Source organism: Ambystoma mexicanum, chromosome 6q (assembly GCF_040938575.1).
Source record: "Ambystoma mexicanum isolate Mex_15411 chromosome 6q, UKY_AmexF1_1, whole genome shotgun sequence".
Lineage (NCBI taxonomy): Eukaryota > Metazoa > Chordata > Amphibia > Caudata > Ambystomatidae > Ambystoma > Ambystoma mexicanum.
In genome coordinates, this window is record NC_090937.1 from 1,325,497,814 (window position 1) to 1,325,569,902 (window position 72,089).

Genomic DNA, 72,089 nt, shown 5'->3' on the forward strand with positions numbered 1-72,089 from the left:
TCGACGATGCGGTCGAGAGAGTCCTTCGATTGAATGTTCTTAGGCAAGGGAGCGGACGGTTCCCGTCGTCGGCGGCACAGCGTCAAGTGGTTCCCACGGCTGGGCAACACAACTTCGACGGGCCTCCAGCGGTTACACAAACCTGCGAACCCTGGTCGACGGCAATGGACTTCGACGGCGTCGATGTCCGGGTGCTTCACTTCGATCTCCTCGGCGGTCCCGTCTCGGGTCGACAGCCTTTCGAGGGTCTGTCTTCCAGGGCGCTTCGGCGAAGATGGAGCGGTGCTCGATGGTCCCTCGGAGCACGGGAAGAGGGCGCCTTACCAGGTCCTCTCTCGGGTCAGCCCTCGACGATCTCGTCAGCCTTCAGATCGGTCGAAGCAAATGCCACAGCAAGTCTTCTTCTTCCAGCGGGACGTCGAGGATCAGCAGTTCCAGTTACTCTTAGAGTGGAGACTCAGCTCCAGAACACTGATGAACACAATGGTCGCTTCTCAACCAATGGTTCCTTCTGAACACTTTTCCAGTGGTGAGAGGTCCCCAGATATACTATCCTGTCTCTCATCCACACTGCTGGCACACTCTCAGCAGCCAATCACACAGCAGGGCATTCATGCAGTCAGTCAGCCAATCAGGCACACAGTGCATTCAGGCCACACTCCTCCCTTCCAGACACTCACAACAAGAAATGTGGATTGGGACAAGTACCCAGCCATTCAACACTACACACTGCATTCAGGCCAGTTTTGGGCAGGGCTGTCTCAGTCTTTGTCTCTCATGCCAGAAACCAGACAACCACAACAAGAAGTGTATATTGGTCACACACTCCATTCACCCAGGTCCCACCCACAGGAAGTACCCACAACATACAGACACTGGGAAGGCTCCAACTAGTCTAGCTGGGCCTTCACAACAATACCATATATGTAACTTCCACCCAACAGCCAGTCAGGGGGAAGGGACAGAGACAGAGCTTCCCAGGACTTTGGGAAAACAAGTTAACAGGCAATAGAAAGCAAGAGGCCACAGGGGCCATCTTGTTTCCTATCAGGAATCAACAGATCCCAATGGCAGGGCCTGGGTGTCCCAAAATGGAGGACACCCGGAGCACCTGTCAATTTCAGCACGGAGCTGCCACCAGCCCATACCCTGCTCTGGGGCCACCCACAGGTGCCCAAAAACATACACTAGGGGCACAGGGTTGTACCCCTACCCATGGGTGCCATAAGGGTATCCCATGGGTCTGTTCACCAAACCAAAAGAGAGAGCTGCACTGCCAGGAGTCCCACATGGACTCCGGGGCAGAAAACATAACAGAACACACGGTAAAAAGCAGTAAAAGGACAAGGATTCAGAGGCCCTGTCCCTCAGATGCATTTCCAGCATCACACCCATGTAAGGAAAATATTCTCTCAATGAAAACTCTTGCCATCTCTGCAGCTGAGGGACGTTTGCTCAACGGAATGAAATGTGCCAGTTTCGAAAATGAATCCACTGTTACCATAATGGAGTTACATCCCCCAGAGGGGGGCAAATCGACTATAAAGTCAGTAAAAATAATTTGCCATGGACGAGAAAGTAGGGGCATTTGGACCAATTTACTTAACGGGGGATGACGTGGGGTTTTAGTCTGTAAACATCAAGGACAGGAGTTTACATATTCCATCACATCCTTCTTCCAAGACGGCCACCAAAAATACCGTGCTACAAGCTTTTGAGTAGTGGTCATTCCCCTATGACCCGCTACTTTAGAATCATGAAAAAGTTTCAAAATGTCTCTTTGTAAAGAATAATTTGGTATGAACACTTGTCCCAAAAAGTAACATCCTTCCTCGTTGCTCATGGACCAAGTGGAGAGTTCATCTCTGTTTCCTTGCCAATTTTTTTGTCTGTTCCTGAATACGAGTAAGTAAATTCTTTACGACCCCTTGAGCCATATGAGTTTGTGGAAAGATGGGTTCAGATCTAAACTGCTTTTGTTGTAGTGTTTCTTTTCGAGAAAGGGCATCCGCTCGCAGATTGCTCTTTCTTGGAATAAAGGTAAAGAGTATTCTGAATGGAGCAAACAAATGAGCCCATCAGGCTTGTCTGCTGTTACAAGTCTGTGCATACTGAAGAGCTCTCAGATTATGATGGTCTATCCTGACTTCAATGACCTGCTTTGCTCCTAACAATAGATGTCTCCATTCTTCAAAAGCCTGTTTGATCACCAATAATTATTTTTCCAACACCGAGTAGTTCAACTCAGCGGAAGACAAGGTTTTCAATAAATATGCGATTGGGCGTTCTTGGCCATCCTGGTCTTTCTGTAGTAACACTGCTCCCAAGGTCTAATGAGATGCATCTGTCTCCACTATAAAACTGTTGTCTTGATCTGGAGTCATCAGAACCGGGGAAGATGTGAATCTTCTTTTCAATTCCTCAAATTCCCGTTGGATGTTGTCTGACTATTGAAAGGGAACTCCTTTCTTTAAGAGAGAGGTGAGAGGAAGAGTCAACGTAGAGAAGTGAGGGATGAATCTTCGGTAAAAGTTTGTAAACCCGCCAAACCTTTGTATCTCCTTAAATGTAGTTGAAGCTGACCAGTCTTGAACGTCTGAAACCTTAGAAGGATCCATAGCTATCCCAGTGTTTGACAGAATATATCCCAAATACGCGACTTGGGATTGATGGAATACACATTTATCAATTTTACAATACAAATGATTGTGTCAGAGTCTTGATAACACTTCTCTAACATGTTTCTGATGTTCTTGCGGAGATTTGGAGAAGACTAAAATGTCATATAGATATACGATGACATAATGTAGGAGGATATCCGTGAAAAGATGGCCCATGAACCTTTGGAAAACTGCAGGGGCCTTCGAAAGACCAAAGAGCATCACCCAGTATTGGTAATTACCAAAGGGGGTGTGAAACGCGGTTTTCCATTTGTCTCCTGTTCTTATGCGGATAAGATGATAAGCACCTCTTAGATCTAGTTTGGTATATTGTTTGGCACCTTTGCCTGCTTCCAATATATCATGAATTAATGGCATGGGATATTTATCCAGGACTGTAATTTTGTTAAGGCCCCGGAAGTCAATACAGGGACGTAACTCTTTGGTATTCTTTTTAGGAATGAAAAACAAGAAAGCTGCTGCAGGTGAAGTGGATTCAGTGATAAGGCCATTTTTGATGATGGCCTGCAGATATTCACAAAGAACCTCCTTCTCAGATGCTGATAAAATATACATTCTCCCAAAAGATAGTGGCTGATCAGGAATCAATTCGATAACACAATCATCTCTCCTATGGGGAGATAATTTTGAGTATTCAGATGAAGAGAATACCGAATGGAATTCTTGGTATTCATCCGGCAAGCCTGCTATCTGATTGAGAGAAAGAACATTTGGAGTGTCCTTGATGGTAGACACTTTTCCCATGGGTAACGAAGAATGGCTCTGAATACAATGTTCCAAACAATACTCAGAACCCAAAAAGAATGACCCAGCTGACCAGTTAATGAAAGGGTTATGTCTTTTCAGCCATGGTAATCCAAGAATCACCGGATGATGTGCGGCCCGAATAATGTCTAATGTGAGAGTCTCGGAATGAGAAGAAATAGAAATTTCTATTAACCCTGTTTGATCCTTGATGGGTCCTGACACCAAAGGACTTCCGTCCACACTCTCTACTGGGATAGACATATTCTTAGAAGAACGTGGAATGCCTTGTTCAGCGGTCCAGATATCATCCACAAAGTTTCCTGCGGCCCCACTGTCAATAAGTGCAGGAATATTCTGCACTACTTTATCCCCAAATCTCAAGGAGACCTTCAATACCAGCATACCAACTTCCATTGCTCCAATGCCTGAAGAAATAAGCAACGGATTCTACGTGGCACCTGCTGAGGAACCCGTTACTTGTAAAGGTTCCCAGACCGTGGTTCCTCTTATGGCCGGGCGTTAGCTTTTCCCGACTTTCGTAGTGGTGCAATTGGACATTCCTGAACTGTATGTGTATTTGCCCCACAGTACATACATAATACCAATGTACGCCGGCGAGACCGTTCCTCTGGAGATAAAGGACTCCTGGCCGTAGCCCCTAATTGCATAGGTTCGTCTCCCGAAGAAGTCTTAGCTGGAGAAGGAGTCTCTGAAGACGGCCGGTAAATGCATCCCTTTTTTCTCTCCAGTTGTCGTTCCTTTAGCCGATAATCTATCTGCAGAACCAGGGCAATAGATTCCACCAAAGACTGAGGACGAGGCACTCGTGAAACCTCATCTTTAAGGTCTTCAGATAGTCCTCTGCGAATTATGGTTGTTAATGCTTCATCTGACCATCTGGTTTCCCCTGGCATTTGTTTGAATCTGGTGATGTACGAAAGAATGTCTTGGTTGCCCTGCTTTAGGTCCAACAAATGTTCCTGAGCGGCCACTGTGAGCTCCTGATGACCAAACATACTCTTAACACTATTACAGAATGCGGTATGAGAATCTAGGATCGGGTTTGTCATGGTTACTAGTGGGGTGGCCCAGGCTAACGCAGGTCCCGTCATCTGGGAAATCATATAACCAACTTTGTCGCGATCTATATGAAAATAGGCACCCTTAAAGGTGAATTGTATTGGACAGGAGTCTATAAACTCCTTTACCTTATAGGGATTACCATTAAATTGTCCTCCTGGTAAGGGACCTGGTGGGACCTCCGAACAATGTGGTGTCCCGTTACCCTGTTGTTATTGTAATTGCTGCTGTTCGAAGGCTGCAGTGTCCTGCTGTTGCTGCTGCCGTATATTAACATTCTCCTTTTTTAACTGCTGCAACTCGGCATTAAAGATTGAACTGCAGCTATTAACTGCTGTATCTGCTGGGCTTTTTGCGGGTCCATAATGACTGAATAGCTCCTGCAACGCCTAAGGCGTTCAGATTTCTTCTACCAGATTTTCCTATGGGCGTAGCTATCTGTAATCAAACCCAACTATGGGAAGCCTCACAGGTCTTTCAAATATTGCTGCAAATACGGTTAACCATACAATTCTCTGGATGGTCCTACCTTTTCTTCCAGATGACCTTTCTAGGAGCTGCGATCTCGACCAAAAAGTGGGGAAGAATCCCCCTGAAAACCCCTGCGCGACCCAGCACGGTAACGGCTCCACCACAGAGGAAGTCCCAGGGAAACCTTTGTGGGGGAAAAACCATGTGCTGAGCTGCTAGAGAGCGCGGGTCCTGTACTCTCCTACTCCAAGTGTTGTCAACTGTAGACGTTGTTTCCGGTCTTTGAAAAGGATGTTGACAATTCCTCAGTTCTGCCCAGCTGTATGTATGTGAAGGTAGAAATGATTATCACAAGAAGAGCTGATAGAGTTAGAAAGAAAATCAATTAAATTGGAACTATAAAACCCTTACCCTAGATGGAATTGTTGAAAGATTTATTGGTTGTAAGTAAATGAAATCGAATTCCCAGAATTCCGCCCTACAGTAGTTGCTAATGTCACATAAACAAAAGGTATCACTCAGATTGAATTGTGTGACAACTGAATGTCTGTAACTCTAAAGAAAAGAAGGAGAAAAGGATAAACTGAAGGCCTGGAATGATGAGGAAGGAATAGCCGCAAAGGATTATGGGGGTGGTAGTTCCCACGATCAGTGTATACTGCAATTCTTCCTAAACGGACGTCGTTTCCTGAATATAAAAGAAAGATTGTAAATTAACCTGGACCCACGGAGTGGCCGGATCGATGCGATAGAAGGAAAGAATCACAGCCTACCAGTGAAGTACGGAAAGGCACCTGACAGGTTCGAAGACTGGGAATACGAGTAAGCAATTAATGATCCGCTGGCGCCGAACAAATTCTAGATACGGAATCTGTGCGAGTACAAGAATTGGGTTCTGTGGATCAAATAGAAAAGTAAGACAAGTTAGATAGAAAGGTAGAAGTTAGAGTGAAAAGCTAAGTAAATGTAAGCTTCCTGAAGCGAACTCACTGAGCGTTTGACAATCTCTCATAGAGTAGCTACGCAACGTGATGTTCGTCTTCCATCCATTTAAACTGTTGACTCCTTCGGTAGTGGGCGTGGCTTACTCCGGATGCAATGTTTCTTCTGCTGCGGTAGACACTAGACTGTTAATGTGTCTTGCTTGCAACGGCACATTGAAATGAGTGAAAGGAACCACACTGTTTACATCGCGCTTTGTAATGGATGAAACCATTACAAATACATAGTTATGAACCTCTGAAGCCTGAAAAGTAGATCCACACAGGGTTGACATGTGGGCAACTTTGCACCAGACTTGCAGATAAACTGGCCTGCTGTTAAATCTCAGTTACCACTTTAATGATATCCACTACAGAGTGTAATTTGCTTTGTGACTTTGAGAACATTCAGACATGTAATTGCTAATTTTACTACAGGCAGTAAAATAGCTATAGCTGAGCAGATAGCTCAGAGGGTGAAGCGATTGCTGCTGTGACGGGTGTGTGATCTGCAGGTTCGAATCCCAGCACTGCCCACTCAGCCTTTCATCCTTCTGATGTTGATAAATGAGTACCAACACAGGTTGGCTGATATTGTATGCATATTTGTTCTATATAAAGTGCTTAAGCGTAAATCCTACATAATAACACAACATTATCATTTGGCCTTGGATGTCTGCTTGTATTCACAGTAATTTGGTAATATGGGCCTGTACACACTGATATTAATGATACATATGGTGATCCACTCTTAATGATACATATGGTGATCCACTCTTGTATGAAATGTATATCACATTACAGTGATATTGTAACCGTATTTTTCGTACTGTACTTAGAAACAATGCTATGTGATGCCACTTCCTGTTTTGTCAAGGGGGGGGGGTCGTGTTCCATCGCATCCTGTAATGTCAATTCTGGGTGGGGTCAAATGATATCACCCCCTGTGATGCCATCAGAGGTCAAGGGTCGTGTGATGTTACTTCCGCCACCCCTCGCATTCTGGCGAAATGACGTTCCTGTCCCCAGCTCAAGATTAATCCCACCTGTGTTTACTAGGGGCGACTCAGTCAAAGGGAAAATGGTTATCTGTGGCTTGCAGGAGCCTGCTAGGACACAAGAGATGGGCGTTGCATGCAAGTAGCAGTGGCGATACAGCATCTTGATGCTAGGTCAGAGGCCTGTTGCTTTGCAGCAACTTTGAGAAAGATGGGAAAAGATGCTGCTTGCAGTTCTTTGAATTTGCCACCATTAAATTACAAGACTACACGTCTGATTCACAAAGAAGTTACTGAGATTAGCTCTGATTTTCTCCTGACTTTCTTCTGAAGACAATAGGGTAGTTGGTGTAGAAATAGTTTTTTAGGAGAAACTATGATGTACACCTGAAGTACTACTCAAAAGAGAAAATACTTTGTAAGTAAGTCAGAGTAATTGCTGCTAATTTCTTTGTGAATCTAATAGTGTCTCTCCAAGTGTTACTCCTGGTAAAGATTATGAATGCAAGTGCGATATCAAAGAAATGTATTTTTATGAAGCAATATTTTGTAGATGTTTTACTTCCTGTACAGCTAGATGGTTTGCTTGTGTTCCAAGATTATTTCGAAATTTAAGAAGCATCAGAAAATATATTAATGTACGGTGATAAAATCAACATCCGGATGTTGATAAATTGCACGAGAAAATTATGAATTCGAATCTGATTTTTGGCGACTATCCATACATTCTTTGCAAAAAGTAGTGTGAACGTTTTGAGTTAATTGTGAATGTAACCCAAAAAAGGCTAAAACTGCCAAAACAGGTATTTCGAGTTATTAGATATGACAGAGTAGTTAAGAACAACAACACTATTTCCACTGCTCTCTTTTCCTTCGAAAAGGGACGGTGGCAGGCTCTAGACTTGGCGGCTCTGGATCATGTGTATTGATCATAAGTAACCATCATTGCAAGAAAAGGTTGGGAATCCCGTAGGTGTGCTATTACCACACGTCACATGCAACCATTTCCCCAAAATATATATATTTTATACACCTTTGAGAGCTTTATTTCTATTTTCTCTTGCTGGTATCGTGCACAGGAGGGCTGACATCGTGCTATGAGGTAATAGCAATACCTCTTCAATAATCCTCAGAACGGTGGACGCCAAGTAAAAGAAAAAGTGCATCTTTTCAGATTTCCAGAAGCGCCAGGCAGTTCACTTATCTTGAGCCACCAATGAATGGGCACTCAGGCACCAGAAATCCTCCAGCCAGTTCATAAAATAAGCGAGACGCCACTTAAACACACACGGTTTTATGTAAATATCTTGACATGGCATTAAACATACCCTGGCAGTAGGCCTTTGTTTATCACGGGTGACGCTGCACATTCCCCTTCTGACACCTCTAAACTCAACTACATCTAAATGGCTCACCAATGTTAAGCACTTAACACTGACAAGTGTGAGAAGCAGTCCATTAGCAGCTTATGCGCCCACTCTGAGGGCTCACGGGTATGGCTGTCCGAGCTGCCAGAAGTGGTTTGGACAGAGAGAGCCAGTACGCGAGGAAGGTACGATGGTGCCATATTTCCGGCCGGACGCATACATGCCTGTAGCGTTTTCTCAAAAATGTTTACAAAGTTGGAATGGTTTCCAAATTGAATTCATTCTTTTTACAGTAAGTTATTTTTGCAGAATACGATGTAGACGCATATGTTTTGGCTTGCTACCAAAATACACATCAAGCAACTTATATTAGCAATTTTCAAAATGTGTAATGATCACAGTCGCAAACAACTGTGTTTAGTCTACAAAACCCGCGTGTCGACTCATTTATTGGTTAGAAATGTTCGCGCATTAAATGGCGCCGGTGTCACATATGCACTCTGCAGCGAAACAATGATGAAAACTGTCCTCTTCGAACACCAACATCAGGCGTTACTGGTGCGTGGGAGAAGGGAGTGTACGCATGCGCTGGACCTCTGGACATTGCGTGAAAGCTTCTTTCGGCGCTATTCTGTTCATGTCACTTGTAAACATACCTTGCTTGTTGGCTTGCATTCTGCCTTATAGTAGTATCTCATAGATTCAATCCATACGTCGTTTGTACGATTGTGATTTTTTTTTTAAAATTAGAAGCACTAGTCAGGCTCTACTCATGATTTGATAGAAACCAAAAATGTGATAAAACTCAGAACTGAAATATCCACAGAAGTGGATCAAACTTGTGCACATGGCATCGCCTGGGCAGATTCTTCCCACCAGCAGGACAGGCAGGAAAGGTGCGGGCTACTGGACAGTATTGGCTGTCCCATCCCCAAGGATCTCTATGAATAATAAAGTGACGTGTTCAGGTAATCCTTCTAGTCGCCCTGCATGGTCTCTGTGGTTACATGGCAAAAATGCACCAGACAGCACGTTGTTTGCCCGGGTCTGCATAGACCCTTGCAGCAATTTCAGGTCCCTCAAATTAATGCTTTGGTAAAGTTTAAGGTCCTAATTCAACAAAAAAGTGCTAAGTCCCCGCAAACTACTTAGCGGCATAAACAACATTGCGCGTACTTTGCAGTTGTGAAAGGTTTACGCAGGGATTCATGGATTCTAAAGTCCAAAGTACCCCGCTGCGCAAAGAACAACGAGTTGCGCCTGGAACACCCACAACACGCCCCCATGCAAACAAAAACCAGTACCAACAAACAACCTTTGTGCCAGCCTTTGCACCACCATCCAGCACCCCGGTGATTCCGCATACTGTCCCCCCGCAACTCCAAGTGGCATCCCGGCCAAACTAAATACTGTCCCCTGTAACTCAAGGCAGCACCCCAGTGATTACGCGTACTGTCCCCTGTAACTCCAAGCGGCACTCCAGCAAAACTGCATACTGTCCCCCGTAACTCAAGGCAGCAAACCGGCAAAACTGCAGACCATCACCCCTAACTCCAAGCGGCACCACAGCGAAACTGCATACTGTCCCCTGTAACTCAAGGCAGCACCCTGACGAAACTGCACACTATCACCCTGAACTCCAAGCAATACCCCAGCGAAACTGTGGACCGTCACCCCTAAGTCATAGTAGCCCCCTCAAGTCCAGACATCTCCCACCACCCCACTCACCTCTTCCCCCACCCCCATACAGCCCCCTGCTAGTCCAACCCCCTCCCACCACCCACACGCACCTCCCCACAACCCCAGGCAGCCCCCTGCTAGTCCATCTCCTCCCAGCACCCCACTGACCTCGCCCAAACCCCCAGACAGCACCCTCAAGTCCTCACACCTCCGACCACCCCCCACTGACCTCTGTCTCAACCCCCAGGCAGCCCCCTCAAATCCCGAAACCTCCCAACACCCCCAGTGACCTCTGCCTCAACCCCCAGGGAGACCCCTGCTAGTCTATCTTCCTTCCACCACCCCACTCACCTCCGCCACAACACACAGGCAGCCCCCTACTAGTCCGCCCCCTTCCCACCCCCCCCACTCACCTCCGCCCCAACTCCCAGGCAGCCCCCTAAAGTCCTCAAACCATCCATCACTCACCTCCACCCCAACCCTGAAGCAGTCCACTGCTAGGCCACCACCCTCCCACCACCCCCATTGACCTCCGCTCCAACCCCAAGGCAAACGCCTCAAGTCCCCACACCTGTTACCCCCCCAATGACCTCTGCCTCACCCCCCCAGGTAGCATATGCACGTCCCACCACCCCACCAACCTCTGCCCGACCCCCAGGCGGACCCCTCAAGTCATCACACGTCCCCCATCCCACTGTCCTCTGCCCCAACCTCCAGGCAGCCCCTTCAAGTCCCCACAGCTCCCAACACCCCCACTGACCTCTGCCACAACCCCCAGGCAGCCCCCTGCTAGTCCACCCACTCCCACCACACCACCCCCACTGACCTCTGTCCCAACCTGCAGGAGGCCCCCTCAAGTCTCCACAACTTCTACCACCCCCACTGACCTCCAGCCCAACCCCCAGGCAGCCAGTTCAAGTCTGCACACCTCCCACCACCCCCACTGACCACTGCCCCAACCCACATGCAGCCCCTCAAGTCCTGATACCATCCACCACCCCCACTCACTTCCGCCCATCACCCCCTGGCATCCCCCTGTAAACCCACTCCCCTCCTACCACCTCTGCCATAACCCCCACGCAGCCCCCTGCTAGTCCGGCCTACTCCCACTACCTCTACTTACCTCCACCATCACCCCTGAATGCCCTTGAATAGTCTGCCCCCCTACCCGTATAACGTAGCACTTTAAGTTACCTCAAATCCACTGTCTTGCCTCCACTATGAAATATACCTGCCACATATCCTCCTCCAACATGATCAACTGGGAGCACTGCTGTTGAATCCAGGATTGGGGCATCTTCCATTACTCCCTGGTAGACCATTCTCAGCGGCACATCAACAGGACAGCAAACTGTTGCAATACCTACACTGTGACCACCCCATGTACATGTGAGATGGCAATGCAATGTGGCATATGCATAGTGCTTTTGCGCCATTGCAATGCCCTCAAATCACTATAAGTGAATGCCCTTGGAGGAGAATCACAGAATGGGCCTAATTATAAAGAATGCCTGGGTGCATTTCAGCCTGTGCAAAAGTAGGCAGATAGGGTGACAAAGTCAGAGCAAACAGGTATGTGTATGGGTGATGTGAAACCTGTCATAGAGTGCACAACTCAGGGAGACTGAAAATGTGTGTTGCTACTGAACCCTCATTCATGGGACTCACCTGCATTCCAGTGGCAGAGGTGATGCATGATTTGAGAGCAGCTAGCGGCTGATTGCAGATGTGTGCGGGTGGGTGGCTGTAATGTGGGAGGAACACAGACATCTACCATGGGAGTGGCAGATGGTGGCCACCTATCCACAGTGAGGCCACATCTCACTGCAACACCTACAATGCCAAACACCCATACAAGTAATAAAGCATGGGCACACATACATTGAAAAGCAAGTGCCAAAGAAATATCCAAACATCAGTCGAGCAAGAAGGAACTTAATGTATAATAAGATCAACCCCAGTAGTAAATGACCAGAGGTGAATGAGCTGTCATCACATACAACAAGCAAGTAAAACATGATGAACAATTGGAAATACACATGAATTAGTGAGTGCCCATCCACAATGAGAGACACCAAACACCATCATCACACATATCACACTTCACCACTACCATCCCTGTATGCACATCATTACATACACACTGAAAATGTAATTCAACCAACAACACACTGACAACAAACACACAGTGCCCCTGCACAAGTAATGGCATTAGAGAAGTAGCCATAGTCCACTCCAACTGTCTGATGGCCCCACTCCCTCCTTTGAAACATATGTGCACATTTCAAAGTCAATCCAAAGAATGGCACCATGTCAAACAATAACACAGAACATCAACAAACACACAAGAACACATCCAGCAATGTATAGACTCAAACACAGCAAACAGCTCTCACACACACATCCACACTATGTACACAATTTAACAGCATGCCTGTATTGCAAAACACACATGTAGGCAACCAACACATGTGCATGACTAAGCTTCAGAAAATGGGAATCTAAAGCACCTCACCTCCCCAAACCTACAAGTCCCCACCCATGGTCATCGAGCATGGATGTCACAACTACAACACACATGTAGCAGGCACACACGTCCACCACCAAACATCAGAGTAACAACATGGCACACACAGTGAGACCCCAATCCACATAATTGACACAAAACATATGCACTGGGAGAACACGACAAAAGTAAATGTGCACACAGATAAAGAGACTGCAAGAAGCGTGCAATTAACAGAATCAAAACTTGTATTTAAAATTAACTATGTAGAAGAAAATGAAGGGAAGGGTAAAACTGCCCAGGGATAAACCATAACAAAGTAAAAAATGAAACCTAATCCTAAATAACTATATACATTAGCAGCAGGCTACTCAATCTCTGACAACGCCTCGACCAGGGCTGAGACACAATCTAGGTCTTCTGACTCTAGGCTGGCCTCTGTTGTTGCCTGGTGGGCTTGCAAGGTGGCCACCATCTGCCACTCCCATTCCACTAGTGACGTGCAAGTATCCTCCAGGATACCAGCCCACTGCCTCGCCCGCATCAGCACAATCTCAAGCCTGGGTATCATCACAGCAGCTTCCCTCGTCCGATGCCTATCTATCTGCCACTAGCTGCCTCTGGTAGCCACTGAACATCGAGCAGATGGCCTGCAGGGATCCCCCGTGTTCTTCTTGCCTCACATCTGCCAAGCGTCTCCTGCAGATGTAATCAATCACCTGCAGAAATCTGCCTCCTAACAGTAACCATCTGCTGCTGCTGCAGGGCAGAGTGCAGGCTCCGGATGTGCACCCTGTGACCAAATGACATTTGTCTGGGGCGTACAGCACCTGTACCAGTGCCAGATGTCTCTTCAATGCCTGTTTGTGTGTCGGTGCCTGGGCAGGCACAGTGACCACCTCACGTGGGGTACTTGGGACTTACATCTCGGGCAGGGAGGTAGGTGCAACCAGACTGGGCGGTGGTGGTGGGACTGGTGCGCAGGGGGCTGTGGTGGTATGTGGCATGGGAGCACCCTGGTGGATGACTGGGCACAGAGGAGGTAGTGGAGGAGGGGGCCATTGCGCCAGCCAGCCCAGAGAGAACACCGGGAGGAGTGCTGTTTCCATCGGGGCCAGGAAGCAGCACATCTCATTGTGATGCTGCATAAGCTCCTGGCGAGAAGCTTGAACAGCATCACAAATGGATGTCGTCTGCCTCGTGACCCCAGCCAGCAGGGGCAGCACTTGATCTCAGATGGACACATTGGCCGAAAGCAGGGTATCAGTATGTGTGGAGGCATCAAGGAAGGTGATCACTGCCGCAACAGATGACCCAGGCACAGGAGGTTGTGCAGAACCCTCCACGGTGGACTGCACATCCTCATGTCCTTGTGCCAGGGGTGCAGCCTGAACACCCTCTTTAATGCCCCCACCTGACCACGTGTTTACTGTGTGGAATGTTAATGCTCTCGGCAGAATGTGTGGATTTGGACAGCTAACTGATGCTTTGTGTTGGCCATCAAAATGAAAATGCCCCATGTTCTGTTCTTATCCCTGTGGTTTAAAAGCAAAAGTTTGTTAAATGAGCCATCACTTATAAATTGCCCCAAATTTAAAGGCTCTGTTAGCACAAAGAGCATGCGCTGGACACTGAAGGGGTGGTGCGGGGGTGGGTTGGAGGTTGTGTGTCTCACGAGCATCTCAGAGGCTGCATTCCTAATATGCATTCTTTTATTTGATACAAACGAATGATTAACTCTTTACCCGCAGCGCACTCAGAGTTAGCTGTTTGGGTCTGAGCCTTTCTGTGTCCACCCCTGTGTGCCTTCACCTCTGCTCCCCAGGAAGTCGCCCTATCAGCCCAGACCAGGAAAAGGTGCTGCTTGTATGTCTGCCAACGGCATGCAACACACATGTCATTGTACACATTCACAGTGTCTTGCATGTGTATAGTCCAGTGGGTGTGACAATCATGACTCACGCAGATTCACAGCATTGTGTGCACAATGTCACAGTGACCCATTAACTGGCCCTGGCAGCTGGTGGACATGGATGAACAACAATCTCTGTGCATGGACGCATGATCTGTCTTTCAGACAGTATGAGATGTGGATGGCCAATAGTTGTATCAGTGTAGTACATTTCAAATATGTAGTGTCGATGGAGCAGTGGCCCTGCAAGCGTGCCTTGGCCAGTCCTGTGCCACAGTCTCCTCGCACATGTTTGCAAGGCATGTGACTGTGACCAGCCATGTATCTTGCAGTGGGCAACGTTGCAATGGTGGGTGTGGATATCATGTGAACACATTTTGGGTGATCAGATGTACAGGCCACACTTCCACATCTTGCAACAAGAAAATGTCAGAGCGGAGTATGGGCTCTCTGATGATGCACAGACCTCCATCCTTCCACTGATGGGAATCATTCTCAATCATGTCCGGGTGTATGTATGTAGTCTCGATCCCGCAAACCATGCCATGTTGCATGGCCTAATATTCCCAAACGTGACTGCATGTATCAGCGAATGCCATTCATCCTTGACATACAATGTGTGATCGATGTGTGTCCGGACATTTTGTGTCCTTATGCATTGTTTTGCACATATGCATGTTCTGCAAGGTACTCATACCTCAAAATGTTGTTTTCTGCCTCTATTCAGATGATGATGCTGCAGATACAGAGGCAGAGGAGGAAGAGAAGGCATTCGCAGGACAACCCACAAATAAAGGCTGGGGTGTCGTGCCCTACGAGAATCCACATGTGCTGAAGGCACTCCTCGTCAGGTTGCTGACTCTGCCTACTCTTCAGGTGAAGCTTCTGAATTGGACATCCATCGCCTGACTGAGAACAGCTGCTCACCAGCTGCCCGGGATACACAGCATCTGGCCTCTCTGAATCATCAGCAGCGACTTATCGACAGCCTGGCGAGGATACTCCATGCTCTGATGCGGTCCTCAAGGCTTTCTCACAAACTGGGCATGGATTCCAACATCAAAAGGCAGCAGCCTAATCTGGCATATGTGCAGGACTCCCTGCATCGAGATGCAGTGGCGCAGAGAAAAGTCCTGCTGCTGGAGATGTTGGCCTCTCAAAATTCCCATCGGCGTGAGATGGAGAGCTTGAGCACTGCATGAAGGACATTTGGCTACAAGGTCCCACTTCCACCTGGAGATGGACACCTTGAGGCAGACGCTCTCCCAGCAATCTGATGCGCCACGCGTGAGCGAACATGCAGACTCTGTGGAGGAGGAAGTTCTTCGAGACCTTTCTGCCATTGGGTTGCTAATGCATGCATCTGTGTGATAGATGACCCTAATCAATGTGCCCTGATGTCAATGAGCCCATGGAGGGGTTGTTTTCTTTGTTGGTTTTTCTGTTGCCTCATTTCTGTTTACTCATGTGGAAATGGACATCCCCCTCCAGGTTGGAAATTTTGTATTCACCCCTGTCCAAGATGTACACTTTTATCATTTCTTTTCACCCCTGTTTTTTTAAAAAACCTATAGAGATGTGTTGTTGCCCTCTCGAAGTTTTAATGAGTGGAGGACCGGACATGCAGTCATGTTCAGTGGTGTCAATTGTAGATGGGGAGCAGGTGCAAGTGGGTCTTGGTCACCTGCCCTAAGCCCCGCCCACCTGGCGCCTTCCTGGTTGCCGCTCTTTTTCCCCACTTAGCAAGCCCCGCCCACATGGTGCCTTCCTGGTTGCTGCTCTTTTTCCCTACTTAAGGAGCCTTCCAGCCTCTTTACTTTGCAGATGGGGAGCAGGTGCAAGTGTATCTAGTGTATCACTGTCCTAAGCACCGCCCAACTGGATCCTTCCTGGTTTCCACTCTTTTTCCCCACTTAGCAAGCCCCACCAACCTGGTGCCTTCCTGGTTGCCGCTCTTTTTCCCTACTTAAGGAGCCTCCAGCCTCTTTTCCTTTGCAGATGGGGAGCAGGTGCAAGTGGCTCTTTTCCCTGGCCTAAGCACCGCTCACCTGAAGCCTTCCTGGTTGCCACTCTTTTTTCCCACTTAGAAAGCCCCGCCCACCTGTTGCCTTCCTGGTTGACGCTCTTCTTCTCTACCTAAGGAGCCCTCCAGCCTCTTTTCCTATGCAGATGGGGAGCAGGTGCAAGTGGATCTATGTCACCTGGCTTACGCCCGCCCACCTGGTGCCTTCCTGGTTGCTGCTCTTTTTCCCCACTTAGCAAGCCCCACCCACCTGTTGTTTTCCTGGTTGCTGCTCTTTTTCCCTACTTAAGGAGCCCTCCAGCCTCTTTTCCTTTGCAGATGGGGAGCCTAAGCACCGCCCACCTTATTAGCCCTGCCTCTTCCTTCCTGCTCTAAACTCTTAGATCAAGGGCGTCTCTCGCCCGGGCGTCCGAAGCAAAGGGCAGTCAAAGAAAAGGGCAATTTCTGTTCGGACCATGAGGATCCATGGCCCGAATTCTTGCTCAGACAGCATGTAAGCGTGCACCAAGATGTGTTTACTCCCTCTTTCCCCACAGGCCACCCCCCCCTCTGTTCATCCTGTGATCTTCCTTTGTGCCCCCCTTCTTGCACACAGGTGTTGCCTGTTCTGCTTGATCCTTCTACCCTGCTCCCCCACCCTTCCAGCCTACCTCTGCAGGAGTCTGTACTGATACATTCTGGTTTCACCATCACCATCTTGTGGCCAATGCTGGATTTGACTTTTATGGACTTCATTGATTTACTCTGCACCACCCTTTCGCATGGTGGCACTGAATCATGCTGTTCCCATCTTCATCTTGTAGCCAAGCTTGCAACGTTATGTGTTACTATTATCTTCTGCAATTGTATTCACTCTCCCCTCTTGCTTCTCCACTCTTTTTGACTGCTTACTCTCTGTTCTCTCCTCCTCTCCCTTTCTCCCTTTTCCTATCTCCTCCCCTCCTCCCCTTGCTTTCTTATATGCACTTACTCTATCAGAATTGTCCCTGGACCTAGTATGATAGCAACCTTGTCTGTCTCCTCCCTCCTCTCGTTACTTATCCCCCCCTCCAGCACTATCTGAAATGTTGTCAGGCCTAGTACGACAGTCGCTTGTTTTGTTCCTCTCCTCATTTTCTGCACCCCTCTCCCCCGCCTTTTGTTTTCTCCAGCTCTACCAGAAATGTTGTGAGGCCTAGTACGGTAGTCGCCTGTCTGTTTCCATTTCCTTCCCACTCTCCCCCTCCCTTCCTTATCTATGTCTTAGCTCTTGCACTATCAGAAATGCCATCAGGCTGAGTACGATAGTTAATTTAACGTCCTTACTCTTCATGGCATGTAAGAATGTCATTGTATTTTCCCTTGTTCCCTCCCTTGCCTTGAAGCGCTTTGAAACACATTGTGTATTGACGCTATATAAATAAACTATCATATCATATGATATCATGGTGCACTTGACTGCAACAGGATCACACATACAGGTACAGATTACATTATATATTGAAGTACACATGTGCAGTCTGCATGAATTACACCTATAGCTGGTGAAATCCAATGCCCCATGTTGTTGCAGGGATCCTGCCTCATCTTGTACATGCACTCCATGAGAGGTCCACCCAACACCCTTTATCCTCCCTACTCCCCATGCCCTCTGCCGGACACTGGCCCTCCATTTCCTAATGTGGAGGCACAGTGTTAGGTGGAGGTGATGAGGGAATAACATCAGAACAGCTATGCCAGCAAGTAAGGGTGTGCACTGTCAATCATTTTTATGGCTGGTTAAGTTTGCACCACAATATTGGCACGCAGTGGCACATGTAGGGTTTGCAGGAATCATGTGAGTTTGTGATGGTGAGTTTGCCCACATGTCTGTGTGTGTATGTTCCTTTGATTATCCTTGCATGTGCTTTGGCTTTCTGGTTGCAATCCCACAAAGGACAGCAGACTCAGCAGGCTTTGTGCCACTTATCCCCCTTGAGCTATTAGCAGCTTTTGACACATTCAACAACAGCATCCTCACCCACAGACTCCACTCTCTGGGAACCATGGACTCTACATTTAGATTGATCACCTCTTGTCTCACTGACCATTCTAAAGTCTTCTTCCTATCACCCTTCTCCTCTTCCCCACCTGTCTCCAACGGGGTCCTGCAGGTGTACTCACTATCCACCCTACTCTTCAACATGTGCCTCAGCCTAGTCCCTACCCTTATCCGCTCACATGATCTGTCCTGCTACAACTACATGGATTACACACTCCACCATTAACAGATCAACAAGTCCTCGGATGCTCCCCATCGTGACCTTGCCTCGGGATACGCAGATTTCAAAACACTGCCTGTCAGCCAAACCACCTCTGCATGAATCCTGTTGGGATCAGAATCGTGATTTGCAGTGACGCAGCACTCTTCCAGCATGCCAAGCCCTGGCTGTGCTCCCTAGACCACATTCCCACGGCATCCCGCTCAGTGAAGTACCTGTGATGCACCATGGATTATGACTGAACACTCTGTCACCACGTGGACACAGCTCGTAGATCCTATTATCCACACCTCCACATCCTTAGATGATCCTTCCCTTGCCTATCCTCACAGAGTCACAAAATGTTGGCAATTATCCTCTCCCGCCTAGACTGCCCTTATTCCATTTATGTGTACGCCCCTGCCTATCATCTCAGTAAGCTACAAAAGATCCTGAACAATGCAGCCTGCTTCATCCTTGCACTCACCCACAGGGTACACATGACTCCTCCACTCCGGGTGCAACACTGGCTTCCCATTGTCCGACGGACCACGTTCAGGGCCATTTGTATCAATAACTGGGACCTCCACGAGATGTGCCCTGACTTCATCCAACACAGGCTCACAACCTGATGACACTACGGATGCCTCACATCAGGCTCTGCGCTACTCCTTGTGATCCCGTCCCTCAATTCCACTTCAATTTGACATGCCTCTTTCTCGGTCAAGGCTCCCATACTCTGATGCTCCCTCCCAGTCAGCATCAGCCAAGTGGTGTGCCACCTTTGATTCCATGAGGCACAATAATCCTGTCTCTTTCCTTCCCCAAGCTGGACAAAGGCCCACCCCATGCAAAGACGTAGCCCAGATTGCCATGCCCCGGACACCCTGCCAGCCCATGGGAGTGGTGCACTGCATGTCACGGCTGTGTTGGCTTGCGAGAGACCAGCTTGTTTAGGCCAGCAGGGTGCCTGGCCAAGGTGTGTACATTGGCTCACTTTTGCACATGTGGACACTTGACAGCCTCTAACACCTGTGTTCCCCATACAAGTGCTTGTTGTTTGCTGTTGTTTTTCTGTATGTATTCTCATCTTCAATGCATTGCATGACATTAGTTTTCAAATAGTTGTTCAAATCATGCACTGTGAATGACTGCAGTGTGTGTCTGTACAATGTGGGCACAGGCATGTGAAAGAGCATCCACTCCCCACAACATCTATTCAACTGTTGGCCCTGCAAGTGATTGTACTACACCCTATGATTCCTTCCTCCATCCTAGGTGTGTGATCTGTTTGAGGGGAAATCATAATATTGGGAGTGATGTACTGTTCATGAACTGTGATGTCCAAGGGGGGGGGTGTAGGTGGATGGGGTGGCATCTGGAGTGAGGGTTCCACAGACTTATTTGCATGGAGATGAGTACATGGGTCTCTTTCTGAGTTGCATGCCGTGTTGTGTTGACCAATCGATTTGAGGGATGAGAAGCTGAGGAGTCTCCTTTAGGAGGTGGCCTTTGTTTCCCAATCTGCCCTTCACCCTCTCCCCTGTTGACCTTCTTCACCCCCAACTTGTGCTATTTTTCCATCAGTGTGCCTCCCAGACTTTCTGTCCATGCTTCCTTCGTTTCCTATCCTTCTGTCTCTGGCTTCCTCTTTTCCCTCCTTCTGTCAGCCCTCACCCACTCTAACAGCCCCCGTCTCTTCTCTCATCTCCCCACTGGCCAAACTCCCCCTCAATCCCCACGCCCACTCTCTCTCTCCGCTCCCCAGCTGCATATTCTTCACTCGGTCTCCTCTCTCCCTCTTGCCCTCTTTCATCCCTCACATCAGCTCCCCCACTTGTCCTTCCACTTCCTAGACCTTCCACTCCTCCTTTGGTGTCCCTTTTCCTCCCCTGCATCCAAATAAGGCCCCCTAGGAACTTGACAGTGGGTGTGCCTGACTTGTATGCCTGCAATCGATGGCCCAACTTGTACTCAGAACACAGGGCAGACTATTCCCTGTGTCCAGAGTGCATAACATGCTCTGGTGGCAATTTGTTTGCTGCACTGCCAGTGATTACTCTGTTCAAGAGTCCCGATTTTGTTGAATGAATTGGCGCTAACACTCTTTGATGTGACCTTCTGGTTGATGACACTAGGGTCGACCTTAGCTGTCGGGTTACCTTGTTCCATATGGGACACCTTCAGGATGTCCTGTCTGTTTACTTTCATGCACTGAATGCCTTTGCAAGCTGACAATGTGATTCCTGTTCTCACTGTGTGTGGAGTTTTTCAGTGCATTGGCCTGAGGCGAGCAGGTCCGGATGCATGTGTGGGGATGGAGACATGGCGATGGGAGACTGGCGAGTGGAGGTGGGGATGCTGTCACTGTGTGTGGTGTTTTTCAGTGCGTTGTCCCCAGGTGAGAAGGTCTGGCTTGATGGGTGTGGAGGGAGACATTAAGATGGGAGGCTGGCGAGTCATTGCTTGCAGTTGTTGCATGGCGCCCAGGGGGACACATGGTGGTGGCGGCGTGGGCGGTGACGCTGTCACTGTGTGGGGTGTTTTTCAGTGAGGTGGCCTGAGTTGAGCAGGTCCAGCTGCATGGATGTGGAGGGAGACATATAGATGGGCGCTGGTGAGTCATTGCTTGCAGCTGTTGCATGGCACTCAGGGGGGCACAGGGTGCAGTGTCATCAGGTGCATTGATGTGTTATCTGCTCTGACCTTGTGTTGTAGTTTATTCTGAGGCTTACTGCTAGGGTAGATTGTTGCTGCTATGCAAGGACACGGGACAGTGGTATGCCTGCATGTCACACCTCGGCAGTGTAGGCTGGTTTGGATGTCTACAGAGGGGAGCATTGATACATGACTGAGTACAGCTGGAGCAGACTCTCAAGGGAAAATATCTGAGGTGAGAGGGGCATCTTTCTTCAACTGAACTTGAAATGAATGTTATCAGTCTGTGTAACTATTTATATGTAAGTTGCATTATGAGTTGTATTGTTGGCAGTGAATGTGGTAGCCACTCCACCTGTATATTGGTGTGAGACATGCCTAGGGTGGCCAGGGCAGTCCTCACAGGTGTTAGTTACTGTGTAAATCATATGCTGTGCCTTTCTACTTGTGTTCTCCTGTGTTTTGTTGGGTGTCTGAGTGCACTAAAAGGCAAAAACCTCCCCCTCAACAATGAGGACTGGGGGACTGCTACTCTGATGCGCAACCACACAAAATATTGCTCAATGTTCAATCCAAGAACATCATTGCTGCAGGGTTTTGCTAACGGTGACCCATGACCCTAATGAGCCTAACAAGTGGTATGACAATAGACAAGATATTGGTTCAACCACTGTGCATAGACCATTGATGAATCCTCTCCTTAATATATAGTTTTATCAACATGATATCAATATTCTTTCAAATTTTTCGCAAATGAGTTTTCAAAAGATTCTTCACATTCACATTTAATTTCAATTGGTGATTAATATGTTCCTGCCAACACTAGTTTCGACCTTACAGAACACCGGTCTCTCAGGGCCAATGTATCACCTTTCTTCTGTTTAAGTATTCTAATTAAATAATTGAATGATGTCCAGCAGCTGACATATAGCCTTGCTGTCTGGACTAAAAGATCTAATCCCCTTTGTTTATTCAGAAAAAAAATGTTCTCTTTGGATTGGAGTTGCGCTGCAGTGGTCTGCTCCGTGCACTGTCTGAGTGCCTAATTGTTGTTGGTGAGCATGTGAGAGTGGTAGGAGATTTCATTGATTGCGTTGTGCGCTTTTGTGTGTGAGACAAGGATGCTGTTGTTTCCACTTGTTATGACTGTGTCAGTGGTTTGTACAGTTGATTTTATGGCTATGGACGCACACCGTTTTCCTCTTCCAGACAAACATTCTCACCGTGTTTGTTATGGGCAAGGTGGATTGGCCCTGATTCATCATTGAATGATTACCAGACATGGGGCTTCACTGTGTGTGCTCCACAGTAGCTGCTATTCATGTGAAGTAGGTTTGCATGAGCTGATTGCATGCATCCTGTCCCTGTGCCCTTTGCCCTGCCAAGAGAATGGGTAGTGCATGTGGCTGGAGGTGATGTCCCTCCTCATCGCCACTGGGCCACGTTGTGTGGCAACACTGTGCAGGAAACAAGATGCCAAATGATATTGCATACTACTGGTGGGGCATATAGCAATATGCTGCCAGAGTAGTCAAGGGAACAGAAACATGAATTGAGCACCCCGAAGGTGTGCTCCACTATTCCTCCAGTGGCTATGTGTGCTGCGCTGTACCTTAACTCGGCTGGTGTGGCAGGATTCCTGAATGGTGTGAGCAGGAATGGTGAGAGTGGGTAGCCACTGTACAAATGTGGAAATGGTTATTAGCATTGATTGTCATAGTCTGTTTTTCTGTGTGTCACGTGACTGCTTGCATGTGCGTGATAGTTGCTACTCACTAATGAGCTAGGTGTTGCCAAAGGTTCCCGATGTCAGGGCCCGCTCTCTCGAGCCCAACCATGACCAAGGGCGCACCCTAGACTGGTTAAGCAACATCAATTGTAACAGCCCCACACCCGTCGCCTCCCCTTGCCCATGGTTGGACCCTCACATTATTGCCTTCAAAATCCCTCACTCAGAACGCCCTAGACCAGCTCCACCTGCCAAACCTGAATGCAAGGCCCAGTGCTTGCCACCCTGGAACACCCCCCAACTTCAGTAACAGACCCAGCAGCACTGGTCGACCTCTACAAGAAATCTATTGCACAGGCAGTCAAAACATGCTTACCCCTCTCAAACTCTGGAAAGCCAACCCCTCACTGAAAATAATGCTGGGTTCACTTCTGAACTCCTTGAAATCTGTACAAATAAGCTTGCCGCTGAGCTAGCTTGGATAAAAGAACCCTCCCCTGCCTCCAAAGCCCTCTTCTCCTCCCTGGCCAAAACTACAAAAGGAAAATCCACGCTGCTAAAGGCAATAGCTACAATTCCAGAATTAGTAATGCCTCATCCAACTCCAGGGAACCTTTCATAATTCTCCGGGATCCAGAGACCCCCTGCCCCCAGCCAGACCTGAAAGTAGACAGCACCTGGTGCAAAGAAATCCAAGATGCCCTCACTGCAAAGGTCAATTCCCTCAAAGGAAAAATAATGCCCAAGCAACTTGCTATGCTCACTAAACCACCACCGCCCACAGCACTCAGCCCCTTAACAACAATAATAATAATAATAATAATAATAAAATAATAATAATAATAATAATAATAAATTAGCATTTTTATAGCGCTACGAACCCTCAGGCATCTGAGCGCTGCTTATTATTACCCACGGTGTGTGGTGCTCATTTATCGACCTCGGAAGGATAAAAGGTTGAGTTTGGCCCTACCAGGTTTCAAACCTGCATCAGCAGGCTCTGCACAGATGTCAAAGCAATCGCTCTACTCGCTGTGCTGTCAGACCGGACTACCCCATTCAGTTTCCACCCTGTCTCAGACATGGATGTCACCATGATTGTCAAGAGTCTCAAACCATCATAGTGCAAAGACGACACCTGCCCAGCGCCAATTATCAAAGACTGTGCTGAGACACTCATTCCCCTCTTGATAGCCATCATCAACGCATCCTTCTCTACCAACTCAGTGCCAACTTCTTTGAAGGAAGTCTGGGTCCTACCGCTCCTTAAGAAACCCTCTTTTGACCCATCCATCCCGACAAAATACCACCCCATTACTACGGTGCCCTACCTCCTGAAGATCCTGGATCATGTTGCCTACATTCTGGTCTAACAGTATCTTGAGGAAAACAACATCTTGGCACTCAGCAATCAGGATTCCGTTGCAAACATGGAACCAAAACTGCCCTACTTGATTTGAAAATACAAATCAATGCAATCAAAGACACTGGCAAACCTGCCCTCCTGATGATGCTAGACCTCCCAGCAGCATTTGATTTGGAAGATCACCAAATCCTCTGTTCTCAACTTGCCTCAACAGCAAACTTCTTTCCATCATCCTCCAATTGGGTGAGGTCCTTCCTAGCTGACAGATCCTCTTGTGTCTTCATCAATTACTTCTCCGCTGAACCTACTCCTGTCATTTGCAGAGTCCCCCAAGGGTCATGCCTCTCCCCCACCCTCTACAACATTTACACAAAACCCCTCTTCGACCACTAGGTGTCTGTCATACACAAACTACGCTGATGACACGCAGCTCCTTATCCCGCTCTCCGGATCATACGTCCAGGACTCAGCAACCATAAACTCTGCTTACGAGGTCATACAAAATTGGATGGCTTCTCACCTACTCTGTCTCAATGACGACAAAACTGAAATCCTCCTCGTCGGCTCAAACTCCACACTTCGCAACATTGATCCAGCTTACAAGGAATTCATCATCTATGGTAACCACATCACGACCTTTGCCGCTGCCAAAACTTTTGCTGTCTACCTGGATGTTAACCTCAACCTCTCACGTCAAGGGAACTCGATCGCTTCAGTGGCGGCTTACATAGCCATACTGCTTCATGCCAGCAGACCCTTCCTCTCCACTTCCAACTGCCTAACAATAGCAAGAGCTATCAATGGAGCTAAGCTTGACTATTGCTTGTTTGTTTGTTTTAGTCATTTATAATGCGCACCAAATGCGGAGGTAGCCGGGTGCAGCAGTACAGACAATGCGAGGCTTAAGTTACAAGGTTGCGGGTAATATACAGTTGTATACAGTTCTATACAGATAACATGCAGGCATAATATATACAGACCAAGGAAGTTACGGAATACAGAAGACAGCATATATACAAGCGCTGTCGGGACATTGAAACACTAGCCTGATGAGACTATAGGTACATGGGCAGCTACTAGGCGGGCACCTAGCAAGACTACACTGGGGGGTCTCAAGCGTGGGTAAGGGCTGAAGCTAATTATCAGCAGATTTCAGTAGGTTGATTTAGTTGGATCTGATTTTCTGCAAGGGCTGCTCCTCACGTAGAGGATGAAGAAGTGAGTTCCATAGTTGAGCTGCTCGGCCTTGAAAAAACCTTCCCCCCACCTTCGGCAATTTGTATCTAGGTATGATGAGGCTGCTGACATTGGAAACTCTTGCTGGTCGGGTGGAGCTTCTCTTTAGGAATTTGTCTGTCAGATAGCTGGGTGCGGCATTGTTCAGAGCTTTGTGAACAAGGGATGCAGTTTTTAAATGGATTTTATTTTGGGTGGACAACCAGTTGTTTTGGCGCCTGATGTTGGATATATGCGATCTGTTTGTCACGCCAAGAGCTGCTCACAGAGCGTTATTTTGAAGAATTTGGATTCTATGGATGATGGATTTGTTGGCGTCTATGTGGAGGACATTGCAATAGTCAAGCCTCGATAGAATCAGGGCTCTGGCTAAGATGATGCAATTATTCTCAGCTTACAGGTGTAAGCTGTGACAGATGCCATGGAGAGGGAGGAATCTAGATAGACACCAAGTGTCTTCACTTCCTTGGACACCTTGATGGTATTACCATTGATCAAGAAAGAGGAGTAGTCTTGGTCTTGTTTTGTGATGTTAGAGTGTGTCCCCAGGATGATAAGCTCTGTTTTATCATCATTCAGGCATAGACCGTGGGTTGCCATCCATGCCTGGATGATGATATACACCCTATTTTCCAAATCCAAATCCTTATTGTAACCCCCTGAAAGAGGGAGGAACATCTGGGTATCATCTGCATAGTTAGTGTAGGTGATACCAAGATGGTCCAGATCATCAAAAAAGGGCTTAGTAAATATATTGTATGAGGTAGGGGAGACGCAAGAGCCGTGAGGAACTCCGCATAAGATGGGGATCGGGTCAGCGCTGCCGAGGGGGAGAACACCCTCATAGTCCTATCACTGAGGAAAGACTCAATCCAGGTTATGGCCTCTTTGGAAAAGTGTGCCGCCGAGTCTAGGTGACTGCAAAGGACCCCGTGGTCCACAAGGTCAAAAGCAGCCGATAGATCCAACAAAAAGAGGAGAGCCATTTTACCTTTATCGCGTAGGTCATCTATTTGTGCCTTCAAATCAATGAGAGCAGTCTCAGTACCGTGTTGGGGTCGGAATCCTGATTGACGTGCTCCTAGGATTTTATGTTGTTCCAAGAATTTTTGAATTTGGATATACGCAATCTTATCCCGTATTTTAAGCAGAAAGGTACTGTCGTGATGGGCTGGTAGTTAGTGGGTATAAGCGGGTCTAATGTTTGCTTTTCAAGCAGAGGCAGTACCCATGATTGTTTCAGAGTGTTCGTTACCGTGCCGGATGCGAATGAGGCATTGACAAGTTTTGTAATAAATGGGGAAAGATCTCTCGGAGCATCTTTTATAAACTGGGCAGGGCAAGGGTCACCCTGGCAGTTGGATGGCTTAAGAGAGAGGATGACTTTCTCCACCTCAAGAATAGAGGTTTTTGAGAACCTACATCGTGCGGTTTGGTCCAATTCCTTAGGAGGGGGGGCTATGTTCGGATTGTTGGTCTGGGATGGTTGTATGAGGATGGCTTTTTTCTTGGATATTTTCTTTTGGAGCATGGTTGTTTTATTTGAAAGTGCTTGTTGAATATTAGAGCACCATGTTTTATCTTTGGAGCATGTGTCCGGGATGGGGATGGGAGACTCAAGTTCCTTGAGGATGGTGAAGAGTTCTCTCATGTTCGAGTTGGCATTAGTAATACGCTTGTTGTAAGAGTTTTGCTTGGCCAGGTAAATCTCCTTTTTGTATTGGGAGGAGATTTCCGTTAGTTTGTTTTTGTGGGCTTCTGAGGGGATTAACCTCCATGCTGTTTCGCAGCCCTTCTTGAGTAGACGTAGGTCCTTTAATTCCGGGGTCAACCATTTATTTAAGTGGGCTTTGGGTTTACTCGGTCTGAGTTTTAGAGGGGCGATGTTGTCGAGGGTGGTTAATTTGATTTTGTTATACTCATCTACGAGTGTTTCAGGGACTGATTGGTCCATTAATTGGTTGAGAGTGGGTAAGATCGCGGGAAAAACACAGAGAAAACTATTTGTGTCCTTGAAATTTATATGTGATGTTGCAAATGTCTAATTGTTTATGTGTTTGCTAGTTTTATGTGAACCTCATGGCAAACGACACCTGAGGTTGAGTTTGTTTTACACACACAAAGTGGTTGTTGTGCCAAGAAACATTTGGTTTCGTGTGTTGTAAATATTTTCTGTACTTCCGATCAAATATCGTTTTTGATGTTATCTCTTGAGTGTCTATTTTATGTTGAACTGTACAACTTTAGATAAAGAACAAGATTGATTCTACACAGAGTATGAATAAGTAATTCTTTCTTTATGCAGAGGTTGATAAAAAAATCTGGAGTATTCTGGGAGCACTTTTTCTCTTGGACCTATTCAATTGTAACTTTTGTTTCCTGGAGTTAAATGGGCACAGTGGCTGAAGTCAAATGGGACCAATGTCTAAGATCAAAAAGGCACAATAGATAAAATCAAATGGGCACCGTGGCTGAAAACAAATGGGCACAGTGGCTAAAATCAGATGGGCACAGTGGATAAGATCAAGTGGGCACAGTGGCTAAAACCAGATGGGCACAGTGGCTAAAATCAGATGGGCACAGTGGCTAAGATCAAGTGGACACAGTGGCTAAGATCAAGTGGGCACAGTGGCTAAAATCAGATGGGCACAGTGGCTAAAATCAAATGGGCACAGTGGCTAAATTCGGATGGGCACAGTGGCTAAAATCAAATGGGCACAGTGGCTAAAATCGGATGGGCACAAAGGTAGCCAAACGCAGGTGAGGTCATTGCGGTATAGCAAGTGTAAACAATAGATATTCATGCAATTATTAAATTAGCTCATCTGGGAGTGGTTGTACAATGGCAAGGTACATATGTGCATAGGCTATGCCTGGTTGATGATTACAGTGTGCATTGGAGTCAATACTAATGAAATGGAGGGCATGCTGGCACTAGTACATACAGTAACAGGGTATGCTGACCCTGAATGTTCCGAGTTTGGCAGTCTTACCAGATCACTGGAAGGGCGAATCAAATAGCGGTGAGGTTCCCAACCTGACAAAATGAAAGCAAATCTGGATATGAAACGAAGCGGGCTCCGGTGGGTAGAGGGAGGTGGGAGTACCCGAGGCTCATCTTGTGTTTGCAGCTGGATTTGGGCTGCACTGGACCGAAGAAGATAGTCCAGCATCAGGTTATGGTCCAACAAGAGGTAGAGTTTAGACTCTCGGATGGCAATCTCCCATGCGTGTTATGCCGGGACGTGGGGTGTGATCCCTGTGTCTGTCGGGGGTGGTAGAGGGGAACAGGAGGCCGATCACGCCCTGCAACGATGGCGACACTGGGAAGGGGTACGGAAGTGGTGTGCATAGCGACGGTCATGGGTAGAGGAGGTGATTTGACCGGCCCACGCGGCCCGTCACGGACAGGCACAGAAAGGCCTGTGCTTTAGTGGAGTGCCTTGGAGGGAGGGCCGGCTTGCGCCTTCCGGTTTGCGCCTTCCGGCCGTGTTCTCTCCAGGAAGTGGGGACGTCGAGCCAATTGCAGACAGGGCTTGCCTCGCAAGGTTGCTAGGCGACCATCAAACAACAATGGAGGCAGCCATTTTGAGCACTTCCTCATGTTGCTGCACGGTAATGGGGGCTATGGATTGGCAAAATACATCGAGATGGCACCCACATGGAATGGGCCTCTTTTCATGGTGAAGGTAGTGCGGGGCAGTGAGGGCACAATGCAGTGCAGGATGCACTTTCTGGTCCGCTTACCCTCTTTGGTCTGGATGTTGCTGGCGGTCTGTTGCTTCCCATGGAACGCGCTGCATCATTGTAGGCTGGGCTCCTGCCCACCTGGAGAATGCGGCTGCCTGAGAGGAATGGGGCACAGACAGGCCTGTGCCTCAAGGGAGTGCCTTGGAGGGACGGCCAGCTTGCGCCTTCCGGCCGTGCTCTCTCCAGGAAGTGGGGACGTCGAGCCAATTGCAGGCAGGGCCTGCCTTGCACGGTTGCTCGGCGACCATCAAACAACAATGGTGGCAGTCTGACCATATCTCAGAAGCCAGGAGAGTTGCACACTGGTTGCCCATCCGGGAAAGGATTACATTCAAAATATTGTCCCTGGTCCACCAATGTCTCTCCATCACTGCCCCGACCTACTTCTCACGATGCGTAGAGAAATACGCTCCTGCCCGTCCTCTGAGATGGTCAAACTCTAACTTCCTGAAGACCCCCAACTTCAACCGCCTCTCAGTAGCGGGCAAAAACTTATCAGTCATGGCTGCCAAACTCTGGAAAAATCTTCCACTAGCACTCAGAAAACAACAGGCCTACTGGACCTTCTGCAGAACCTTAAAGACGTGGCTGTTCAACTGACTGTATTCCTCCTAAGACTATTGCATTCCCCACTGCTTCTCCCCACCCCCTCCCTTCCTCTCTTTTCCCAGTGTAAAATGTAACATTGTACCTTCGTACCGCTTTTCCTAATGTAAAATGTAACCTTTTACCCTAATGTAACTAGCACTTAGATACCTGAGGGTTTGTGCACGGTAACAAGTGCATAAATAATTTAATTAATAAATAAGTAGTGATTGGTGGTATATGAAGTTGTCATGTGTGCTTCCAGTGAAATTTGCATTGACATGCATGATGACTCCCTTTGCATCGCAGATGACCTATGCATTGATTGAATGCCAATGCTTCTGGTTGCGGTACATGTACTCGGTCCCTTGGGGGGAAAGATGGGCTGTAGCACAACATGCAATCGATGGCTCCCAGGACCCGTGGGAAGTGTGCTATGGCATAAAACTTCTGGCACACTCTCTGCCTTGCCTGCGGTGTGCGTGACATGCATATATGCCTACGCACATGTGATGTAATTCATCACAATACCTGGTGTAGGCACTGGGATCGCGTGGGCTGCAATATGCCCCCAACAGTGGGAGAGGTGTGCTGGAAAGAGCCTGTGGCTGAAAATGTAGGGCTGTCAGCATCTTCTCCAGGGGTGTGAGTGCATGGGAGCAGATGATGGGCGATGGAAGGTCGTCCTCCCACTCCTTGACCAGGTCTAGGATGACATGGGAAGGGAATCTGTACCTTGCATACACCTCGTCATCTAGCATCCCAAAGAGTGTTGTGCATGGGTGGAAAATCGTGTCCCTCACCATCCTCCTCCTTCTTCCATGGACATGTCAGATTGCTGCCACTACAGCTGGATTCATCCAGGTAGTACGACTTTTGAATTGTGTGCATTGCATGCTTGTATACATTTCCTTTGCGCTTGCATATCATGTGGCAGTAAGATCACAAGGTTGTGTCTGCCTTTTCGCGATTTGAAGTTGCGCATTGTAATCCAAGAATGTAATTACATGGCGCGTACCCCAACATGCCCAAGCTATTCCTCTTTCTTCCTAATTTTTTCCACTGGAGTGGGGAATGCGTATGTTCCCCCTATTTGCTTCTTTGTGCTGGCCCTTCCCGCACTTTGTGCAATGTGTCGAGCAAAGCACATGGCACACCGCAAAGTACGAGGGGACCAGCGCAAAGTCATGCAAAGTCCAATCCATGAATCAGCAAGATGGGTTTTGCGTGCCGCAAAGTGCACTTTTCCTGCGCAAAAGTGCCTTTGCAGCATGCAAAACTTTCTATGAATTAAGCCCTAAGTGTTCATGTCTTTTTTTTACAATTCCAACTCAGGTGTAAATCTTGAGCATTTGCAGCAGTTGGCACTTCTCAGCACACCACTGCAAATGACCCCAGTCCTTCGCCCATGTGGTTGCAGAGGGCCAATGGCTGTGCACATTTCGGAATCACCCTTGATCCTGGCATTTATGTAATGAATGGCTGCATGTTCTTTGCGCTTGAAACAAATCCCTCTTGCGCACAAGTGCTTTCTCAGAAGAAGGGCCATCTATGAATAGGAAGGGTGTGAAATCTTTGGTTCTCCAGATGTTTTGGACAACTATCATCGGCCCTAGTTGATAGTGAATGGTGAGATATTATGGGAGTCATAATTAAAAACGTCTGGGAAGTCGCAGGTTGCAGACCACTCGTTTAGGGCATTGCAGGCACGGAATGTGTGGAGGATTTGCCTGTCATATTGTGCACATACACATTTTTGTGAGTTTGAACCTCTGTGATAAACCTTTCGCCCGTAGGCACATTTGGAACTCAGTATTCACTGGGCCATACCAAAGGCTATCAAGACCTGGCTGTCTCTCTCCGCCTTTCTGTAACACGATTCCCATACAGTAGCGACTAAAATAGTGGTGCATGTAGCATCTAGCGCTAGACAAACATACTTAAGCAATATGTAGTGACGTAAGGCTTTTGCCACTAAAAGTACTTGCCATCTCATTATTAGGCTATTACTATAAAATTATGAGTTGTTAGCATATATTACACGGCACGCAGTAGCGGCCGTGTAGTTATGGTTAAGTTGCTATACCCATAGGAAGACCACCTTTTGGGCGGCTTATAACATTGCTCCCCGTGGACGAATTTGGATAAAACTTTGTCAAAAAAGCATATGGGGCCCGTTGAATTCTTTTTAAAAGTTGAGTGAAGTTTCGTGGAGGGGGGGCAAAGTTATAGGGGGTCCCTATTTTTTTTTTTCCATAGACTGACTGGGCAAAATCTTTGCGCACGCCTATAGGCCCAACGGCTGGACGAATTTTAACCAAATTTGTGGCAGGAGTGGGGGCTTGGTTCTGAAAGTGTGCTTTTGTGTGTTTAGTGGAAATCCGACCAATACTTTTGTTGCAAAGAACTGAAAAGTACATCTCAAAAAATGTGTGAAATCTGGCTCTGCTCCACGGACCCATTTCTCTGTTCGCTCCGTGGACAAAAGTCTCATTGGCTTGCAGTACGCCATGATGTCGGCAAACATTGGACGCGGCCGGTAGTTGGCTGGTGGGAAGAATGCTGTGCGTAAACATTTTTGGGAAACGCTGCCATGGTGTATCGAAGGACAGTGCAGCGCCGGAAGGGCCTGGAAAACATACTTTAAGCCATGTGGTGGTTGGAAGAAGGGATGGAAAGGGTGGGGGAGTGACAAGTGGGTCATCTGATATATCTCATTAGGTGAAAGAAGATGGTGGTGTCCCTGCAGTATCCGTGCGTATATTGCGCCAATTCGCTGGTACTTCCACAGGCGACTACCTTGTCTAGTGAATGCAGACAGCCTGCATTACGGCACGATAGCTGGTGCGGCAACCTCTTTCTGTGGTGATTGATGACAGATCAATGGAAGAAGGGGAGTGCGTTGCACATGACATGAACATTTTAACATACAGTGTACTATGGTGTGTTGCGTGTGCTAAGGCCGTAGCCCCTTCGATGCATGGGTGGCCCCCGATACATGGTTGCCTTGTGTGTGTGGTTTGTCAACACTGCATACACTGTTGGTTCCATGGGTGTGGGGATAGTTAGCACATCCTACAGTGTGTAGTCCTTGGCTGGACCTGATGGAGTGAACAGTCCTGCAGTGTGTCCACTGCGTGCAGTGTTGAAGTACTGTGTGCATAGAAGTGGATAGGGTTGAACTGCATATTTTATCGCCTTGGGTACTGTCGATTGCGCAGAGTGCTGACTACTGTACTGCACCATGAAGTATTGGTTTTGTGCACTTAACAGAGTGCTGGGGGCAGGGCCACTGATGTGAAGATTTTGTGGTTGGGTTGGCAGTAATACAATGCTATGTGAATAGAAGTGGGTAGGGGTAGGGGTGCCGGAACCTGTGGTATGTTTGTGGATTCTAGTAACTGTTACATGAGTGCATGCATCGCTGTGTTATGATGCAGGGGTTGGGTAGAAGTGTTGCTGCCTATGTTACGTTTGTGGATTGTGGTACCTGGCCACATGTTCGCCAACATGGATCTGTTAGGTTGTGTTGGGTGTGGGCAAGGCCTCCATTGTTGGGTGCATGGGGAAAGGCCATAGACCGTAGGCCCAAGAGCCTAGGCCTTGACGATAGTCACTACAACATAATGCAGACATGCAGGTTGAAGTCTGCATCTCTGCGATGGTAGTGACCTTTAAAGAATGGTTGTGGAGGCCGTTTTAGACTTGGTAGAACACCCGAAGTGAGGTGATATGCTTACATTACCATATGGTGTAGGTCATTGCACATGTTGCACATTAGGGAGCCACATGTGAGCTTTTGCGTTAGCTCTGGTTTGCCCCTTATAAGACCCTTGCTGTAGGAAGTGCTTTAGATATTGTGCCATGAAAGGAAGTCGTCAGCATCACACATTTAAAATATGAATAATGTACATGCCACCCACATACTGTTCACCACACCCAACGCTACGTCATGCAGCCATGCATGCAACATGGCCTGGGTGAAAGTTGGCAGGCTCAATTGTAGATGGGGAGTGCATTGCACATCACATGAGCATTTAAACGTAGGGTGTACTATGGTGTGTTGTGTGTGATGAGGCCATAGCATCTTGGATGCATGGCTGGAGCCCTTGCACCGACAACTACATGGCCCGCTTGCAAGTAGGTTTGACATTGTTGCATTTTGTGTGTGATTTGTGAGCATTGCATACATTGTTGGTTCCATGGGTGTGAGGATTGTTAGCATATACTACAGTTTATAGTCCATGGCTGGAGCTTATGGCGTGAACACTCCTGCAGTGTATCCACTGAGTGCTGTGTTAAAATGCTGCGTGTAGAGAAGTGGATAGTGTTGAACTGGATATTTTATGTGCTTGGGCAGTGTGCATTGCGCAGATTACTGACTACTCTACTGCACTTTGAAGAATTGGTTCTTTGCACTTACGGGAGTGCTGGGAGGAAATAAATATTGCTACCTCTACTTAGTGGTGATGGGTGCCGCTCTGGGTCAATCTGGATGCTGAAAGTGTGGATACTTTGGGAGAACTTTGAACTGGAGGTGCTTTCAAATCACACGAGACGTGTACTCTGAGTGGGGAACGGTACATATGGAGTGCTGTACAGAAATGATAGTGTTGGATGCAGAGGTCTTGGATGTGATTGCTGCAAGCCTGTGTGACTATTTGATAGTCCCTAATGAGGGTGTTTTGCAAAAACAATAGTGGAAAGGGAAGAAGGACTGTAGAACTGTCCCTGCTTTACTGGGGCGCGGCACTCGCTGTAGTTGGGAAAGCACATGTGCCACATCCTGCCATTCTGAGCATGGTGGGCATGGAATTGGAACTATGGGGATTAGCCAATCAGGTGTTAGGGTGTGGTTCACAGGAAGGGGCAGTACTATTTCTTCCCAATACTCTGTGTAGTGAGGTTGCTAGAGATGGAGAGACGCACAGTGCTGATCGTGGGTGATAACTTTGTGCACGATCTGCACAGGTATGCTGTGCAAACAGGCGTTGCTGCTAATTTTGGGTTGGAAGGAGTGGAGTCTTTGTGGGGCAGTCTCTGAGGGTTGCTTCGGTGGGATGGTTCACCTTTTCAGGTATGTGGCCTCTGTCGCTACTGTCAATGTTGTTGTGATGTATTATGGAAGTCTACATTTGGGTTAGATGTCGTGTGGACGTTTGCTACATCACCTGAAGAAGTTGATTAATGCAGTGATGCAGATTTTTCCCACTGATTAGGTTGTTTTCTCATGCATACCACCAAGAGTAGTATGGGACCATGCCGGTGTAATTTGTCCCCAGCCAGAGCTCGGAAGGTGTCTTATAAACAGAAGCATGGTGAATTTATGTGCACTGATGGGATGTTCTCCACCCACTATGAGATCAGTAAGTCGAAAAAATTTGCACTGTTGCCATGCAAATGGCATTTCTTTGACCGCCATTGGCAATGCTATTTTCTTTTACACTGTGCAAGAAGCGTTGACCAGAATTCAGTAAAAATGTAAGGAGGAGAAGCAAACAGAAAGTCACATAAAGAGAAAAAACAAATAAGGTTGTTTAAAAGGATGTAAACAAAACACGAAAAAAAATATATATTTTCTGAGCCACCACTAAAGACCCAATCCCCTACCCTATTTGGAATGTCTTCCCCTGCTCCGGTTCCTAACATGATAACTCCACGGATTCCGCAGTAGTGTCAGGATTACATGTGCCACATCCAAGCCTTTGCAGGATGGCAGGCAGGGAAATGGGACTTTGGAGGCTAAGGCATTGCTCAATAAGGTTTCTGGTTTTGGTGTGTGTGCACAAACTGTGTCAGAAGGTCTATTTGTACAGACAAATGCAATGGTTGAAGTGTGCAAGGTAAGTGACAGGCATTCTGTTGTTATGCATGCAATGTGTGTATGATATGATATGATATGGCATTTATAACGCGCCTATACACAAGTATTTCAAGGTGTGACGAGGCAAGGGAGGGGGAACAGAGGGGAGACAGATACAGCGATCCTACTAGGCCAGGTGTCACTCAGATTGCCCGACTGCATGGGTAGGGGGAGGGGAAAGTGCAGTACATGGGAAAAAGAATAAATAACAATAAGTAAAAATACGGGCCGCTGGTGGCAAGTGCAAGGATAAGTGCAGACATCAGGTGGTGGTGGGACTGTTAGGGATACAGAAAACAGTCCCCAAGTGCAGGGGTTGCCAGAAAGGCAGTGCAGGGTTGTGACTGGCTGGGGGAGGGGAACTGGGCCTATGATCAAAGGGTGGACAGGTAACCAGTGCAGAATCAGTTTCAGCCGGTAAGTCAGCAGTGGAGAGGAGGAGAAAGAGCAGAAGCAAAGAGAATGGTTTTGAGGTGCTTCCGGAAACGGAGATGGTTCTGCTCAAGTTTCATGGAGACAGGGAGGCTGTTCCAGAGGGAGGCCCCAGCCGAAGGAACAGATCTACCAGCAACTGGTTCCTTGGAGAAGCGACTGACCCCGAGGGAGTTGGAGGCAGATGAGTGAAGAGCTTGAGAAGGGAGATATGTTGGAAGTGAGAGTTTAAGGTATTGAGGCCCCAAGGCCAAAAAGGCCTTGTGGATTATGCAGAGGGTTTTGAACTTAATCCTCACAACCATTGGGAGCCAGTGCAGATATTTCAGTCCCAGAGAGATACGATCCCTGGTTTTGAGGCCAAGGACAAGTCTTGCAGTCTTGTTCTGGGTGCGCTGCAGAGGACGGAGAGTAGAAGCAGGCAGATTTAGAAAGAGGCTGTTGCAAAAGTCCAGCCTGAAGAGAACCACAGCTGTGGAGACAGTGAGCTTCTTGGAACTTGCTTTAGGTTGCTGAAATACATTCAGTGGTGCTTTTGTGCGATATTTGTACGATTTATGTAGGAGATGGGTTAGTGCGGAAAAAGATTTGTAGCATTGTCGGAAGGAAAGAAGAGAGTTCCTGTTAGGATATTACACTGGCTGATATGGGTAAATGAAAACGTTTAAAACATATACCATTGAAGTGCCACTTGATGGTAGGTGATGGGATAAAATATGTTTTTTAAGTACGTAATGGACGTTCAGTGGCAGATACCGTGCTCAGAGGCACTTACAACAGAGTTGTAAACATATTGCTGAAAAAGTATTCATACCTCTACTTGTGATAATGAGTGCCCATGTGATGATGAGTGCCCATGTGGAAGAATGTGGATGCAGAAATCTTGGATAGTTTTACTGAACTTTCGTCTGGACGTGCTTTCGAATCACACTTGCAGTCTGAATGTGTAACGGTACATATACAGTTTTGTACGGCACTGATAGTGTTAGATGCTGACGTCTTGGATGTGATTGGTGGATGCGTGTGTGACTATTTAACAGTACACAATGAGGTAGTGCTGGATAAAAAATAGTGGAAAGGAAGATGGACTGCTCCTGCTTTTCTGGGGTTCGGCCCTCACGGTACTTGGGGAAGCGCACGTGCCACATTCTGCGCTTCTCACCATGCTGGCCAATGGAAATGGGAATGTGGGGATTATCCAATCAGGTACTGAGGTTGTGGTTCACAGGAAGGGGCGGTAATACTGTTTTCCATTACTCTGTGTAGTGAGGCGGGCTGACATGGAGAAACGCATTGTGTTGATTTTGGATGATGCCTTTGTGATAGATCTGCACAAGTATGCCCAGGAAAGACATTTTGATGGCAATTTCGGTTTGGAAGAAGTGGACACATTGTTGTTTCACAGAATTTGATATGTTTTTTAGTAGCGCAACTTAACCATAACGTTCCTTTAACAACGTTTCTTCAGTGAATTTCATAGGTTTTTACCAGGATACCCTTAGTTTGTATAGATGTACCATACAGCATACCAAATGGATGTCGGCATGCCGATGGGCACAGTAACCGCGGACTGTGTGTCTGTTTGCAGATAGCGGCTAGCGATAAAAGTGCTGGAAAAGGCAGGGGTTCTCTTACATAGTGGTACCATTCACCAAACACAAGGAACATATACAAAGAGCACCATTTGCGTGCATTGCATGGAAAGATAGAGTAGGTCTGCAAAGTTCGTACTTGTGAAACAAACAGAGCAAAGGCATAGGGTATACACCATAATGGAATTGTCATGATCTCTGCTTCCAAAAGGTCAGGGTTTTCCCAACTCCCTTGGAAGCAGATCCATAACCCAGGTTCCGAGGGCCAACCAGTCCCAATTGGGACCTTTTGGACCCAGTCCTGGCGCCAGTGGCACCAGGCTCATAAATGTGCCCAGTCCCAGCGCTGGAAGCGCCGGGCTCATGATGCTTGGGTGGACTTACCTGCAGCAGACCATGCTGCTTACTTGCCTGCCAGCTGAGCCTCTGATCCTCTTCTGTTTGGAACTACTTTTCCTGTTGGGTGGGGCAGGAGCCACTCCCTAGATTCAGAACACTGGAACTCTTCTGGAAAGCAGGAACTCTTTTCTTACCTAGGCGTGGCTGTGGAAGGAGACACCTAAGCACTACAGGAGGCTATTTAAACCACACCCGGTGGATGAATCTTGCTTTGCGTTATTCTGCATCCTCTGCAGCAGAACGCTCATCGTGTCTTCTGCATCGGATCCTGGGCCTAAGGAAAAAGGCTTACCATCCTGAATCCAGTCTTCAGCAACACCTATAAAGACAAGAAAGAACAGGTTAGCATTCCGGCATCTGAAAGACAAAGGCTTACCTACTCTTCGTGCGCTCCGGAGGTCTTCACACTGCATTCCGGCATCTGAAAGACAAAAGCTTACCGACTCTTCGCACGCTCCGGAGGCCTTCGGCGCTGCATCCTGCATCTGAAAGACAAAACAAGGTGCGTTTAAAGACATTGGGGAACTTTGATACTCACGTGCCATTACTCCTTTCCACATCAACCCCAGTGGGTATTCCGGCACCCTGCAGCCGCTCCGAACTCGTACCTGCAAAATAAAAGACAGTTAGAGCGCATCGTGAAGCAGGCAACAAGCGCTTACTTACGTGCTTCCAAGCGCTTCTATTCATCATACGGACTCCATCTTCAACTCACTTCAGCCCGTCATCCGCCATCGCCGGAACCTGCAAAACAAGAGACATCATTGCTAAAGACTTTAAAGACAATAGAATTACTCGAAACTTACCGTTCGTGCAGTAAACGACGGACAGCAGTCCTCTGAAGTCAAGAGGCCTGCGCTACCGATCCAGTGAAGAAACTGGTTACAGCACCCTGCCCCGAGGCAGATGGAGAGCTCGACATTCAATTACCTAAGGTGAGAGCGTTAACCTTTGGGGGTCTACAGGAGAGCAAAAAAGGGAAGAGATAGGGACACCCCAATAACCCCAGTTCATTAATCCCACATTTTCTGTCTGCAGACATCTTACTCTTGAAGTCAGGCATACAGTGCACAGAGGTCCAGCCCAAAGAGCCAACCGGGTGCTACACATCACCTTTGAAGATACGGTAGTCGCCCAGTCAAGACCGGCGCCTCTGCGAGAATCAGGTGAGCGTTACAGAACGCAAAGCCTACCGCAAAACTCTCGCCCAGGCGCTATGGAAACCTCGGATACTGACCATCTAGCCCGGTTACTTGGGGAACTAAGGGCAGAAGTGCATGCAGCTCGTCAGGAAACAAATGCTCTAAGAAGGGAACTAATTATTTCCAAGGAGAGAACAGACGGTCTTGCTAGACAATTGCTACAGTCACAAGCCGGACAAACCCCGTTACCCGCATCAGGGGCAAATCTTCCTTCAACATCCTCTATAAATCCAGTGCAGATCAACCTACCTGGGAATGTACCTCTGGCTCCGCCCGAACGATTTTCTGGTGACCCAAAGAGGTTTGCAGTATTTATCAATCAGTGCCGGTTGCACTTCTTATGCCGGCCAGCAGCCTTTCCAACTGATCAAGCTAAAGTAGCTTTTGTACTTTCGTACCTTAGTGGCAATGCGGCAGACTGGTCGATCCCTCTAGTTAATCAAGATGATCCAGTTCTCCTTGATTTTCAAGCCTTTCAGCTTAGTATGGAAAAACTGTTCGCAAGACATTCACAGGGGCAGGCCTTGGACAATGAGCTTCTTTCGTTGCGACAGGGTAATCAAGACCTTTTGGCTTATATTGCATCTTTCAATAGACTAATAGTGGAAACTCAATGGCCTGAGGACAAAAGGATTACACTGTTTTACAGAGGTCTACGTGGAGAGCTCAAAGACGTTTTAGCCCAAGTAGTGAATCCCCCACAAGACTGTTCGGATTATATAGACTTGGTCGTTCAAATAGATCATAGACTGCAGAACAGGAAGGCCGACCGTTCCAAGTTTGATGCTCGAGTATTTTCCAAACTGCCAACTCCTTTCAAAGGAGTAGACTCCGGGGAACCCATGCAAATCGGGGGTCTGAAAGGTCCTCTAACACAAAAGGAGCGGGAAAGGAGAAAACAGTTGCAATTATGCCTATATTGAGGAAACTCAGGGCACTTTCTTCGAGACTGTCCGGTGAAACCTGCCAAGGAGGCAGTAGGAGCTGCAGTTACCAAAGTTACAAACTCTGAGCAGGGAAACGACCTCGCCCGACAAGAATAGAGGTCCTCTTGCCGAGCGTGAAAACCAGTTCCCTGACCTCGCATTTCGTGATACCTATGGTCCTCATTAGCCCTGATAATCCGGATCGATTACATGCAATTGAAGCTTACGTCGACAGCGGTGCCATCGGCAATTATGTGGATCATGAAATGGTTTTGAGGATGAATCTAACTCTTTGTCCCAAGGCTGTAAAGGACGTCATTACTACAGTGGATGGTACGGAGATAGCCTCCGGGCCAGTAACGCATACCACTAAAGAGGTGACGCTAGTAAGTCAAGATGGACACCATGAGAAGATCGTGTTCGATGTGATCAAGGCCCCTCAGTTTCAGATTATTCTAGGAATACCTTGGTTAGAGAAACACAATCCTCTGATCGATTGGCGAGCAAGAACGGTCCAGTTTCCAGAATGTGTCTCTACTTGTCACCCTCCACCTGGTGTTGCACTGGCAGCAATTTCTTCAGAGACTCCCCAGTTACCTCCCTAATACCTTGAATACCAAGATGTTTTCCGGAAGGATCAGGCTAACACTCTACCTCCTCATAGGTCTTATGACTGCCAGATAGACCTGATACCTGGATCTACTCCTCCTTGTAGTAGAATTTATGCCCTCACCGAGCCTGAGAACCTTCACCTTCGACAATACCTGGATCAATACCTGGCAAATGGGTTTATTCGTCCTTCCAAGTCCCCTGCTTCTTCAGCTTTGTTCTTCGTTCCAAAAAAGGAGGGAGACCTTAGAACTTGTATCGATTATCGCTCCCTGAACCAGATCACCGTTAAGAATAGATATCCGTTACCTTTGATCCCTGAACTCCTGGACCAAGTCAGAAAAGCATGCATATATACAAAGCTGGATCTTAGAGGAGCTTACCACTTGGTACGAGTAAAAGAGGGCGATGAATGGAAGACTGCCTTCCGCACCAAGTATGGGCTATTTGAATATCAGGTCATGCCCTTCGGACTTTGCAATGCCCCGGCCGCCTTTCAATATTTTATGAACGATGTCCTCAGAGAGCTCATAGATGTGTGTGTTGTTGTTTACATTGACGACATCCTCGTTTATTCTTCATCGGAATCTGAACATCGGAAACACGTGAAAATGGTCCTCGAAAGATTGCGTCAACACAAACTTTTCGCTAAGTTGGAAAAATGTGTTTTCAACGTGACTGAAGTTGAATTCTTGGGATTCATATTATCACCTGGCGGAGTACGTATGGATTCAAAGAAGGTCGATGCAGTTCTCAAATGGCCATCACCATCCTCCGTAAAAGGTGTGCAAAGCATGTTAGGCTTCGCTAACTTTTACCGCAGGTTTATCCCCGAATTCTCTCGAATAGTCCAGCCCATCACTGCCTTGTTAAAGAAAAACAAACGTTTTGAATGGTCTACCGAGGCGGAACAAGCTTTCCAGGATTTGAAGACTAAATTTATCTCTGCACCAATCTTAAAACACCCTCGCCCCGAACTCCCCTACATCATGGAAACTGATGCTTCAAGCCTTGCCATGGGGGCAGTTCTATCACAAAAGGACCCGGTAACCAATCAGTTGCATCCCGTGGCATTTTGGTCCCGCAAATTCTCGCCTCCTGAAATCAATTACACGATTACTGACAAGGAACTTCTGGCTATCAAGTCTGCCTTTAAGGCTTGGCGGCATTATCTGCTGGGGGCCCGACACACCGTTACTGTGATTACGGATCACCGAAACCTGCAATATTTGAAAACCGCAAAAGCCCAATCCTCTAGACAACTCCGTTGGGCATTATTCTTTGCCGAGTTTGACTTCAGAATTACCTATCGACCTGGTACAAAGAACGGTAAAGCTGATGCCCTTTCTTGATTGGGAGTGGAAGAACACTTGATCAACCCTAAACCTGTACCAATCATTCCCGAACAAAGAATTCTGGGTGTAATCGCCACAGAATCCATAGAGGAAGTTAAGGATAAAGCCAGGCAACTTGTAACTCCAGCAGACATACAAAATTGGCATCTGCAGGGAAAGGACTTTGCAGTAAAGGACAACTTATTGTATTTCCAAGAACGATTATACCTTCCCAGCACAGATTTACAGAAAAAAGTAATCTCCTGTTATCACGATTCTTTAATGGAAGGTCATCCCGGTATGGCCAAGACCTCAGAAAAGATCAAGCGCTACTTCTGGTGGCCGTCTTGGAAAAAAGATATTAGAGACTTTATAATGTCTTGTGGAGTATGCGCCCAAAACAAGAGTCAAAAGGAAAGACCAGCAGGCCTCTTACGCCCTATTGACATCCCACCTCGCCCTTGGCATACGCTTTCTATGGACTTCATCACCGATCTACCTCCATGCTCCGGATACAATACGATTCTAGTAATCGTGGACTTATTCTCCAAGATGGCGCATTTCATTCCGCTCAAAGGCTTGCCAACAGCAGCAACTCTGGCCCGAGAATTTCTCGAAAACATCGTCCGACTACACGGTTTTCCTTCGGTTCTAATTTCGGATCGAGGTAGTCAATTTATTTCTCATTTTTGGCGAAGTTGCTGTCGGTCGGCTCAAATTGATGTGAGACTATCGACCAGTCACCACCCTCAGACCGACGGACAAACTGAGAGGACTAATCAAACTCTGGAACAGTATTTACGCTGCATGCTGCAACAAACTGAAAAAACTTGGAAAGACATCCTTTGGATAGCCGAATATGCCTACAATAACTCTGTCCATTCGGGAACTGGGAAAACACCGTTTTTTCTTTTGTACGGCAGTCACCCTCGAACCTCGGAGTTGGATCCCCTCCAAGATCTTGAAACACCAGCAGTAGACTACCTGCATTCTACAATCACCCAAGCCTTTAAGGAAGCTGTTTCTCACCTTCAAAGGGCTAAAGAACAATACAAGAAAGGAGCAGATCAGCATCGGAAGGAAGCCCCTCAATATCAAGTAGGGGACCAAGTCTGGTTATCCACCAAATATCTACCTCTAAAAGGGCCACGCACATTCAACCCAAGATACCTTGGTCCCTATTCCATCACTACCATAATAAACCCAGTAGCGGTCAAGTTGGACTTGCCCCCTCACATGAAGATACATCCGGTCTTCCACGTCTCCCTATTAAAACCTGTGCAACCTCAAACCCGACTAACTAAATCTCCAAAATCCATCCTAGTTGATGGACAACTCGAGTTTGAAGTCAAAAGCATTCTGGACTCCAAGATCTCCAAATCTAAACTATTTTACCTAATTGACTGGAAAGGCTACGGCCCCCAAGAGAGATCCTGGGAACCTGCTGAATATGTCCACGCTCCTCGGCTAATCAAAAGATTTCACCGAACATTTCCTGACAAGCCAAAACCCCCGGAGAAGCCCGGTTTGGGAGGGACCTTGAGGGGAGGTACTGTCATGATCTCTGCTTCCAAAAGGTCAGGGTTTTCCCAACTCCCTTGGAAGCAGATCCATAACCCAGGTTCCGAGGGCCAACCAGTCCCAATTGGGACCTTTTGGACCCAGTCCTGGCGCCAGTGGCACCAGGCTCATAAATGTGCCCAGTCCCAGCGCTGGAAGCGCCGGGCTCATGATGCTTGGGTGGACTTACCTGCAGCAGACCATGCTGCTTACTTGCCTGCCAGCTGAGCCTCTGATCCTCTTCTGTTTGGAACTACTTTTCCTGTTGGGTGGGGCAGGAGCCACTCCCTAGATTCAGAACACTGGAACTCTTCTGGAAAGCAGGAACTCTTTTCTTACCTAGGCGTGGCTGTGGAAGGAGACACCTAAGCACTACAGGAGGCTATTTAAACCACACCCGGTGGATGAATCTTGCTTTGCGTTATTCTGCATCCTCTGCAGCAGAACGCTCATCGTGTCTTCTGCATCGGATCCTGGGCCTAAGGAAAAAGGCTTACCATCCTGAATCCAGTCTTCAGCAACACCTATAAAGACAAGAAAGAACAGGTTAGCATTCCGGCATCTGAAAGACAAAGGCTTACCTACTCTTCGTGCGCTCCGGAGGTCTTCACACTGCATTCCGGCATCTGAAAGACAAAAGCTTACCGACTCTTCGCACGCTCCGGAGGCCTTCGGCGCTGCATCCTGCATCTGAAAGACAAAACAAGGTGCGTTTAAAGACATTGGGGAACTTTGATACTCACGTGCCATTACTCCTTTCCAAATCAACCGCAGTGGGTATTCCGGCACCCTGCAGCCGCTCCGAACTCGTACCTGCAAAATAAAAGACAGTTAGAGCGCATCGTGAAGCAGGCAACAAGCGCTTACTTACGTGCTTCCAAGCGCTTCTATTCATCATACGGACTCCATCTTCAACTCACTTCAGCCCGTCATCCGCCATCGCCGGAACCTGCAAAACAAGAGACATCATTGCTAAAGACTTTAAAGACAATAGAATTACTCGAAACTTACCGTTCGTGCAGTAAACGACGGACAGCAGTCCTCTGAAGTCAAGAGGCCTGCGCTACCGATCCAGTGAAGAAACTGGTTACAGCACCCTGCCCCGAGGCAGATGGAGAGCTCGGCATTCACTTACCTAAGGTGAGAGCGTTAACCTTTGGGGGTCTACAGGAGAGCAAAAAAGGGAAGAGATAGGGACACCCCAATAACCCCAGTTCATTAATCCCACATTTTCTGTCTGCAGACATCTTACTCTTGAAGTCAGGCATACAGTGCACAGAGGTCCAGCCCAAAGAGCCAACCGGGTGCTACACATCACCTTTGAAGATACGGTAGTCGCCCAGTCAAGACCGGCGCCTCTGCGAGAATCAGGTGAGCGTTACAGGAATGCACCAATAAGGGAAATAACGTCTGCGTCGAACAATATTACGACACTGCTGCTTTACATAGGAACAAAGAAGGAAATGTCAGAGTAAGGACTAAAAAGTATTTAGAGCAGAACTTCACTACAACGTGGTAAGTACTCTGAAGTTTCTTCTATAATTACACAGCTTGTGCAGTGTACAATAGTGGAAAACCATGACTTTTTTGTACGCAGCAATACCAAGCACCTTGCAATGGCTGTAAGAGAATTTCCCTCATAATGAACTGAGTAATGACAGTAACCTCATTGGTACGCAGCACAGTCTGGATAATTGAGACAGTTAATATGTATGGCTTCATATACACCTAACAGATATTTTTATCTCTAACAGGACATTCCGGAAATTAAATGAATGCACCGCAAGCGGCACCTCTATCACAACAGCATATGGCCACAGGAATGGAAGGAAACTCTGTAAATAACAGTCTAGACCGGCTGGACGCCAACATGGAACAATTACTGAAGAATTTAGCCACCTTAAAAGATTTTGTGCAAGGACATAATATGGGAAATATGAAATGCCACTGCCCCACCTGCATGTGTACCCCTTCCCCATTTCCCAGCCCAACATCCCCAACAAAATCCCTGTGAGCAGAGACTTTACAATGAGACCTCAATCCTTGCCTCCCCCTTGTAGAAATCCCTAATTCCCCTATGTATGTATCATTTCTGGTACCGCTTCCCTTTCCTAAAAGTGTCTATGTATATCAGAAATTAAAGATGTAGATGTAAAGTGTTGCTGAGTGCGTGAGAAGCTTTTCCTTTTGTTTTCAAATTCATAATGAGTCTGTGGTGCACAGTACTGTAGTTGAGGAAAATTGAGGTTTCCTATGGACAACGCCCCTGCCCAGAGTATGCATTTGTATTTGTATTTTGTATTTTATTTATTTATAAAGCGGACCAGGCCCAGAGGCATCCGGGCGCATCGCTTGCTTAGGTTACATCATGGTATGAGCAGACAAGGCATTACATAGATTTACAAGGAATTACATAGAGTTTACAGAGAATTACAGACAATTACATAGAGGATTATATACATACATGTTACAGGTTAACTGGTTGCATATTTACAAATGGGCGAAGCTGAGAGCCGTCATAAGGGTGGTGGTGGCTAGTTGGCGGAAGGGAGCAGGTCTTGGGCAGATAGCCAGGTTTTGGCCATGTTTTTGAAGGTCTGGAAAGATGGTTCAGCTCTTAGTGGGTAGGGGAGCGAGTTCCAGAGTTTGGCAGCCATTACTGGGAAGCTGGTCCCATCAGATTTTTGAAGGTTGAAGTGAGGTATGGATAGGCAGTTAGTCTGGGCACTTATGAGGGGTCTGATGGAGGTGTGGATGGAGAATCTGTTGGCCAAGTAGCTAGGTGCTTGGTTAGAGAGGCACTTGTGTGTGAGCACAAGTGTTTTCAGGGATATTCTTTGCGTGCTGAGTGCCAGCAAATATTTCGTCTGGTGTTCCGAGATATGTTGGTTTCTGGGAATATTTAGAGCTCTGATGGCATTATTTTGGATGATTTGTAATTTATTGATATTGCAGAGGTTAGGGCCGAGATAGAGGGCGTTGCAGTAATCGATTTTAGACATCACCAGGGTGCTGGCTAGTGTAGTACAGTTGGCTGGAGATAGGAAAGGGCGACTGGCTGTGATGATCTTACAAGTGTAAGCAGCAGCGGAGGAGACTGCGTTAGTTTGTCTAGACAAGGATAGGGTGGAATCAATATAGATGCCCAATGTTTTAGTGTCCTTGGAGATCTTAATGGTATTGCCATCGATAGTGAGGGATTTAAACAGGGGGTCTAGTCTTTGGTGAGAGCCGAGGATGAGGAACTCTGTCTTTTCGTGATTCTGACAGAGTCCGTGTTGCGCCATCCAGGCTTGGATGACTTGGTAGATGGAGTTAACAGCAAGAGAGTCAGTGGTATAGTCGCCTGTGATAGGGATGGGTATCTGGGTGTCATCAGCATTATTCGTATATGTGACACCCAATGCGCAATCACAATGCAGGTATCCGTAGGACGCCAGTATTGGCCGCATGTCTGCATTTTGTGATGCACCCTAATGAGTTGTTGGAGCGCACGTCTGTCTGTCCCGCATGTGTACGTCATCCTCTCTGTCCTGGTAACACCGCCCCTGTCCAGCATAGCAGGAAAAAGTTGTGATGTACTTTCAGTACTTTGAGGCGTCCACCCATGTCCTACAGACAGCTGTGCACTTGAACATTGCACTTGCTGCAGCCTACAAACAACCAGCTTGTGAGAAAATAGTCACCGGACATGTGTCACACTTTTAATGAGACCGGGCAGGCCAATCCTGTTCGTAAGACACCTTTGCACATGCACGCAAAGTATTCTGTTAAATACGGATCCTGCGAACAGGCGTTCCAGTGGAGAACATTCGCAACGTCACTATGTGACTGCCTCCATGCTGCCCGTGGACCCTTATTTGCCGGACATGATCAGGGCCCCGTAGATCAGAAAAGTACTGTTTTCTGCAATCTAAGGAGTGTTATTGTGAAAGTACACACTTACACACGTCCAACACTTTGCCATTGTGTATGTAACTATTTTTTTTAATGATTTAGGCATGCATTCCGGTTCCAAGTGCTCCACAGCAGCCCTACAAAAAGCCACACGCCAGAGCTGCTCTGCAGTCTGTTTGTGACTTTGCAGAGCAGAGTAGGGGGCCACATTGCTTCATGCTGCAATGGCTTTCTCATTCTGCTATGCTATATTATCTTTGCAACTAATGGCAACCATGACTGCTGCTACTGTCTCTAAATCAGCAGCACCCACACCCTGACCCTCATTGCCACCACCTCCTTCCGAAGGGCCTGGGCAAGGCAAGAGGCGTGTTGATGTACATATAGATCAAGAAGAGAACAAGAATGAAGTAGCGCAAAGCCCCAATGCCTGCAGGCTGTGTTACTGCTGGGTGTTTAAACTGTTTACCAGCGTTAGTGATGTGCCAAAATGTCGGGCTAACCTAGTGAGATGCACTCAGTCACGGAAAACCTGGCTTGTACAGTTATGGCACCACCTCAATGCGACGACATGTCAAAGTGAACCAGAAGGCAGCAGTTCGGAGGGCAGTGCCCTTCGAACAAGGCAATAGGTTACTTTCTTCTACAGCATCCTCCGCATCTGCTCCTGGCAACCGATCCCTAAAGCAGCCTTGCAGGCCATATGCACCACAGCAGACACTTACCTTTCAAAGGTCATTGTATGGTGCATGTACTTTGATGCGCTACGCTGCATTGGGGAGCAACTTCAAAGTATTTTTGAGGAGTCGGTCCGGGAGCATGAGAATGGGTGTCCCTTACCTAAATGAAGGCCACCTAACATCTTCCTCTCTCTGCACATGCCCTATCGCATCCCTGTGGTTGGTGGCCCTTCCCTACCCTCCCTTTCCTTCCTTTCCTTCTGTGTCATGTGTTACAAGACCAAGAAAGATACAAAACAACCAAAAAAGAAAAAAGCCACCTTTCAGAGTTCAAAAGTAGCATTGCCAATTAAAGGATGCAAGCCGACGCGCAGCCGATAAGCTCTGCAGCTTGCGCCATTAATAAAGTGAGTGGTAGCTCAGTCAAAAACATTGCAGTGATTTCGAGAGAAAGTGCTGGCTCTAAAAAGAGGCTTTTTGTGGTGTTTCATTGTGTTTCGAAGGGTTGAAATGAGCAACACCTACTAGAAAAATGCTTGTTGTACTTGCAAAAAGGGCAGCAATGCATTTTCATATTTCACAAACAAAGCTGATTGGCAGCATCAGTAAGATGAAAGCCATCTGTTGGAAAAATGGTCGTGTTACTAAACGTAATGTTTACATTGTGGAAGTAGGACAGGCCAACATCTCGCAAAAAGGCACTTACAGCCTTCTTGCCATTGCCCCTCGCTTTCTCCATTTGCGAACTAAAGCAAGAACAATGCAGCCACTTCTGTCTGCACAATGCGAGAAAAAATTACTCAGGAGTTCGGAAACATACCCATGAGCTAGCCAAGTGCCTCCTTCATTGCAAATTGCAGAGAAATTCCAGTAACAAGTCCTAAACTGTTCCCTCCACAATGAAGCATGAGAATGGCTGGATGATTGAGCGTCACCTAAGTGACACAACGAGGAACCAAAAACATCCACTTCATTGCACGTACTCCATACCAGTGCACATCCACATGATAGAATCCAAAATGTTCAGCCACTCCACAGTGTTTTGCATGCACTTTCAACAAATGTATGTAGGAGTCCCCCACAATCCATACACTCCTGACCCACACAACCATAAGCATAGGTAACAAACAGACCTTCTGCCACAGTCTCTCAGTGTTGCCAACTCCTCAGTAAGGAAAGTAGCTGTTAGGTGTCCTAAAACTAGCTAGAAGTAGCTAAATGATGTAATACCCTAATTTGCATAATTGGCCATGTGCATGATGTCGAGGGCACGGTTATTATAGCCTCTCATTCAATTTTTCAGCCAGCTAGCTACCTAATTATAGATGTGGTGCAGTACACCATGCATGCCGATATGGCATAGCCAGAAGTAAATACCTATCAGAAATAGTAATAACTATATTTTGCTTCTTTATTAATTGCAGGAAAAAAGTAAAAACGTGTAAAATTCCTCTGCAGGGCCCTTATCCGCTTCCAAACCAGAAACTATTTGAGCCCTAAATAGCTGTACACGTTTGAACGCTATGGGAAACTTGAAGTGGATGAAATTTGACAGTCCCAGTACTGACACAATGTGCTGCTCTGCCAAAGCACCTCACTTAGCTGCTTCTGATCTGCAGAACCCCCTGCTAGTTCAGTGTCACTGTTGGACTGGGGCATGAAATTGTCTCGGGCACCAATGAAAAAGTGGGCCACAGTTGCAAATGGCTCTTCCTTCTTTTTGTGAAAGTCTTTTTTTATAGTAGGCAAGTACGAGTTTTTGATGAATTGTGATGCAAGTTGTGCAGTTTTCAGACTATTTATTCAGGAACAATGGTCAACAAGTAGCCTCATGGCTACCGAGAAACTAATTACATTTTTCTATTGGTCTGGAAACCAATACAAAAAAGTGAAAGTTTCCAAACCAAAGGAAGACATTAGCTAGATTTCTCGGTACCTGCTTTTACAGTACAAAGTCACTAGTAGGGCATGATGTCTCACTAAATATGTGGATAAACTCACCAAGTTGGCAACACTGCACTCTCTGATTACACACCACACCCAGAAACCTTGTTAACCAATCTGTTAGCCTCCACGGTCCCATTTCCATGCCTGGCATCCTAAAAGGCCCGGTATGTGGCACGTGTGAGCCTGCAAATACTGCGGTGTCCGCAGACTTATTGTGCTGTGTACGGGAGTGGGGAACACATTGCAACCAGGGCAGGGGATTTCGTCTTTAGTGGTCGCTCTGAAAAGAGCCTTTTTTTTGTAGGTGCAAACAAACACCTTTTTTTGTTTTTGGGGGTTTTTCTTTTCTTCTCATCCTTACATTCTTAGAGGAACCTCTTCAAAGGATCCTGCATATTGTAAAACAATATACCATTTCCAATGGTGGTCAAAGAAATGCCATTTGCATGGAAAAGCTACACATTTCTAGAATTAAGGACGTCATTGTCACAGTAGAACATCTCAGCAGTGCACAAAAAAGCAGACATGCTTCTGTTTATAAGACCCCTTCTGACCTCTGGCTGCGGACAAATTACATTCGGATAGTCTCGTTCTTGTCTTGGTGGTATGCATTAGAAAAGTACCTTGGCAGTGGGAAAAATCTGATTCACTGCTTTCAGCAACTTCTTCAGTTGATGCAGCAAACGTGCACAAGGATTGTAACCTAAATACAGGGTGCCAAAGTGCACCACGACAACATGAACAGTAGCAACAGTGGCCACATTTCTGCAAAGTGCAATCACAGCTCTGAAACTGCACACAGGCACACTACACCACAAAACCTCCAGTCCTACCAAATTGACATTTTCAGCAATGCCTCTTTCCAGAGCATACTTGCGCAGATCTTGCACAAAGGCATCACCCACGATCAACACTGTGCGTCTCTCCTTCTCTGCCAGCCTCACTACACAGAGCAATGAAAAAAAGTATTACCTCCCCTTCCTGTGAAGCACACCATCAAAACCTGATTGGATGCTATCCACAGTCCCATTTATATGCCCAGCAGGCTCACAAGTACATGCTGTGGCACATGCACTTCCCCAACTACTGCGAGGACTGCGCCCTAGTAAAGCAGGGGCAGTGCTTCTTCCCTTTCCAGTACTCGTTTCCAGCACTCCCTCATTGGGTACTGTTAAATCATCACACATGCATCCACCAATGACATGCAAGACCTCTGCACCTAACAATAGCATTTCTGTGCAACACTCCATATGTATCGTTAACCACTCAGAGTACAACTCTCATGTGATTGTAAAGCACCTCCAGTAGAAAGTTCTGTGAAACTATGCAAGATTTCTGCATCCAGATTCATCCACATCAGCACCCATCACCACAAATTGCAGGTATCAATATATTTTATCCAGTACTTTTGCAACTCTGTTATAAGTGCCTCTGAGCAGGGTACCTGCCACTAAACCTCTAGAACGTACTCAACGAGCATACAGTCATTTCTCCCATCACCTACCATCAAATGCGATTTGCACTGGTATGGCCTTTGAAAGTTTGCATTTACCCATATCAGCCCTTGCAATATCCAAACAGTTAATCTCTTCTTTGCTTCTGACAATTGTACACCTTTTTCCCGCACTAACGCATCTACTATAAAAGTCGTGAAATTGTTGCTGCAAAGGAGCACCAAATGCATCCGACCAACCTAAACCAAGAACATACATTGCATGCATGAGAACAGAGTGCCTGCCACTTAACATGCACACTTCACACAATGTAACATTACTTAGAAAAGCAAAATAATGGTTCTGTGCATTGACAACAGTACCAATCGAAAATGTGGATAAATAAAACCAAGTGAAATAATTGCTCTACTCATGTAGGAAGCATATATGCACTGAAAAGGTAATGGAATTTCACACACAAAAACATTTTCCTTTCCAAGCTGGACACCATTCCGAACATTTTTCTCACCCTTCTACATCTAGAACAAATCCATTTGCAAAGTGAATACTCCTACACCAATGCACACACTTGCTAAATGGCACGTCATGCGGCACACTTACAAGTGAGTCACTTAGCCCCTTACCAACAATGCTGATGCTCCCAAGTCTCCATTCATATACACAGCCATCCAATTATACACACTAAGTCTTCCTGCCAACACATCCCCCTACCCTTTTAAGTAATGTATTCTCCAAATGCACTCTGTATGCCATTAACAAACATATTTTCTTATTATCTTATTTCACAGTTGCAGTAAGCACCTCTGTCTTGAAAGCCAGTGGTGTGTCAACTTGAAAATGCAACCCAGAGTAAGCCTACTCTCGACAGCCAATAAAGTAAGTGCAATGCTATTGTGGAGTTTCACCTCTTCATAATTGCATCAACCCACTGGTGTTTGCATCATTGTTACTCGTTGCACCTCAACAGTTCCTAACTTTGTGTTAGCATGTCGATGCCATTATATTAACTCCCACATATAACGTTGCCACCATACACTAACATACCATTACACAATCACACACCTCTATCTATATTCCTACCCTCACATTCATCAATTCATACAAAGCTGCACACATATACATCCCAAATAGTGCACACCCACACTTTCCTTTTTTCTGCAACAGCTACTACAGAATGCCTAGCAAAAAGGATATCTGTAGAAAACAACGAAAAAGTAGACCAGCTGTACCTAAAAACATAGAAAGTAGCCATCCACCTCTAGCAGATTTTCTACTGAAAGTTGAAAGAGAACAGCTAATGCAGATACTAACGAACACTAAAGCACCTACCAGTAAGGAGAATGTAATTCCTCTTTCAAAATGTAGACATGAAAAGAAAGGTAGTAAAAAGAGGGCAACTGCCACTACTGGTAATAGAGCATGTACAAACGCTAATGTCACCACAATGAAGCATTCCAAAAAAGTAATTTTACAAGAAATGTTCCTCCACACAGTCCTTTACCCTTATAAGTAGAGGGGAGAAATGACGCTCAGCCCTTAAATCTTACAGCAGAACGGTAATCCTGGAAGTGCTTGTGGACACTGCGATGCTCTACAAACGAAAAGTCTTTCTATTAATTGTAAACAAAATGAAACCACTGAAAAAATGTATTTGTGAACTACAACCACCAGTTCGAAACATACGCAATATCAGCATAGATAGCTTTGGCAACAGCAGTACAGGTGATTAGAGTCACACCACCAGCACAGAACCATACTTCCATGAAGAATCATAGAAACAAGAGCAAAGCAAGCAAATTGCCATAAATACCACCGCATGAGTGTAGGAAATGGAAGACAATAGCATAATGGAACAAAAAGCACTGCTTTCACAAATATCCCCATCACACTTACATGCCACTGTCGATGGTACAGAACCAATATGACCCATCTACAAATGGCCTTTCACATCAATGTGTAACGGTCGCCACAGCTCTATCAAGTCGTAGCAGCAGTTCCTTGACCACCATGTGAAAGGCAACGAGAAAGGAAAAGGAAAATACTACAAACTATGAACTCCTGTCCAGTGCGCAAATACACAGGAGTACCAGGACATTTGTTAATCTGCATTTCTGGACATCCTTGCAAAAGTACCTTCCACCATATGAAAATGTTAGCACCACACCACTGTAGTGTACTCAGAGACAAAACTGCCTGCTCCATTCAAATTGTCCAATGCAAGTGTGTAAATTATTGTGCAAATGTAGCAATCAATGATGTATTACAAATGCCAACAATTGTCGAAAACATTTATGTAAACGACTCAGAGCAGTTGTGTTTACAAATGATAGTCCTGCACACAAATGCTGCTAACAATCCTATTAACAGAGTGTCAGGAATAATACATGAATTGCACTACTGTGCTAGAATGGTAAATGCACGTTAAACAGACAAGGAGATCCACAGAAAGTTGTAATGTAGTTAGTATAAGTATCGGAAAGCAAAAACATACCCACAAATTAAATCTTTCTGACTTCCTACATGTGGAAACATACATGCACTCTCTGCAATTATGTCATTCAGGAACACGTCCTTAACAAACGCTTTCTCTATATGCCTATACCAAACTGTGATTCCATTTCATTTTAGCAAGTGGAACAAAATGCAAAGCATAGCATATTGCGCAGGCCATGCAATTCCGATAATCGTTGCACCTTACATATACAATCACATAGACAATATGTAATGTGAATGCTTTCAACATACAATGCAGATGGAAACAAAAATAACTGAATGCTTACAACCTTCACACACTGACAGGTATCACTTGCCAACAAACCTTCCAACCAATAGCCATAATCTACCACACAGGCGACACAACCAGTTCAGGTCACTATACTGTATACATTATAAAGTACGTAACAATCTTTGAATGAGATGTAAAGTAATTTGTTTCCTTTCATGAACGAGAGGGCCAAAAAATGTCCTTCCCAAAAGGCACTAAATTGCGTAAAATGGCCAGTCCACCCAGATTCCACCCATTGCACACACAGCCTGCCAACATACACCGTTCATTTGTAAGACACTGCACATATAAATAGTAAATAGGGCCCTGTTAGGGAGAATTCTCCAAATGTCCCTTACCTTTTGATACCCCCAGCAACTTTGCTGGATTTCTAGGATTTGGTATTTTGTACCTGGAAAGAGTGTGAGCCTTTTCTCCCACTCTTTCATGTATTTTGATGTATGTTTTACTTTTGTGTTCTTTGGTTATGGAGTTTTAAAACAACTCCAGTGGCATCATCTTTTTCTGTGTGTCACACAGCACCTTCAGTGCAGTGGCACAGGGGTGTCTTTCAGACTCCCCAAGGTTTAAATACCTTCTCTGGGACTGACTACTGTCTCCCAGAGTCTGTAAAGTTAAATTGACTTTACTAGTCTCATTACATTTACTGACCCAGCACACACTATCTTCCTATAGAGTACTGGAGGGTTTGCCTAGCTTCCCCTGAGTCAAAACACTCATATAACAGTCAAATATTACACTTTCCTTCTTTAAATGGCTGGTGGCAGTGGTTTAGATCAACTACTGTGATTTTTCCCAACCGCTAACAACGGTAGCTAAAAAGCAGGGGTAGCCATGTTTTTCAATATGGCGCCCAAGACCATTTCTTTTAGGAAAGGTCCTTCTTGTGTTTGCCTCTGCGTGCCAAACCAGGTTTGGTCCCTTTGTTCTGTGGCCTTTGGCGGGCTTCAGTGCTGAAGCCCTCCTCTGGCGCCAGGGTGTCTAGGGTGGACAGGATGTAAGGGAGGTGCCCGGAACTCCCTGTGCTAAGTCTCCTAGGAGACCTGAATGCACTCTGGCGTGATTGGCCGGCTGGCTGTCCGGCAAGGACAGCCACCCTGCTGTGTGAGTGACAGCCAGGCTGAAATGAATGGAGTCAAACTGTTTAAAAGCAGGTCACTGGGACTTGGAAAGCAGAGTCGACCACTGTAATGAAAGAACCGAAGAGGAGAGGAAGGAAGAGGACTGCTGCAACTCCTGGACGACCGGTGAAGCCCTGCTGCAGGTCCGAATTGCCAGAAACTCTGACGACAGAGAAGCCCTTCAAGGTTAACTTCTTCCCTTGAGATTGGTGGGAACAACCAACTCGCAAGCCACCTGGAGACCGTCCTATTCTGGTCGAATTTTCTTCAGAGTGCTGTTGAAAACCGGATAGCCAGAGGGAAGGAAACCAGGGGGACTTTAAGGCACTCACACCTTAAACCGACGTCTTGCTACAGCTTTTGGCCTATTCCCTGGGCAGTGCAAGAATCTACCGACATCTTCCTTCTTGTCCCCACAACTGAAGCCCAGGAACAGCAAGATCTGCTCGAACTGCCAGGAACAACTGCCTCAGCTACAGCTTTCTTCATTGACAAGGTACTGTGCAAACCCGGTCCGTAAATATTTTCCGCCATCGAGAAAGTGCGTGAAACCTTCATCAACTATGAAGTCTTGTCCTTCCCTAAACATTCGTCAAACTTTTCCCCTAGCCAAAACCTTTAAAAATCCATGGCAAAGACTTAACTGTTATCTACCAGAACTGTGCTGTCCTATACAAGAGACTCTGAACCATTGACTTTGGCCCAGGCCTATTGAGAAGAATTGCTGGTTGTATTTAACTGAAACCCTTTGCCTGTCTATGAATGTATTTGGGCTGTCTATTCTTATAACCTTGTCTTTTCTCTCCTTTATTAAGTATCTGAAGTGCCATTTTGCTCATACTTCATTTTTTAGCTAAACTTGTTCAGTTACTTACCAATTGGATTTTTGTGGTGTATTAGTGTGTGATATGGAGCTGCTTGTGCTAGTGTAATGTTTTATAACTGACTGAGTAAATACATGTATATTCTTTTACCAAGAAACCTTGAGTAAGTGTTTGCTTGAATCACTGTATTGGTTGGTCCTTTGTGTAACTTGTTCTACTGCTCACTTAAACACTTGACATAAGTAAGGCCGCTCTGCCATCGCTACCACTTTACTGTGTAGTACAGGCTTGTACCAAAGGTGAAATTGTGCTTACACTTGTAGTCCTAATTGCCTGTAGTGTTCCCAAAGGGTACCGTAGGTGCTTTTGCCTAACACTGGTGTACAGCAGTGAGGATAAAGTATACTTGTTACATTTAGAGTGCTACTTTTACTTTTGTTCAAATAATCCTCCCAAGGAAAAGCAACACTAGTAAAGCAATTGTTTTATCATGACTGATATGGAAAGCTACAGACAGGTGACCCTAGTGACTTTAACTGTTGATCAATTGAGAGATATGTGTAAAGCTAGGAATCTCACTGTCAAAAGCAAAAAGGTTGAATTGATAGAAAAGTTGTTAGAATACCAAAGTCTGAGGAGTGGGTCTGAATCCCCCACACCTACAGCAAATGTAGAAAATGTTGATGAGGATGGTAATGTTTCTGAGAGTAAGTCAAATGTTGGGGATAAGTTAGATGAGGAAGAAGAGTCTTCAAATGTAGGCCCTGTTTTACCTCTACCTGCTCATAGGCCTCAACCTCTGACCACAGGGACCGCACCAGGTCCAACCTTAAGTCCTACATTTGTCTCTTTAGAAGGAATGAGACTTGAGTTAGAGTTTAAAAGAATCCAAGCTCAAACTGAATGCAAACATCAAGAACTTAAACTCAGAGAGATGGAATTTAACCATGCACTAGAGATGAAAAAGTTGTCTGTTGAAACGGGTTCTCTCCCAGAGTCTTCTAGGTCTTACAGTCCTAAGAGGCCTTGCATGCCCAAAGATGTAGTAAGTATGTATGAGGTTAAGCTTGATATTTTGGATTGGTTGGCTGCTTTTGAATATAACCAAGGGATTCAAGACATTAGAGGGAATCAGTTGATTCCTTGGCTTTCTTCTAGGCTACCCCCTGTTGCAACTGATGTGGTAATGGAATTGGGGGATATAGACAGAAAGGAGTATGAAACTGTGAAGCTAGCTTTGATAGCTAGATTTGGGAAGACCCAGTCACAGTATCTTAAGAGGTGTAGAACCCTCAAAAAGAATGATGGTACCCCTTGGGCTACCTGGGTGACTGAATATTTGAAAAACATAGATGGTTGGGTTAAGGGTTACAGAGTGAACACTTATGAAGGTATGAGAAATGTGGTTATGTTGGAATCTATTTACGATGCCTGCTCTCCTGAGCTGAGACATCACGTGGCTGACTCTAAGGAAATTGATCCAAAGAAGTTAGCAAGGGCTGCTCACTTGTGGGTTGCCAACAGGGCTACTCACAAGGACTCTGGGGCATCTCAGAAGAAGGATGAGGGGAAGCAGCACAAGAAAGATACCAAAGAGAATTCAAATACCTCCAATCCAAAAGAGGGCCCCAAACATAACAAGGATAAGCCACAGGGAAAACCAAATCAGGCTAGTGTACCTTCTGAGGACAAACCAGAAGGAGGTCAGAACAAACCCCCATTCATAAAAACATTTGGTAAATGTTATGCTTGTGGGTCAACTGACCATGTGAAAGGGTATCCCAGATGTAAGGGTAAACCTTCAGGAGTCCACACTGTCTCCTTCTCCTTAGCTTTCCCCCAGTGGATGAAGTACCAATGGCAAGTGGAAACTTTCACCTACTGGCTGAGGAACCCATGAAAGTCTCAGCCAGTGTTTCTTTAGTGTCCCTGGGTCTGTGGGAACAACAGAATGTAGATGTGTATAACTCTATCCCAGATAATACTAATGAGTATTGCAAAGACAGTGTTCTTGTCAATGGTCAGGAGACCCCTGCCATTCGATACACTGGGGCCAGCATAACTGTAGTTGATGAATTACTTTTCAAGGTCAAACTATCTGGTGGACCCAGGCAATCCTAAGGAGGCTCCCAGAGTTTTTCACACCAACCATTTAAAGGCTTAAGTCTCAAGACCAGAAGTGCGAGCTTTGCTTCTAGCTTCAGCCCAAGATGAGGAGGAGAGTGAACCTCTACCTGACCTACTCAGAGGCCAGCCATTAGATGAGAAAATACAAGTAGTTAATCTCTCTTCTAACTTGATACCTGAACAACAGGAGGAGGGCAAGTTTCTGTTAAATCAGTTTACCTCCCTGTTTTCACTATCACCTACTTGTCAGATCATGTAAGATCCCACATAAAGGAGGAGGTCAACAAGATGCTTGATCTCGGGGTAATAGAGCCCTCTACCAGTCCATGATCTAGTTCAGTTGTTCTAGTACCAAAGGCAGGATCCAAGGAGTTGAGATTCTATGTGGACTATAGAGCTCTCAATGCAGTCACCAAGACAGATGCCCACCCTCTACCAAGAACAGAGGAACTGGTGGATAAACTTGGTTCAGCCAAGTACCTCAGTACATTTGCTCTAACCTCAGGCTATTGACAAATACCACCGACAGACCATGCCAAGGAGAAAACTGCATTCTCAACCCCAGCAGGTCTCTACCAGTTTAAGGTAATGCCTTTTGGATTAAGGAATGCACCTGCTACATTCCAAAGGATGGTTAAGCAGGTTCTGAATGGGATGTAGGACTTCTGCATGGCATACTTGGATGACATTGCAGTGTTCAGCCCTACTTGGAAAGAACATGTTGACCACTTAGGATATGTTTTGCAGGCTCTTGAGCAGGCCCATCTGACCATAAAGGCTAGTAAATGTCAAATTGGTCAGAGTAAAGTGGTCTACCTTGAACAGGAGGTAGGAGGAGGTGAAATAAGGCCATTGCCTAGCAAAGTAGAAGCTGTACAAAACTGTGCCACCCACACTACTCAAACCCAAGGTAGAGCCTTCCTAGGCCTCACTGGGTGCTATAGGAACTTCATAGAGAACTATGGGACCATAGCTTCTCCCTTGAATGTGTTCTCCTCTCCCAAATTCCCTAAAATATTCAGGTGGAATGAGGAGTGCACCCAAGGATTTGAAGGCCAAAAGAAAGCCCTTTGTCAAGCTCCAGTCCTAAGAGCTCTTGACTATAACAAAACCTTCATTGTGCAGACAGATGCTTCAAATACAGGTATAGGTGCAGTCCTTAGTCAAATGGATGAGAAAGGTAGGGAGCACCCTGTTTGCTTCATCAGCAGGAAGCTGAAGGAACCCGAAACAAGGTGGGCAACCATTGAGCGTGAATGCTTTGCTATTGTGTGGTCATTGAAGAAGTTTAGACCATACATGTATGGATCTACTTTTGTGATTCAAGCTGACCACCAACCCTTGAGATGGTTGATGCAAATGAAAGGGGAAAACCCAAAACTACTGAAATGGTCAATCAGCCTGCAAGGGTTTGATTTTACCATTGAACACAGGTCAGGGTGTCACCACCAAAATGCTCATGTTCTCTCCAGGATGTTTGACCGACTGGAGTAAGCAGATTTACCCAGAAGTGGACTACATCCTCCTGTCCCTTAGTCTGTGGGGGACAAGTGTTAGGGAGAATTCTCCAAATATGCTAATTTCCCTTACCTTTTGAGACCCCCAGCAACTTTGCTGGCTTTTTAGGATTTTATTTTTTTTTACCTGGAAAGAGTGTGAGCCTTTTATTCCCACTCTTTCATGTATTTTGATGTGTTTTACTTTTGTGTTCTTTGGTTATGGAGTTTTAAAACCACTCCAGTGGCATCATCTTTTTCTGTGTGTCACACAGCACCTTCAGTGCAGTGGCACAGGGGTGTCTTTCAGACTCCCCAAGGTTTAAATACCTTCTCTGGTACTGACTACTATCTCCCAGAGTCTGTAAAGTTAAATTGACTTTACTAGTCTCTTTAAATTTACGAACCCAGCACACACTATCTTTCCATAGAGTGCTGGAGGGGCTGCCGAGATCTCATCTGAGTCAAAACACTCATGTAACAGTAAAATGTTACCCTTTCCAACTTTAAATGGCTGGTGGCAGTGGTTTAGATCAACTACCGTGATTTTTCCCTACCGCTAACAACGGTAGCTAAAAATCAGGGGTAGCCATGTTTTTCAATATGGCGCCCAAGACCTATCTGTAACAGACTCCGGTCATCTTTTTTCGCCATTTCTTTTAGGAAAGGTCCTTCTTGTGTTTGTCTCTGCGTGCCAAATCAGGTTTGGTCCCTTTGTTCGGCTGCCTTTGGCGGGCTTCAGTGCTGAAGCCCTCCTCAGGCTCCAGGGGATCTGGGGTGGATGGGATGTGAGGGAGGTGCCCGAAACTCCCTGTGCTTAGTTTCCTAGGAGACCTGAATGCACTCTGGCGTGATTGGCCAGCTGGCTGTCCGGCAAGGACAGCCACCCTGCTGTGTGAGTGACAGCCAGGCTGGAATGAATGGGGGGAACACTGTTTAAAAGCAGGTCTCTGGGACTTGGAAAGCAGATTCGAACACTGAAATGAAAGAACCGAAGGGGAGAGGCAGGAAGAGGACTGCTGCAACTCCTGGACGACCTGCTGCAGGTCCGAATTGCCTGAAACTGGGAACAACCAACTTGCAAGCCACCTGGACACCATCCTATTCTGGTCAAATTTTCTTCAGAGTGCTGTTGAAAACCGGATAGCCAGAGGAAAGGAAACCACAGGGACTTTAAGTCACTCACACCTGAAACCGACATCTTGCTACAGCTTTTGGCCTCTTCCCAGGGCAGTGCAGGAACCTCCCAATGTCCTCCTCCTTGTCCCCACGACTGAAGCCCAGAAACAGCGAGATCTGCTTGAACTGCCAGGAACAACTGCCTCAGCTACAGCTTTCTTCATTGACAAGGTACTTTGCAAACGCGGTCCGGAAATCGTTTCGGCCATCGAGAAAGTGCGTGAAACTTACCTCAACTACGAAGGCTTGTCCTTCCCTAAACATTTGTCAAACTTCTCACCTAGCCAAATCCTTTAAAAATCTGTGGCAACGACTTAACCGTTATTTACCAGAACTGTGCTATCCTATACAAGAGACTCTGAACCATTGACTTTGGCCCAGGCCTATTGAGAAGAATTGCTGGTTGTATTTAACTGAAACCCTTTGCCCTGCCTATGAATGTATTTGGGCTGTCTATTCTTATAACCTTGTCTTTTCCCTCCTTTATTAAGTATCTGAAGTGCCATTTTGCTTCTACTTCATTTTTGAGCTAAACTTGTTCAGTTACTTACCGGTTGGATTGTTGTGGTGTATTAGTGTGTGATATTGAGCTGCTTGTGCTAGTTTAATGTTTTATAACTGACTGAGAAAATAAATGTATATTCTTTTACCAAGAAACCTTGTGTAAGTGTTTGCTTGAATCACTGTATTGGTTGTCCTTTGTGTAACTTGTTCAACTGCTCACTTATACTTTAGAGATAAGTCTGGCTGCTCAGCCATCGCTACCACTTTACTGTGTAGTACAGGCTTGTACCAAAGGTGAAATTGTTCTTTCACGTGTAGTCCTAATTCCCTGTAGTGTTCCCAAAGGGTACTGCAGGTGATTCTGCCTAACATGCCCGTAAATGTACATTGATATATTGTGGCAGCTCTACATTCATTGCACCATGTGTAAGCTAGTAGCATGTCTCCATGTATGTAAAGGTAGGTTCGACATAACTGCAACTATATGTGGGTGGCTGTGTACATTCTCCATATTTTATACTTTAAATGTGTGATGCCGAGCAATTCCTTTCATGTCACAATAGCTTACTGCACTTCCTAAACAAAGGGTGTCTTCAGGGGCTAACCATAGCAAACGCAAGTGGTGGCATGTTGCTCCCTAATGTGGAACAAGAGCTATAACCTACACCATATGGAAGTGCACACATGACAGCTCACTTCTCATGCTCTACCAGTGTAAAATGTCCTTCACGATCATTCTGTAAAGTTGACCACCCTCGCAGAAATTTAGAGTTTTAACTATGTACGAAGCAGCAACCTATGGTTATAACAACTTACACAAAGGAGTGAAGGAGAAAAACAAAAATTACTCCGTAAACATATTTGTGGCATCCATACACCAGTATCACAGTGTTAGCATGCATGGCTGCATTACGCTGCGGCGGGTGTGGCCAAGGCCTACCCTCTTGGGGGCATGGCCTACGGCCTTCGGCCATGCACCCAAGAGCCTAGGCCTTGGCCACACCCACCGCAGCATAATGCAGCCATGCATGCCAGCATGTGGCCAGGTACCAAAACCCACAAACGTAACACAGCCACCGACAGTCATACCCAACCCCCAAAACATAATACACCTATGCATGCAAACATGTAACCAGTTAGCAGAATCCACAAACATAACACAGCCTCCAGCACCCCTACCCACTTCAATTCACATTTCATTTTACTACTTCCAACCAAACCACAAAATCTTCACAACATTGCCTCTGCACCCAACACTCTATTAACTACAAAGAACCAATACATCCTCTGGTTTTGGGTGCATGGCTGGAGATGATGGAGTCAACAGTACTCATTAATCTGCGCAATGGCCACATCCCAACCACATCAACCATCCACTGGAACCCTATACACTTCTATAGACATAGTATTGCAACAGTTCACCCAGTGGACACACAGCAGGACTGTTGAGTCCATCATCTTCAGCCATGCACCCAAAACCGGAGGACGTGCTAACAGTCACTACACCCATGCAACCAACAATGCATGGGTTCAATGCTGACAAACCACACACACAAGGCAACAATGTGAAACCTACTTGCAACCAGTGGATATAGTTTTCCGGTGCAAGGCCTCCAGCCATGCATCCAAGGGGCTACGAGCTTATCACACCCAACACAGCATACTACACGCTATGTAAAAAAGCTCATGTCATGCGCTATCCCGTCGCCATCTACAATTGAGCCTGCCAGTAGTCACCACAGAAAGAGATTGCCTTAAGAGCTATCGTGCCGTAACGAAGACTTCCAGCATTCACCACACAAGGTACTCACCTGAGGAGGTACCCGCGAATTGGCGCAGTACGCACATATACCGCTGCCACACCACCGTCTTCTTCCACCTAATAAAATATATCCGATGAACCACTTCACACTCCCCCACCCTTTGCATCCCCCCTTCCCACCACCAGATGCTGCAAAGCATGTTTTCTAGCCCCTTTCGGCACCACACTATCCTCGGGTACAACATGCTGGCGTTACCCAAAATGATGATGCATATCATGCTTCCCTCCAGCCAACCACCGGGCACGTCCAATGTCCGCCAACATCACGCCACATTCCAGCCCAATCAGACTTTTGACCCCGGAGCGAACAGGGAAATGGGACCACAGAGCAGAAGCAGATATCACTTATTTTTTGAGAAGTACATATTACATGCTTTTAAAAAAATACAGGTCATATTCTCACCAAATTTAGAAAAGAACGTTTTTGGGACCAAGCTGCCGATCCTGACGCAAATTTGATGAAAATCCGTCCAACGGTTTGGGTTGTACGCGTTTATGTCCATTTAGTCTATGGGGAAAAAAATGTTTTTGGAACCCCCCCCTATAACTTCGCTCCCTGTGGACGAAACCTCAACAAACTTCCCGAAAATATACAGAGCTGGCCCTATACTTATTCTGCAAAGTTTGGTGAGGATTCGCCCACGGGAAGCAAAGTTATAAGCCGTCCAAAAAGTGTTCTTCCAATGAGTTGATCAACTTAACCATAACTACACGGCAGCTACCGCGGGGCGTGTAATATATAAAAATTGTGTACGTAGTTTGAATATCACTCCCAAAACAGCGCAGCAAGGCAAATCCCTCAGTCCTCACAGCAATCCAAAACCACAAATTCCACAAAGAAATACTTTATTTTAATGAACCGTGGACAATCATATTTGTTTTTTGTTGAGTGCTGCTAAACCCAGTTCGGATATACAATGTAAATACCAAGAGCTACAATATATATTTAACAGTGCTTCGAATGTTTCTAAGATAAATTGTGAAATATTGACAAAGCGCAGCAGGCTCACTTTGCGAACAGTTGAAAAATGCATTCACGGGGGTGGTTCCTAAAGAATTTGAAGTTTGCATGCAATCTCATCAATAGCCATGGAAACTGCAGGCCATCTGCAAATGGACTAATATACGTTGACACATATTGTTACCCTCATTCACAAAGTGTATATGGAAAATCGATAGCGGTAGAATAACCTTACAAGGCTGCCATGCAAAATGTACACGCACACACCCACATACACACACACACACACACACGACCACACACAAATACTCAGCTCATGTGTCAATCTCGAAAACGATAGCAAAACAACACTGCAAAATCTATACAAAAATAAAGATATCTCACATGAGCATGCAAGGTTTCTCACATGAGCCACATGATAGAATCCCTCCTGATGGCCACCTTCTACAGACCCCCACTCTTCCACCCTTCTAGAGACCCCCACTGGTAGAGTGGGGGTATGTAGAAGGTGGCCATCAGGAGGGATGTCTCATGTGAGAAACCATGCATGCTCATGTGAGAAATCTTGTATGTAATCATCCCTTGGAAAAACATGCATTTAGAAATAAATGCGCAACGTATGCGTTCACCATGCTTCTGCTTGGCCGACACACACACACACACAGAGGCCCTGTAGAGCCACGCAGATCACAGTGAATTAAAGTAAGGACTGGCACAATGTAACTGGGGCGAACAAGTGTAGTGGTGAGTGATCAAAAGTGTAAGTGAGGGGGTTTACCTTATGGGCCCAGAATAAGTATGTATACAAGCATACTGACACCCGACTCCACCCAGATACTTCATCCTCCTCCCTCTCTTCCCCTTACCAGACACAGTCTCTCCTTCTCCTGTACCTACCCTTGCTCCCATCACTTCAGTACCTTCTGCCTCTTCCTTCTATCCATATCTTAACTCTCCTGCACACCATCTTCTTTACCTATCTCTTCTATCTTCCTATTCTCTGCCTCCTCCAAAATCTCCACCTTAGCTCTGAAGATGAGAACACATCTATCTCGGCTGGCAGGTCTACCATAATCATGTGGAAATCAGTCTTGTCCACTGTTCCTCCAGGAAGGATTGTGCTGTGGTGTGTCGGCAATGCTGGGGGGTTCACAGGGTAGGACGAGGAGGAACACATTCTATTCCATTTCAGAAGGGTGCCAGGGAATTCACTTAGCAGTGGCAGAGGTAAATACATCCACCTAAGAGGCTCACAGCTAGGAAGGGGCCAGAGAGACTGCAAACTCGAGATTGATTCCTTATTGGAAAGTCCATAGTATCCACAGCCCCCAAAACTCAAGTATGTCACTGCCAACACACTGCTCTTCACTACCTTGCAGCTGTCGAACCTCACTGTGCCCTTTTTTGGGCCAATGTGCAGCACATTGTTTGTTTTTTTGTTTTTGTTTGTTTGTTTATTTACAATGCGTGCCAGGCCCTAGCGTATCAGGGCGCAGAAGAACAAGAAGACTTTCAGCTTAGGTTACATAGTGGCATATAAAATACAAGTCAGACTAAAAAGATGCATCATGTAAACAATGTAGTAGACGCATAGATACATATGATACAAGAATAGCATGATACAAATAGGACATAAATAAATAGAGCACTCTGAAATCTGAAATCTATTTATAGTGTCGGTGAAATGGGGGCAAGTACATTTTACATTACTGATACTTATCTTGGAACCATTTGATAAGATTATGTCTGAAGTTAACATGTGTTTTGTCAGCTCTCAATATGGGCGGCAATGAGTTCCACAGCTGTGAAGCTGTGCTGCTTTGACCGGGAAACTACTGCCCCCGACTTCAGACAATTTGAATCTTGGCACCGATAGGCAATTGGTATTAGTTGTTCTAGTAGGTCTACTCAAGATTTTTCTGTTGACTGTCTCGGTAAGGTAGCTAGCCGCTGCATTGTTTAAACATTTGTGAGTGAGGAAGTTTTCAGTAGGATTTTATCGCTAGTGGATAGCCAGTTGTGCTGCCTCCTAATCGCTGAGATGTGATCTTTCCTAGCTATACTTATATATATATACAGTTCTAAGGGCATTATTCTGTAGAGTTTGTATTCTCCTGACAATATATATTTTTGGCACCAATGTAGAGGGAGTTACAGTAGTCCAATTTTGATAAAATGAAGGGTTCTGGCCAGGATAAGGCAGCTATTCATGGAAAAGAATGGTTTACCTGATCTAATTAATTTGCATGTGTATGCAGTGGCAGACGCCATAGAATTTACTTGTTTGGTAAATGTGAAGGTGGAATCGTGGTAAAAACCTAGCGTTTTTACCTCTTTAGCGACTTTGATGGAGTTCCGATCAATGTTAAAGGCGATGTATTCAGGGCGAGTTTTTTGAGGTTGAGGTTGGATGTAGTGCCAGGATAATGAGCTCGATTTTGTCATCATTCAGGCATAGGCCATGGCCAGCCATCCATGCCTGAATGATGCTGTAAACTCTATTTACTAAGGCCAAATCCTTATCATAATCCCCAGAAAGTGGTAGGAAAATCTGTGTATCATCTGCATAGTAAGTGTAGGTGATACCAAGATGGTCCAGATCATCGAAAAGGGGCTTGGTAAATATGCTGTACAGAGTGGGTGAAACACAAGGACCCCTGGGCACTCTGCAGGTGGTGGAGATTGGGTTTGAGGGGGAGAAGACTCTCTCATAGTCCTATTGCTGAGGAAAGAATGTATCCAGAATACGGTCTCCTTAGAAAAGTGTGCTGCTGAATCCAAATGGTTGCATAAGACCTTATGATCCACCAGGTCAAATGCAGCCGAGAGGTCAAGAAGGAGAAGCAATGCTGATTTTCCCTTGTCCCTGAGCTTATCAATTTGAGCCTTGAGATTGATTAGTGCTGTTTCCGTGCCATGTTGTGGCCGAAAACCCGATTGGCGGGCTCCTCGGAGTTGGTTGAGCTCCAGATACTTCTGTATTTGGAGATATGCCACCTTGTCCAGTTAGTCGGTATGGTTGGGTTTAATGTCTGTCTTTAAGGAGAGGGAGTGCCCAAGATTCATTAAGGTTACTTGGGATGGTACCTGAGGAAAAAGAGGCGTTAATTAATTCGATATGGAGGGAGCTAGATCTCTTGCAGCATCTTTAATTAGTTGGGCTGGACATTGGTCACCCTGACAGTTTGAGGGTTTGAGGGAGAGTATAACTTTTTCAACCTTGAGAATTGAGATTTTGGAGAAACTAAAGCGGGATGAGGGTTTGTGGGAGGGCATGGGAGTTTTGTTAGATGCATTCATGGTGGGTATAGAGGCTTTTTTTTCATGATCTTGTCCTGTACAGTGGAATCTTCATTAACTAGTGTGTACTGAATATTGGAAGACCACGTTTTGTCATTCACGCAATTGTATTGTGCTGGGATAGGTGTTTCCAATTCTTTTAAGATTGCAAATAATTCCTTCATGCTTGAGTTAGCCTGCAATATTCTATTGTTATATGTTTCTTGTTTAGCCAGAAATATTTCCTTCTTGTATTGAGAGGATATGTTGATAAGGTTGGTTCTATTTTCAACTGAAGGAATTAACCTCCATGAAGCTTTGCATTTCCTCTTTTCTTTTCTCAGAGTTTTCGGGTGTGGGATAAACCAAGAGTTTAGGTGGACCTTATGCTTACTTTGTCTCAATTTTAAAGCGGCAATGGCATTGAGAGCTGTGGTCATGATTTTGTTGTATTCATCAACTAACAGATTGGGCATCATACTGTCTGTTAAGGAGTTGAGGGTAGGTAGGATGAAGGGTAAAAGTTTATAAACCGTGATATTCTTTTTGTTCCTTGTTAATGTAGGTAGAGCGGACAACAGTGGGCTTATTGGTAGGCCTTTTGGTTGCTAATGTTAATGACAAAAGTGGTGGTCTGTCTAGACCTGAGGGGTAATGGTGTTGATAGTGGCGTTACAGTTGTGGTCTGCAACCCAGTCAAGTATTCTCCCCTTGTTGTGAGTAGGTGCGTTCACTCTGGGTGAAGCCTAGTTCTGTCAGGATATTGGCCACATTGGTTGTTTGTTGGTCTTTAGAGTCATTAAAACCCAAGTTCAGAACCCCTATCAATAGTACTTGTGAGGTACTTTTTTAATTGTCAGATAGAATGGTGTAGATATCCTCGTCAAAGCAGCCAATAGGTCCTGGAGGGCTATATAAGAGGTGAATGATGAGAGTTTGGGAGTTGGCGAAAGATTCACAGGATTTGGATGGATAGATTTGATTTGGCAATGCGTGCTATGCCTTCTCTACAGCCTTCACATCTGTCTGATCTTAAGATGTTATATTCGTCAGGGACTGCTAGCATAAGGGCAGGACCAGCTGCAACATGGAGCCAAGATTTGGTGATGGCGAGAAAGTCATATGTTTCTGCCAAGATAAGGTCGGCTATCTCTGTTGCATGTACAACTAATGATCTTGCGTTTATTAAGGCCCCCTTGAGGTCTGGGGCAGAACTGTCTAAGGGTGGATGGATGGGGTACTAAAAGAAGCTTCAGTGGCTTGTGATCCAATGTGGGGCTTGATCTGTTGGGGTTCTTTAAGAGAAGGGCTGTGAGATGTGAGAGAGAATGGAATGGTGGGAATGGGCTTTTTTGTAGTGGTTTGTCTGTTGAGTAGGTTTTTTCTCTGGAAGCTGTTAGTTATGGAGCTGGCAGGAGGTTCGAATAGTTTGGGGAACCGGGCACGGAGCCTGATGTTCTGGAGGCCATGTTGCACGGTCTATCAAAGTTATGTGGTCCCCGTGTGGGGTTCAAGTTGCTTGATGGTTGTCCACAGACTGGGTTATTAGGTAAGGTAGAGAAGGGCAAAGTATCCAAGGACAGTGCCATGTTGAAGGGAATATTGCAAATTGGTGGTTGTAAGGTAGGTGGCCTTGTGCAACTAGTTACTAGGCTTAGTGCAAGTAAGGTGGCTAAAGAGAGTAACATAGATGTTGCTCCTGGTCAAATAAAGTGCATTATGGCACTATAGCTAAATTGTATTACGCTGAGCTGCGCGATACGGCAAATGTAGTGTGGTATGGCGCCGTAGCTAAAGGTGTCACAATAAGCTAAACGATATGGCAATCACTCATTATAATCATTCATATAAATTGCTGGATTTAGACATATGTTATTTTCGCTCGAAGGCTAGGCAATTTCAATGTAATCAAAGCATGCAGACAATAGTAGAAATTGCAACATAGGTGCAAGTTAGGAATACAGTCAACTTTAGATAACAGTAATGAAGCTAGGTTGGAGTACAAACAGCTTCATGTGTTGATGATAACTCAATATACCATTTGGGACAAAAAGCTGTTAAATTTAAATTGCTAACAGTAGGTTGTACCACACCCTCTAGTGTACCACGGCTAAATTAGAGTCAATCATGAAAGGTACTGCATTGGGGCCGGCTTCCGCCTGGAGGGGGAACACGCTTATTCAAATGCTAAAAGTTCAGTCCGTTATTACATTAGTTTACAGGTCAGGATTACAGGGAGGTTCGTGATATTGATATTGGATAACATGCAAGTTGGAAGCAGTTGTGGAAAAACATTTGTTTGGGTCGCAAGCATATATTCGGCGCTGATAAGTCGGGCGAGGCAGCTACAGTATGAGCAGGGCAGATTACAATGCTATCTTCGCTGTGTTAATAGCCCTATTGGTTAAAGTACAAACAGAGACCTGTTAATAGGTAGATGGTCTGGGACCGATGGTGCGACGGCAATATAGTACGAGGGGCGGTCTATTCCAGTGGAAGTGGGATCCGTCGCTGGCTTTGCAATACTGAAGTCATGTAGGCATTCGTAAACAATACTGCAAGTGTTATCAAGGAGCACATTACCAGTGAGTTGCCCCAAGACAGCAAATGGTAACAATGCTCCGATCAGGGTTATAGGCAAAGGCTCTTTGCTCCCTGTGGCGAACAGGGGCAAACAGGGCCTTTGCTCTCACAGGCCTTCGCACAAGAGTGCCGGCTTCTTCCACCTGCCGGCGGGAACACGCAAGTTCAAATGCTGAACGTTGCTAGGCAATGAGTAAACAAAACGTGGGGCGGCCTTGAGGATGGCAAATAATGAGCACAAATTTTGTTTTTGAGAAATCCACACTCCACCTTTCCATCTTTTCGGCTTACTCGTTTCATCGTGGAGAATGCCTTGAAGGGTTGTAGCTTCATTCTGAAACCGAAGGCCTAATGCCATGTCAAAAGCTGGTGAGTTGTGGCCATTTGTAGTGGGGGAGTGGGTTTCATTTTTGGACTTTGTGAGAAGAGTTTTGGACTTGTGGGAGACCTCTGGGCGAAATAAGCAGGGATTCTGGAGCTTCTCCCGACCAAATCCACTGATGAACACCTGAAAAACGCTTTGCAATTAGCAAAACTCTGAATAGGCATTGAGCATAGCACCTGAGCATGTTAGCGTAATGTTTGAGGCATCTCTCAGACTGCTAATCAACATACTAACGAAGGTGAAATGGGTGACTGCAGTCCTCAAGGTTTAAGCTGACATTCCAGTGAACATCAAGTTCTTGCCTCACATATGCCTTAGCAGGTTATGATAATGTCTGAGTTTCCACACTGACCCTTTCCACCATTTGACAACTGGGGGATTCTTGTTTTTGTTCCTCATGGGGTGCAATGTATGTATTTGGGGGAGAGAAAGAAAGAGAGAGATAGAGGTGGCATTGGCTAGAGAAATGGGACCTGTCTACAAAGGGCCTGGGGTAGTAGGGCTGGGTTTTAGGTTCTATTTTTTTTAATCAGGTTTTTTTATTGAAATATTTGCAACAATAAACAAACTACCACTTATACTTGGTGCTTACATCCCAAAACCTTATCCCTCCTTGCCTCCCTCCCCCTAAACTGTGCAACAAAGTACATATGTGAGCAGGTACAGTGGACAGTTCCAAACACAGCAGAAGCAGAGCAGTATAGAATATCGAGACAGGTACAGTGGCGTATATATAACATCAGGATATCAGCTGTTTAATGAGGTAATTACATTTTCTACATTATGGTAGTAGCGGAAATCTCCATGGGGGGTCTTGGAATATTTTCTTTCAAACCAATGTCTTGTCTACTATTTATTACTATTCATGAAACAGAGGGGTGCTGCAATTCGAGGAGGTGTGATCAAAAGGGGCCCCAATAGTCCGTGGGTCTCATACCAGGAGGGAGGGTGCTGGAGTAGGATGTTTCATGTCTTTCAAAAATCTTCTAACCCATTCCTTTACCATAGGTGATGAAGTTCTCATCCATGTTTTAGTGATTAGGGCCCTAGCGACCACAGAGGCCATGGCCAGTAGCTTCCTATCGGTCTTAGTGAGAACATCGAACCGAGCCAGTAGCCAGGCTACTGGAGAATCATGTG